Raw genomic sequence first — 57,555 nt, forward strand, 5'->3', positions numbered from 1 at the left:
CAAACTCAAGGACACCACTAAAATCAAGAAGGAGAAACCCATAGAAGGACAGTGCCACAGATGTATCTATAATGTCTATAGAAAATGTCTTTCTTCAAATCAAAGCATTAAAAACAAGGGAGGTTTTGTGAAATCTTCTGTAAGAGAATTAGGAAAGAAGGCAGGTTCTTGTTCTCCTTCCCCTTATCTTTTCTCGCTCTTCTTTTTCTGATATTTAAACAGAAGGAAGAGATGGTCCTCTAGGGACAGAAAACTGCTGCATTTCGTCAGCCCACGTGGGGATAAAACAGATGTCACAATATCAGTGGCCAGTAGGCGCAGCTGATGCCCTTTCATAGTTTTCCAAAGAAGGACTTCAGCAAAAGCCTGGTCAGATGTGGCTCCTGAAATGTCTCCTCGCTTCTTTACAGCGAGGAAGGTGCTGATCCCTCCCAGAACACCTGAAATAGGCAGGATAAAAGGAAAAGGTTGGGACCACCAATTCTGCTTCTGGTGGCTTCTTCCAAATATTAATAAAAAAAATAATATGGGGATTTCTTCTGACCACCTTAGCCCATATGTCCAAGTGGAGGATGGTGCTCCTCTTTTTCCCTAGTCTGGTGGTTCTACACACTGTTGAGATTAAGTAGAGTTGCCCAATTTCATGTATCCTTCCATGTCAATTTCACATATAAGGAAGTGTCTTTGAAGAAATTGACAAGTTTTTCTGTTCTACAAGCAGCACACTTTCCTTTTTATTTGAGACCTTTTAATTCATCCCGGTTTCCAACTCAACTCTATACAAATGTTTCCTCTGCTGATTGGTTAAACAAGAAAACCTCAAAATGCTTTTGGGGAAGAAAGTTTTCTAGTAGGACCAATGAGAGCAGATCTCATTTGCATGAGAGGGGAATGCCGGGGCATTTAAGGAAAGGAGAAGATCTGAAGAAGGTTGTAATTTTCCTCTAGAGAGGGACATTCCTTTTCAAAGTTGACCATGGGTTGGATTGTGATTTTCCTAGCACTCCTCACTTACTTCTCAGGTAAAGTTTTCTTGGGCCAAAATAGGATTTGACTGTGATTCTCATAAGAAATTGGAAACGGCTGAGAGCGAATGAAAGTGCATCAGTTTAACAGTATTTCTTTCTTTTTCTCCCCATGCTCTTTCTCTCTCTCCATTCCTCCCACCATTATTTAAAGGGATTGATGGTCAGTTCACTTGGACTCAGCCTCCCTCCAGCTCTGTGTCCCCAGGTGGAACTGTTACACTCTCCTGCACAACAACTCAGAGTTCCTATGAAATTGGCTGGTATCAACAGAAAGCAGGAGAAGGCCCCCGTTTTGTCCACTGTGATGGCTGCAATAGGGGAGAAGGGATCCCAAATCGGTTCACGGCCACCAGATCTGGGACTACAGGATCTTTGGCCATCACCAATGCAAAGGCTGAAGACGAGGCAGTTTATTACTGTAGTAGTAACAGTGCACGCAATGGGATCCACAGTGGTGAATTCTTATGGGGAAGTGTGATAAAAACCTTTTCTCTTTCTCTTTAGACTGAAACCACAAGCTGCCTCCCTTGTCCTGACACTGGGGACCTTCATCTGGCGATGCAGGAAGGAAAGAGTTGTACGTTTATTTCCAACTTAAAAGGGGCCTCTCAGGAACAAATGGAGGGGAAATAAGAGCTGGAGAGAAGGTAGTGAAGGGAAGAAGAGGGGAGGAGTGGGCGAGAGGAAGGGGAAGAAGAGGAAGGAAAGGAGAGGAGGAAAGAAGACAGTAGAGAAGGAGAGAAGAAGGGAGAGAAGGAGAAAAGGGGACGGAAAGAGAAGTAGGGTTGTTGCAAAGGAAGATGGGTGTATGGGATGGCAGGAAAGCAATCTCGATTATATTTTTAATTTTAGGAGGAGGAAAGAATTGTTCCAAATGTCAAAAGAGAAGACATATTATTAATAATGGTAATGAGATTGTATATTTGCGGCAGATGGGTATAGGGGAGCTCACGGACTCACTGTCTCAGCCCTTCACCCTGAGCTGTGAGTTCTAATTTTGAAAGAAGAAGATATCAAATTGTAGATGCTATAGATGATAATCAGATGGTTCGACACTATATGGGAGATGGGGAAATAAGGAATTGTATGAAGACACAGGCTACAAAAAAATTGGTCCATGAAACAAGTATGTAGTGTGACAAAAACCTCCTCTCTGCCTCTTCTGCCTGAAATCACAAGCAACAACTTTTAACCTGTGTCTGTGGACAATTGAACTGAAGATGCATGTGAGAAAGACCTGTAAGTTGATTTGAATCTTGAGAGGATTTGCTCAGTCTCTTCCACGGAGGTGAAAGGCACCGGAGAGAAGTTCACGGGAAGCAAACAGCCCCATGGCTCTTGTTTTCTGAGCAGAAACTGTGAAAGGAACCAATGAAAAATTGGAGAAGGAAGAGATCATTTTCAGCTCTTTAGTACTGAACAGGAGGAAGGAAAAAAAGGATCGTAGGAGGACACAGAACTAAAAAGTGGTCACTAGGGCACATTTTTGGCATGGCTGTTGGGCGCAGGGATGGACTCTTAGTAAAGATTTGCACACTCATGTGTGGTTCTCCTACATCAGATGTGCCACTGAGGAGATCATGTGTTGAATATTTGCCTACTAGGATAATTGTATCACCCACTGGAAATGTGACAATCATCCTTTACCACAACCCCTCCGCTTAGTCCTACATGGGACTTCTGCATTCACTATAAGGGGCCTCATAGCAATTACAAGTTATAACCTCTAATTTCTCTCTCCAGAGAAAGAGCGTATTCTTAAAAAAAAGTGGCTTTTAAATACTTCCCTGGAGAAAGAGTGGATCCTGAAACCAAATAGAGTTTTTAAATGTACAGTAGTGGCCAAAATTTTAGAAACCTTTTGGGGAAAGTGTATTTTTGAGGTTTGATGGCTACTAACACCATTTTGTTTTGGAGTCGTACCATAAAATTATACATCAATGGAAAATTAATTTAATTTGAAAGAAGAAGATATCAAATTGTAGAATCTAGAGATGATAGTCAGATGGTACGACACTAGATGGGATATGGGGAAATAAGGAATTGTATGAAGACACAGGCTAAAAAAATGGTCCATGGGACAAGTGTGGCCTATGCTTGTAGGATGTAAGGATAAAGAGTTCATAAAGATTGAAACTCAAATGTGGATCTCCTACGTTAGATGTTGATCTCAAGCAACCCGTATACTAAATGTTCTTAATTGGAAAAATATAAAATTGTAGAAGCTACAATTCTACTAGACTTGATGATCAGATGGTTCAACCCTAGATGGGAGATGGGAAAATAAGAAATTGCATGAAGACCAAGGCTAAAAAAATTGTCCATGAGACAAGAGTGCCCCATGCCTGTAGGATGTAAGGATGAAGAGTTCATAAAGATTGCCACTCAAGTGTGGTTCTCCTATGTTGGGTGTCGAGTTGAACCAACCACATACTAAATGAAATGAATCAGCCACCCAAAACATGAAATTCATCTGAGCAGCATGGACCTCCTTTTCCTCAAACTCAAGGACACCACTAAAATGAAGAAGGAGAAGCCCATAGAAGGACAATGCCACAGATGTATATGTAATCTCTACAGAAAATATCTTTCTTCAAATCAAAGCATGAAAAACAAGGGAGGCTTTGTGAAATCTTCTCTAAGACAATGAAGAAAGAAGGCAGGTTCTTGTTCTCCTTCCCCTTATCTTTTCTCTCTCTTCTTTTTCTGATATTTAAACAGAAGGAAGAGATGGTCCTCTTGGGACATAAAACTGCTGCATTTCTACAGCCCAGGTGGGGATAACATAGATGTCACAATTTCAGCGGCCAATAGGGGCTCCTGATGCCGTTTTGTAGATCTCCAAAGAAGGACTTCAGCCAAAGCCTGGTCAGATGTGGCTCCTGAAATGTCTCCTCTCTTCTTTACAGCGAGGAAGGCGCGGATCCCTCCCAGAACACCTGAAATACGCAGGATAAAAGGAAAACATTGGGATCATCAACTCTGCTTCTGGCGGCTTCTTCCAAATATTAATAAAAAAACATAATATTGGGATTTCTTCTGACCACCTTAGCCCATATGTCCAAGTGGAAGATGGTGCTCCTCTTTTTCCCTAGTCTGGTGGTTCTACACACTGTTGAGATTAAGTAAAGTTGCCCAATTTCATGTATCCTTTCCATGTTACTTTCACATGTAAAGAAGCATGTTTGAAGAAATTCACAGGTTTTCCTGTTCTACATGCAGCACACTTTCATTTTTAATTGAGACCTTTAAATTCCTTCCAGTTTCCAAATCTCTTCTATGCAAATGTTTCCTCTGCTGATTGGTTAAATCAGAGGAGCTCAAAATGCTTTTGTGGAAGGAACTTTTTTAGGACGACCAATGAGGGCTGATCTCATTTACATGGAAGGAGAAAGCAAGGGGCATTTAAGGAAAGGAAAGGAGAAGATCTGAAGAAGGTGATAATTTCTTTCCTAAAAGGACATTCCTTGCCAAAGTTGACCATGGGTTGGGCTGTGATTTTCTTAGCTTTCCTCACTTACTGCACACATAAAGTTTTCCTGGGCCAAGAGAGGATTTGGCTGTGATTCTCATAAGAAAAGGGTCACATGGAAATGGTTCAGAGGGAATGAAGGTGTATCAGTTTAACAGTATTTCTTTCTTTTACTTCCCTCACTCTTTTCCTCCTTACGTCCCACCATTATTTAAAGGGATTGATGGTCAGTCTGCTTGGACTCAGCCTCCCTCCAGCTCCGTGTCTCCAGGTGGGACAATCACGCTCTCCTGCACAACTCAGAGTACCCACTGGATTGCCTGGTATCAACAGAAAGCAGGAGAAGGCCCCCGTTTTGTCCACTGTAGCGACAGCTGCAGTAGCAGGGGAGAAGGGATCCCGAATCGGTTCACTGCCACCAGATCTGGGACTACAGGATCTTTGGACATCACCAATGTGCAGGCTGAAGATGAGGCAGATTATTACGGTGGTAGCTGGAACAGTGCAGTTACCGAGTTACACGGTGGTACATTCTTATGGGGAAGTGTGACAAAAACCTCCTCTCTGCCTCTTCTGCCTGAAACCACAAGCAATAACTGTTAACCTGTGTCCGTGGACACTTGAATTGAAGATGAAGGCAAGAAAGACCTCTAAGTTGATTTCCATCTTCAGAGGATTCGCTCAGTATCTTCCACGGAGGTGAAGGGCACCGGAGAGAAGTTCATGGGAAGCAAACAGCCCCATGGCTCTTGTTTTCTGAGCAGAAACTGTGAAAGGAACCGATGAAAAATTGGAGAAGGAAGAGATCATTTTCATCTCTCTAGTACTGAACAGGGAGAAGGATAAACGGAATGGTAGAAGGACAAGTGGAAAAGTGATCCCTGGAGCAGGTTTGTGGCATGAAGAATTGTGGCAAAGACCCTCACTCTTCCCTTTCAGACTGAACCAAGAAGCAACCCAACTTGATCTATGACTGGAGACCCTTAAACTGGGAAGACAGAAGCAGAATCCCAGCAGAGCAAAGACAAATGCCAAGCATTGGGGAAGGATGGGTACAAAATGCCAAGCATTGGGGAAGGATGGGTACAAAGGTGTGGGCGAGAAGGGTTCAGGGGAACCTAGAGACTAAGGGTCTCAGCCCTTCACCCTGAGCTGTGAGTTCTAATTTTGAAAGAAGAAGAGATCAAATTGTAGAAGCTAGAGATAATGTTCAGATGGTAAGACACTAGATGGGGAAACAAGGAATTGTATGAAGACCCTGGCTAAAGAGTGGACGTTGGGGCAAATTAACCCTATGTCTTCAGGATGAGATTGTATATTTGCGAATGTTTGTATGATAAATACGAATAAAAACCTTTTCAAAAATAAAGAGAAATGGGGCTCTCAGTCTCCTCCACAGGGGTGATAGGCACAGGACAGAGGAGTTCAAGGGAAGCAAACTGCCTCCTGGTCACAGTGTCTTGTGGTCTGAACAGAAACTCTGAAAGATGAAAAATCGGAGAAGGTAGAGATGGTTTTCAGCTGCTTCAGTACTGAACAGGAAGATGGATAAATGCAATTGTCAAAGGAGACAGCATGGAAAAGTGGTCCCTGGGATAGGTTTGTGGCATGAGGAAGTATGACAAAAAACCTCCCTCTTCCTCTTCGGCCTGAACCAAGAAGCAACCCAACTTGATCTACGACTGGAGATTCTTGAACTGGGAAGACACAAGCAGAATCCCTGCAGAGCAAAGCCATCTCAAAATGCCCAGCATTGGGGAAGGATGGGCACAGGAGTGTGGGCGAGAAGGGTACAGGGGAGCTCATGGATTCATTGTCTCAGCCCTTCACCCTGAGCTGTGAGATCTAATTTTAAAAGAAGAAGATATCAAATTGTAGAAGCTAGAGATGATAGTCAGATGGTTCAACACTAGATGGGAGATGGGAAATAAGGAATTGTATGAAGACACAGGTTAAACAAATGATTGATGGGATAAGTGTGCCGCATGCCTGTAGGATGTATGGATGAAGAGTTCATAAAGATTGACACTCGAGTGTGGTTCTCCTATGTCGAGTTGAACCAACCACATCCTAAATGAAATGAATCAACTATCCAAAACATGAAATTCATCTGAGCAGCATGGACCTCCTTTTCCTCAAACTCAAGGACACCACTAAAATCAAGAAGGAGAAGCCCAGAGAAGTACGATGCCACTGAGTCACAGAAATATATAAATATAATCTCCAAATAAAGTGTATGTCTTCAAATCAAAGTATTAAAAGCAACAAGGGAGATTTTGTGGAATCTTCTGTGAGAGAATGAAGAAAAAAGGCACATTATTGTTCTCCTTCCCCTTATCTTTTCTCTCTCTTCTTTTTCTGATATTTAAACAGAAGGAAGAGATGGTCCTCCAGGGACAGAAAACTGCTGCATTTCTTCAGCCCAGGTGGGGATAACATAGATGTCACAATATTAGCGGCCAGTAGGGGCTGCTGATGTCCTTTCATAGATCTCCAAAGAGGGACTTCAGCCAAAGCCCGATCAGATGTGGCTCCTGAAATGTCTCCTCTGTTCTTTACAGTGAAGAAGGCACTGATCTCCCCAGAACACCTGAAATAGGCAGGATAAAAGTAAAAAGTTTGGACTACCAACTCCGCTTCTGGCAGCTTCTTAAAAATATTAAAAAAATAAGGAATATGGGGATTTCTTCTGACCACCTTAGCCCATATGTCCAAGTGGAGGATGGTGCTCCTCTTTTTCCCTAGTCTGGTGGTTCTACACACTGTTGAGATTACGTAGAGTTGCCGAATTTCATGTATCATTTCCATGTCACTTTCACATGTAAAGAAGCATGTTTGAAGAAATTGAGAAGTTTTCCTGTTCTCCAAGCAGCACACATTCATTTTTAATTGAGACCTTTAAATTCCCCCCAGTTTCCAAATCTCCTCTATGCAAATGTGTCCTCTGCTGATTGGTTAAACCAGAGACCTCAAAATGCTTTTCGGGAAGGAAGTTTTCTAGGAGGACCAATGAAGACAGATCTCATTTGCATGGAAGGAGAAAACAAGGGGCATTTAAGGAAAGGAAAGGAGAAGATCTGAAGAAGGTTATAATTCTCTTCCCTAAAAGGACATTCCTTGCCAAAGTTGACCATGGGTTGGGCTGTGATTTTCTTAGCTTTGCTCACTTACTGCAGAGGTAAAGTTTTCCTGGGCCAAGAGAGGATTTGGCTGTGATTCTCATAAGAAAAGGGTCACATGTAAATGGTTCAGAGGGAACGAAGGTATATCAGTTTAACAGTATTTCTTTCTTTTACTTCCCTCACTCTTTCTCTCCCTGTGTCACTTCCTGAAAGATCATTGATGGTCAGTCCACATGGACTCAGCCTCCCTCCAGCTCCGTGTCTCCAGGTGGGACCATCACTCTCTCCTGCACAACTCAGAGCACCAACTATATTGGCTGGTATCAACAGAAAGCAGGAGAAGGCCCCCGTTTTGTCCACTGTAGTGACGGCTACAATAGAGGAGAAGGGATCCCAGATCGGTTCACGGCCACCAGATCTGGGACTATAGGATCTTTGGCCATCACCAATGCAGAGGCTGGAGACGAGGCAGTTTATTACTGTGGTAGCTGGAACAGTGCAGGTACTGCGTTACACAGTGGTACATTCTTATGGGGAAGTGTGACAAAAACCTCCTCTCTGCCTCTTCTGCCTGAAACCACAAGCAACAACTGTTAACCTGTGACTGTGCACACTTGAACTGAGGATGCAGGCGAGAAAGACCTGGAAGTTGATTTCCATCTTGAAAGGATTCGCTCAGTCTCTTCCACGGAGGTGAAAGGCAGAAAGAGAGAAGTTCACGGGAAGCAAACAGCCCCATGGCTCTTGTTTTCTGAGCAAAAGCTGTGAAAGGAACAGATGAAAAATTGGAGAAGGAAGAGATCATTTTCATCTCGTTCAACACTGAACAGGAGGAAGGATAGAAAGGATCGTAGGAGGACACAGCACTAAAAAGCGGTCACTCCGGCACATTTTTGGCCTGGCTGCTGGTCGCAGGGATGGACTCTTAGTAAAGATTTGCACACTCATGTGTGGTTCTCCTACATCAGATGTGCCACTGAGGAGACCATGTGTTGAATATTTGCTTTCTAGGATAATTGTATCACCCACTGGAAATGTGACAATCATCCTTTACCACAACCCCTCCGCTTAGTCCTACATGGGACTTCTGCATTCAGTATAAGGGGCCTCATAGCAATTACAAGTTATAACTTCTAATTTCTCTCTCCAGACAAAGAGCGTATTCTGAAAAAAATGTCTTTTAAATATTTCCCTGGAGAAAGAGTGGATCCTGAAACCAAGTAGAGTGTTTATATGTACAGTAGTGGCCAAAATTTTAGAAACCTTTTGGGGAAAGTGTATTTTTGAGGTTTGATGGTTACTAACATCATTTTGTTTTGGAGTTGTACCATAAAATTATACATCAATCGAAAGATAATTTCTTTTTAAAGAAGAAGATATCAAATTGTAGAAGCTAGAGGTGATAGTCAGATGGTTTGACAGTAGATGGGAGATGGGCAAATAAGGAATTGTATGAAGACGCAGGCAAAAAAATGGTCCATAGGAAAAATGTGCCCCATGCCTGTAGGATGTAAGGATGAAAGTTCATAAAGATTGAAACTCAAGTGTGGATCTCCTACGCTAGATGTTGAACTCAACCAACCACATACTAAATGAAATGAATCAGTCACCAAAACACAGTAGTGAATTCTTATGGGGAAGTATGACAAAAACCTTCACTCTTCCTCTTGAGAATGAAACCACAAGCAACATACATTGATCTATCACTGGGATGCTTGAGCTGATGAAGCAGGAGAGAAATTACTCCAAGTTGATCACCTTTTGCAGAGAAGTCCCTCAATGCCCAGGATGGGGGATGATGGGTACAGGAGAATGGAGGAGAAGGGTGCAGGGAAGGTTTTCCTAACCTTCATAAACTGCATTTCTGTCTGATGGCATCTAAGTTTCTCTTTGTCATCATATTTCAGACGTGCAATGCTCTCCTGGGAAATATCCCTTTAATTTCAAAGGTGTTTTTCTCATCTGGAATCCCTGAGTGATTTTTCTGGTTCAGCTGACCCTTCGTCCAATTCGGCCCCTCGTCCATCTCCAACTTCCGTGCAGAAGACGAGGCTGATTATTGCCCTTCATGTCCTGATGGGGGCCTCCAAATCACAGTGAAAAGAGAAATTGGTGATGAGCTGAGAAAGCATCGTATCCCTCCTCTGTAGTTTCACTTCGCATTGGGGCAGGTGGCTATGACTGCCGATTTTTAGTAAAGAATAAAAATAACAGGTTTGATGTCGGTCTGTAAAAAAGGCATTGAACCAGACTTGGAGAACAGGAAATGGAGAAGATATAAGTAGAGTAACATGTGTGTTTTGTGTGATTGTGTGTGGTTGCCTGTTGTTTGATCCACCCTTTCATTGCCTTACAGTTCCCCTTTCTATCTTTCCTGCAGAGGAGAATTAATCCCCTACAAGACCTTAGTGCTTCCTTTCCCATCATTTCTCTTAGGATACTGGAAAAGTCAAATTTCTAGCTTGTTTCTGCACTGCCCTTCATGAATTGATGCTGGGAAAGGGGCTGCTGAAGACCCCTTTCAAGTCATCATTTGGTTGCTGGGGAGGTTCTGTCTGGAGGAAGTAGGGATGAATGGGATAGAACAAACTTCAACTCTCTTACTTGGAATTGAAAGTGTTTGGAATTTTGCAATCTCTAAGTTCATCAGAGTCCACCTGCCCATCAGATCCTTTGCTTATGTTCCAACTTGCTGAAATCTGGGAATCCTAAAATAGAGATTAATTCTGGATGTTATGGGAAGAGACATGGAGTTGGAGTCTCTACACTTCCTCCTTCCTCTTTCCTCCTTCAGTGAGATTCACCAATGAAATCTCCTGCCAATCACCTCCTGCCCTTGTGCTGGAAATAGATGTAGAGGCTTTAAAAGGGAGAAAGAGGAAGGGTATTTGCATACCTTTGCAGCCTCTCTTTCTTGCAGCTCAACTTAAGCGTGAGGAGAAGAGGTCCACCTAGAAGGAACTTTGGTTTCAGAAGATCAGTCCTTGCCCATCTCTCTGCCATGGCCCAACCGTTTCTCTTCCTGCCCTTCCTCCTCACCTGCTTCACTTTGCCATTGACTGGCAAAGATCAAGCATCCTCTGATCCTTGGAAGATTTCTACATTTCTGGAATTATTCCCTTCTCTTAGTCCCCTTTTTCCTTTCGTTCATTTTATTTAAAATATTTCCCCCCGGTTTCATCTCAGCTGCATTTCATCCCTTTTCTCCCCCCTGCAGGTGCCTTGGCCCAGTTCACCATGACTCAACCAGCTTCTGAGTCGGTATCCCCTGGAGGAAAAGTCAGGATCACCTGTACCAGGGCAGGTGGTAGCATTACTAGCTACTCTGTGAGCTGGTATCAACAGAAACCTGGCACTAAACCGGTACTAGTGATCTATAGTTATTCTAGCAGACCTTCTGGAATCCCCGAGCGATTTTCTGGTTCTTATGATTCTTCCGCCAATTCAGCCACTTTGACCATCTCCAACGTTCAACCAGAAGATGAGGCTGACTATTACTGTTTGTCTTCTGATGGCAATTATCAGTGCACAGTGATTCAACCTTATGGGGAACTGTGACAAAAACCAGAAGGTGCTTCAGCCTTCCTTGAAGACTTCGCTCAACATTGGTTGCAGGTGGTTTGACAGAAGAATTTCACGCATCCAGGAAATGTATTTTTGACAGTTTCAGCATCCTCTTTTCATGTCGTCATCACCTTCCATCACCTCCCCAGCTGGCATTCTACAAAGAATATCAATATCAAAGTTTAAAATATTTCCCCCCGGTTTCATCTCAGCTGCATTTCACCCCTTGTCTTCCCCCTGCAGGTGTCTTGGCCCAGTTCACCATGACTCAACCAGCTTCTCTGTCGGTATCCCCAGGAGGAACAGTCAGGATCACCTGTACCAGGGAAGGGGGTAGCATTAGTGGTTACTATGTGAGCTGGCATCAGCAGAAACCTGGCACTAAACCCCTAGCAGTGATCTATAAAGATAGTGAGAGGCCGTCTGGAATCCCTGAGCGATTTTCTGGTTCTTATGATTCTTCCTCCAATTCGGCCACATTGACCATCTCCAACGTTCAACCCGAAGACAAGGCTGACTATTACTGTTTGACTTATAATGGCAATAATCAGTGCACAGTGATTGCACTTGATGGGGAACTGTGACAAAAACCAGAAGGTGTCTCAGCCTTCCTTGAAGGCTTCACTCAACACAGGTTGCAGATGGTTTTACAAAAGAATTGCACAAAGTCAGGACACTTATTTTGGATGGTTCTAGCATCCTGGAGTCATGTGATCAGCCATTGGGTCCCTCTCAACTGGCCTCCAACAAACCAAGTCAATGGGGGGGGGAACCAGCTTCATTCTCGCAAACATGAGATTAAAGTAACATCTGCAGAAATTCGTTTAACAACTATGGCACAAAAGGCCCAAAGATTCAGGGCAACCCACTTATCAATTGGCCTCTTAACAATTGCAATTGTTAAATGAGTTGCACTGGAACCACTAAGGTTGAGAAGGACAAGCACACAGAAGCACAATATTCCAGATGTGTAGATAATTCCTACCTAAACTTCTTTTTTCAAATCGAAGTATTAAAATCAGCAGGCGATTCTTGGTGTCATCCTCTGTAGGAGAAGTAATAAAGAAGGCACATTTGTCCCCTCCTTGTCCTTTTTTAAATCTCATTCTTTTCTTTTTTTAAAAATAGAATTTATTTTTATTTTCAAAACAAACACAACACATAAAATCTTCCTTCTTTACATACGGTAGAAAGTGTATCAGTTGGTTACAAAAGGTTTTTGTATATCTCATCCATAGTCATAAAACATAATTCATATTAACTCAAGTATTTTAACTCAAATATTTATACATGTTACCCTTATACCTCCATTTATATTTGACTATAATTATTTAAACATCCTTCATCATAAAATATACCAAAGTTTAATACATAACCACATACTGGCATTTCATTTAATATTTCTAAAGTCCTCCAATAACACTGAATCCTTATGTCCTATTCTAGCTAAACATCCTTAATGTTTAATAACAAACTTTTCTAATCCTCCTTTCCAAATCACTGTTGGCAATTTTCATCTAGTTTCCTTATATTATACTCATACATATATATAGGTTGTCATCATTATCCCTCCTTTATTTGACTATATCCTGTATCATAACATTTTCCCCCTAATAATCAAAACTTAACTGTATCTAACAATTCTTTTTTATTAACCTTGGTATATAATCCAAAAGGATTTCTAATCTTCCTTTCATGGGTACCATTCAATATTCATATCCAATTATTATTTATCACTACATCATTCTTTTCTTTTGTCTGCCCTACCTCTGATGTTTGAAGAGGACAACGTGATGGTTCTTGAAGGACCATAAATGCTGCATTTCTTCAGCCCAGATGGGGATACTGCAGATGTTGTAACATCAGTGGCCAGTAGGGGCTGCTGGTGCCCTTTCATGTTTTTCGAAAACAAGAAATAACTTAAGCAAAAGGATAACGGATGTGGCTCCTTCAAAGTCCAGACTTTTCCTCTAGAGTAAGGGAGGGAGGAGGGCATGATCCATCACAGAATTGGAGCTGGCAACAAAGTTGGACAGTGAGGAGGTTGGGGAGGAACATGAGCCAGTCCGGGAGTCTGGGGAAGGCTTGGACGAGGGCTCTGTGTGAGAGGCAGAGAGGGGGCCGGGGAAGAGAGGGGGCTGGGGCCATCTGTGAGTTATGTGCCTCCAGAGCCTCCAGAGCCTCCGAGTCAGAAAGCAACGAGGCAGAGGAACAGGGGGAACCTGTTCCCAGTGCACTTATGCACAGAGCTGCCAGAAGGCAAGAACCGTTAAAACAAAAGGGGACGACTTGGGAGTAAGGCTTGGAGGTGATTGGCCCCTCCCATAGGACATAAAGGAGGAGCAAAGGCATATGAGCCTTTGCAGGAAGCAACTTTGTTCATGCTGGTTTAATTCTGAAGCTCTGTTTTGACTCTTTGCTCCGTGTGGCCTTGCCAAGCAAATTGCCAGTTAGGTCTTTGGCAGCGTTTCAAGGAGGATAAAGGTGGGTGCTTATCAGCCTCGTCCTCCGCTCCTTACTACCAGAAATATTGCTTTTCAACAAGTCATATCTTAGAAGCTTCTTCCTTTGCTCTCTAATCAGCCTCCCAAAGGATTGGGTTGGTAGTTGAAGAGCAAAGACATTTGCATGAGGAGGTCCTCTCTTGTCCTTTGGGGATTTAGGAGAGGTGGAGAGGAGGGGAGTGGGAAATCCACTTGGTTTAGAGAAGGGCTTCGTCCATTGAGTTCTCCCACCATGATCCAGGCACTTCTTCTCTCCATCGTCCTGATCTCTGTTGGTAAGAGAAATCCTTTTGGAAGTAGGATCAACCTTTTCTAGAACTAAACTTGGAAGAACCTCCTTGCTGGACAGTTGAGTTGGCCATTCTTGACCTTCCATTGAACAAGCAACATCTTGCTCTCTTTCAGGTCCTAGCCTTCAACAACTGCAGACCTTGAAGGACGCAGAATTTGTCGCAGCTGGGGGCACAGTCACCATATCTTGTCGATACGATGATGGGAATCTTGGGGATGGCCACTACCCTTTGTGGGCCCAGGAGATAGCTGGGCATCAACATCGAGGAGTGATCTCTTATACCACTTCCAGACCATCAGGAGTTCCAGAACGTTTCTCTGGGTCCAGATCAGGAAATATGATGTCCTTGACTATCACTGGAGCTCTAGTTGAAGATGAAGCCACCTATTATTGTTGTGTCTGGTCAGGCGATCAGTTCCACAGTTCAGAAGAGGAAGTGAGACAAAAACCCAACCCCCCCCCTTTTTTTTTGTTCTGCCTGCCTCAGTGAAATGTGATGCGAGGACAAATGTAGAATTGTGGTGGATATAAGGCAAGAGGAGAAGACCATCCTATCCAAACGATCTTCCCTCAAAAAGTCCCCATCCACTTACATTTTGGCTTTTATTCTTTATTTGTTCCTTACTGAAATCTTAGGGCAGTTTGATAATGTCATAATGCTCACAGTGTGACTATATGAGACAACCCAGGATCAAATACAGTAACCAGAGGTTTATATTTAAATAATGGTTTTATCGAATAATATATACATACATATACTGGGCAAAGGTCAAACAATCAATCAGCAGCTACAGCAGGGAAGAATACATGAAGAGAGAGATATGCCCCAATAGGGCCTCTCTTATAATACAGACTCTTACAGTGGTAAGAGTCAAATAACCCTGCTGTTTTATTCCTACCATTGCATCATAATTACAGCATCTGGTCAGCTATTAAATCATAATTATCCTGACATTCCTCCCATTTAAAGCTGAACAGCTCTTAATCCTCTCCAATATTCATGATGCTTTCTATCTCTGTTATGTCCTCGCCTCCTGCTTCGGTTTCTACTCTCACTGCTACAAACGCTACTAGTACTGTTACTACTACTACTGCTGGAACTGCTCCTAATTTCATTTTTATAATAACTCTGCACACTGTCTCCTTCTCCTCCTCCTTCTCTTTCTTCTTGGAAAAACAGTCCAATTGCCTTTTGAAAAAACACCTTTGAGACTACTATGACCCGGATGACTTAGAATCCCCACAGACATTTTCCCCCTCCCTGGTTCCAAATCTGACATATGGAAATCTCTCCGGTGTTCATTGACATAACTAGAAAACAACATCATGCTTTGGGGGAAATAAAATAGTCCAGTAGAACCAATGAATGAAGATCTCATTTGCATGAAAGGCGAAAGCAAGGGGCATTTAAAGAAAGGAAAGGAGAAGCTCTGAAGAGGGTTATACTTTTCTTTCCTAAAAGGACATTCCTTGCCAACTGTTGACCATGAGTTGGGCTGTGGTCTTCTTTGCATTCCTCACTTACAGCACAGGTAAAGTTTTCCTGGTCTGAGAGAGAATCTGGTTGTAATTTTCAGGACTTGGTCCTTTGGAAATGATCAAGGCAAAGGAAGATGCATCAGTTTAACAGTAGCCCTTCCTTGTTCTCCCCTCTCTCTCCCTCTCCCCCTTTAAAGGCATTAATGGTCAAATAGGTTGGACTCAACCTCCAACAAGTTCTGTATCTCCAGGTGGAACGGTTACACTCTCCTGCACAGCTGAGCAGGCCTCTTACTGCATTGGCTGGTACCAACAGAAACCAGGAGAAGCACCTTGCTATGTCCAATGTAGTGGAAGCAGCAGGGGAGAAGGGATCCCAGATCTTATCACTGCCACCAAATCTGGGACTACAGGAACTTTGACCATCACCAATGCATAGGCTGGAGACACGGCAGATTATTTCTCTGGTCGCTGGGACCGTGCTGGTACTCCTCTTCAGCCTGAAACAAGAAGCAACAAACCTTGACTTTGTGACCGGGGACATTCAAATTGAAGAGAAGACACAAGCCAAATTCTTGCAAGTTCATCTCCATCTGCAGAGAAGTCTTGCAATGGACAGCAAGAAGGAGGATGGAAACATCAGTGTGGATGAGAAGGGTGCGGGGTAGCCCATAGATCCATGCTCTCAACCCTCCACAAATTGTGAATGAAGAAGAAGTGAACTTGTAGGAGCTAGAGGTGACTTTTAGCTGGGTCAAGCTAGATTGGAAATGGAGTAAAAGATATTGTTGTCTGAGGTCAGAGCGCTAAGAAGTAATTCCTGGGTGAGGTTTGCACCATAGATTGTAGAAGTACAGATGAACTCTTAGTAACAATTGGAATAATCATGCATGGTTCTTCCACATTAGAGGTAAAACTGAGAAGACCATGCGCCAAAGCTTTGCTTCTTAGGAGAAATGAATAAGCCACTAAAAACATGAAACTCTTCTGATGGAAGCTGCTGTAGAATAGATCCTTCATCTCAACCTCAATCATACCACTAAAGTGAAAGGAAAGCTCAGAGAAGAATGATGACAAAACATAGATATAATGTTGAGTGTCATTTTTGGTATTATAGCATTAAAATGTTCCATTCTTGTTCTCTTTCAGCTCCTCCTTATTTTTCTGTCTAAAAAGAAAAAGGGGGAGAAGGATGGAAGAAGGATGAGGATGTTTGAAGAAACATTGAAGATTCCCTGATCCCCAATCATGTGCTCAGCTTTAACTGGGGGATTTTAGGTCTCCCCAATCTTCAGATCTTTATGCAAATCTGTCCTCTGGTCATTGGCTAAGCTAGAAGACCTCAGAATGCTTTGGGGGAATAAAATATTCTAGTGGAACCAATTGGTGCAGATCTCATTTGCATGAAGAGGCCAAGCAGAGGCATTTAAGGAAAGGAAAGAAGAAGGAGGTTAGAATTGTCTCCCCTAGAAGGACATTCCTTGCCAAAGGTGACCATGGGTTGGGCTGTGGTCTTCCTTGTGCTTCTCACTTACTGCACAGGTAAAGTTTTCCTGGGCCAAGAGAGAATTTGGCTGCTTCTTGTAAGAACTTGGTTCCTTGGAAATGTCTAAGAGCAAAGGACTCAGAGTCAGAATCTTGTTGTCTTTTCTCCACTAAAGGCATTGATGGTCAATTAAGTTGAACTCAGCCTCCTTCAAGCTCCGTGTCCCCAGATGGAACAATTGCGATTTCCTGCACAACCCCAAATACTAACAGCATTTGATGGTATCAACAGAAAGCAGGAAAAGGCCCTTGGTATGTCCACTGTGAAGGCTGCAATAGGGAAAAAGGGATCCCCGATCGGTTCACTGCCACCCAGTCTGGGACCACAGTAACTTTGATCATCACCAATGCAGAGGCTGGAGACGAGGCCAATTATTACTGTGGCAGCTGGAACACTGGTGGCACTCTGTTCCATGGTGGTGAATTCATAGGGGGAAGGGTGACAAAAAACCTCCTCTCTTCCTCTTCAGCCTGAAACAAGAAGCAACAGACCATGTCCTATGACCGAGGACATTGAAATTGAGGAGAAAACCAGATGGGGACAATGCAGATGTTGCAATATCAGTGTCCAGCAGGGGGTGCTGGTGCCCTTTCATGTTTGAGCAAAAGCATGGCCAGATGCGGCTCCTGAATGGTCTCATCTCCTCCTTGAGGGTAAGGGAGGGAGGAGGACATACTTATTCACAGAATAAGTATGGTGGTGCCGGATGAAAGGAAATGGTTAGGTCGAACCATTCTGCTTCCAAGGGTATGTTCCAGAAATAAAATAAAATGAATGCATGGATTACTGATGACCTGCCCTAGTCCACATGCCCAAATGGAGTAAGACCCTCCTCTGTTTTTAGAAATGATAGACAGGCTTATATATGTGATATATTCATCTGCTATCATTTGCTACAAATGTAAATTCACTGAAGCTTGGTATTCAACCAACATATCTATTTACAGACACATTGATTTAGAACCAGGCTACAAACCCGAAGGGAACCATATCAATCAAGTGGGCTGGGGGTTGGACTAGATGACCCACAAGGCCCCTTCCAACTCTGTAAATTTGAAACTGGAGAAATGACCAACCAACAATAGCACCAGCCAAATTTTTAGTGGGTGGCCATCTCACACAACGATCAACTCATCATACAACAGGTCACACGACACAAGAGATCACATCTAAGGATCAGCCAATCACACCACCCATGAACCACAGGAGATCAGTAGAAGCGATGTGAAGAACTGAAACAAGGCCCTTCAACCAAAGTCCCGCAGAAGGTGTCACCTAGCCTGATGATGGAATGTCAATGTCAATATGTCTATAGCTCTTCTTTTGCTTTAGACTGCTGGTTTCGAAGGGACATTTCCTCTCCTTGAATCATGTGAATTAATCAACGAAGGTGGGATACATTCCATCAATCCATCCAATGTTTGTCCAAAGCCAAATACAATTTTTCTGTAATACGGCTTTGTAGACTTAAGCAGATAAAAACAGGTTCTTAGAATGAGCCACAGATAGACTTCAGTCTACTAAGCAGCTAATTCTTGTCTCTTCCTTTTCATCACACTGCAAGGAAATAATAGTTTTAGACCAGATGCTTCTTAGCAGTTGCTCATCCCCTCTCTAATCTGATACCCAGAGGGCTGGGTTGGTAGTTGAAGAGGAAAATATTTGCATGAGGGGGTCCTCTCTTGTCCTTTGGGGGTTTAAGAGAGGGGGAGAGGAGGGAAGGGGGAAATCCATTGGCTTGAGAGAAGAGATTGGCCCTTTGAATTGTTCCACCATGTCCCGGGCATTTCTTCTCTCCATTGTCCTGATCTCCGTTGGTAAGAGAAATCCATTTGGAAACAGGCACAATTCTGTCTAGAACTAATCCCAGAAAACTTTCCTTGCTCCATTGTTGAGTTTTCCATTTGTGGTGCTCCTCTTGACTCTCTGTTGAACAAGCAACATCTTGCTCTCTTTCAGGCCCCAGCCTTCAACAACTGCAGAACCTGAAGGATCCAGAATTTGTGACCCCTGGGGGCACAGTCACCATATCTTGTCGATACGATGGAGGGAATCTTGGTGATGGCAACTACCCTTGGTGGTCCCAGCAAGTCCCTGGGAATAAACCCCGAGCTTTGATCTATGCAACCAGTTCCAGACCATCGGGGGTTCCAGCCCGTTTCTCTGGATCTAGATCAGGGAATGTGATGTCCTTGACTATCACTGGGGCTCTGGTTGAAGACGAAGCCACCTACTATTGTTGTGTCTGGACGGGTAGTCAGTCCCACAGTGATTGATTCAGGTGGGGAAGTGAGACAAAAACCTTCTCCAGGGTTCATTTCAATTTCTCTTTTTAAAAATTGCCCTGTTTGCAGAAGTAACATTTGACAGAAAGAAAGAAATGTGGGCTTTGAGTTGATAGAAGACCAGCGGACAAGAACAACCTATCCAGTTGATCTTTATTTGGAAAGTCCAGCCGTTCTTCATGTCTTTTCTTTGTATTTTTCTTACACTTCTCAATTGGAGTCTACAGGTGATTTCTTGGCCTCATGTCACTCTGGGAGTCCAGAAAACTCCTTCCATTTGAAGGGTGTTGTCATTGCATTTAGAGAAATGGCATTAGGGCTCAAACCCAGTGTTCCTTTTGGTCCTTCTACATCATCCAATCGAAGAACCACCCAATTTTGGTTGATTTAAGACAAATGGATACATCTATCACATCCATTTGTCCTTGATTAAGAAGGACCAGCTCTACCCGGTGTTTATGCTTTCACCCTTTCCCTCTTCCTCTTTTATAACGTAGGGATGTTTGATATGAATCCATGTTTGTGCAGATACTATGAAATTCCTGAAATCTGTCCTTTACATAATGCTGTCTGCTAGTATTTGGAAAAATAATTATCATATCTATTGGTCATTCAAGAGTGTCCCTTATCATCCAAAATATCGCTTGTAATTTGGTGTGTTTTGCACAACAACTTTTTTGTTTTTTGAATATTCGTCCATCCTTCCTTCCTTCCTTCCTTCCTTCCTTCCTTCCTTCCTTCCGTCCGTCCGTCCGTCCGTCCGTCCGTCTGTCTAGTCAGTCAGTTATCTAGATAGCTCATCCCAGATGCTATAGTAATTGTGTTTTAGCCGTTACATGTTATGCAGATGAATACAATTTCATAATCACATTTCTATATAAACATTTGCATTTCCCATTCATGTAAAAAGTAGGATATTTGAAGAAACATGGAAGGTTCCCTGATCCCCAATAATGCAGTCAGGTTTAACTGGGAGCTTTAAAGTCTCCCCAATTTTCAAATGTTTTATGCAAATGTGTTTTCTGGTCATTGGCTAAATTAGACGACCTCAGAATGCTTTGGGGGAATAAAATATTATAGCGGAACCAATGAGTGCAGACCTCATTTGCATGAAGCAGCCAAGGACATACATTTAAGGAAAGGAAAGGAGAAGAAGAAGGTTAGAATTGTCTCCCCTAGAAGGACATTCCTTGCTAAAGGTGACCATGGGTTGGGCTATGGTCTTCCTTGCACTTCTCACTTACTGCACAGGTAACGTTTTCCTGGGTCAAGAGAGGATTTGGCTGTGATTCTCATAAGAACTTCGTCCCTTGGAAATATCTAAGAGCACAAAGCAAATTCCTCCAGTCTAACAGTCTTCCTTCCTTCTTCTCCCCTCCCTCTCCCTCTCCCCCTTTAAGGTGTTGATGGTCAATTAAGTTGGATTCAACCTCCGACAAGTTCCGTATCCCCAGGTGGAACTATCGGGATCTCTTGCACAACGACTCAGAGTTCTTACTGTATTGGTTGGTATCAACAGAAATCAGGAGAAGCACCTCGCTATGTCCAATGTACCGGATATGGCAGGGGAGAAGGGATCCCAGATCGGTTCACTGCCACCACATCTGGGAGTACAGGAACTTTGACCATCACCAATGCGCAGGCTGGGGACGAGGCAGATTATTTCTGTGGTAGCTGGGACAGTACAGGCAACCTGTTCCACAGTGGTGAATTCTTATGGGGAAACATGACAAAAACCTCCTCTCTGTCTCTTCAACCTGAAACAAGAAGCAACAGACCTTGACTTGTGAGTGGAGACATTCGAATTGAGGAGAAGACACAAGCCAAACTCTTGCAGGTTCATCTCCATCTGCCTAGAACTCTCTCAATGCCCAGCAAGTGGGGTGATAGAGACAGGAGTGTGGATGAGAAGGGAGCAGGGAAGCCCACAGACCCATGGTCTTAACCCTCCGTGGTATAAGTACTAATTGTGAATGTAAAGAAGTAAACTTGCAGAAGCTAGACGTGATTTTTAGCTGGGTCAACTTGAGTTTGGAAATGGGATAAGAGCGATTGTATGTCAACAGAGTCCCAAAAAGTAATTCCTAGGTTAGATTTGGTCCATGGATTGTGGAAGTATGGATGAACTCTTAGTAAAGATTGGAATAATCATGTGTGGTTCTCCCACATTAGATGTTGAACCGAGGAGACCATGTGCTAAAGCTTTGCTTCTTAGGAGAAATGAATCAGCCACTATAAAAATGAAACTGTTCTGATGGAAGATGCTGTAGATCCTTCACCTCAACCTCAAGCATGCCGTGAAGGTGAAGAAGGACAAGCACAGAGAAGCATGATGACAAATCAAAGATATAGTGTTGACCTAAAATGTCGTTTTTGGTGTCGTAGTATTAAAATGTTCCATTCTTGTTCTCTTTCTGCTCCTCCTAATTTTTCTGTCTATCTTCCGGGAACAGACCAAAAAAAAAGGGGGGGGGAGAAGGATGGAAGAAGGATGAGGATGGAGCACAAAGGATGGCAAAAGCTGCATTTCTTCTGCCCAGTAGGGGATAACACAGATGCTGCCATATTAGTGGCCAATAGGGGTTGCTGTTGTCCTTTCATGTTTGTGCAAAAATGACTTCAGCAAAAGGATGGGCAGATGTTGGCGCCTGCAACGTTTCATCTCTTCTTCTAGTGTAAGAGAAGGAGGAGGGCACTGAGTCTTCACCCAGCAGGTGAAATAAGGAAGGATAAAAGGAAGAAGTATAGGACACCCAACTCTACTACAATTAAAAAGAGTATGAAATTTGCTTATGACCTACTCTAGTATATAGGTCCAGTTGGAAGATGCTTCTCTTTCTTTTCCCTAGACTTATGTTCTTGAAGGGATAAATCCTTTCCTTGAACTCTAACAATTAATCAGTGAGTTTGGGGCACAATCCACCAATCCATCCTACATTTGTCAAAGTGAATAATAAAAGGACCAAATCCAAAATTCTGGTTTGTTTTGCACAACGGTTTCTTTTATTTTATTTCTTGCTTTTTAAACAATGTACTGCACATATACATTAGAACTCAGATTCTATAGGAATTGCATATTAATCCTTATGTGTCTTGGAGATAAATAGAATATCATAATTACATTTACATATAGACATTTCCATCAGCCATTCAAGTAACATGCAGGGTGTTTGAAGAAACATTGAAGGTTCCCTGATCCCCAATAATGAGGTCTGATTTATCTGGGTGCTTTTAAGTCTCCCCAATTTTCAAATATCTATGCAAACCTGTCCTCTCGTCATTGGCTAAACTGGAAGACCTCAGAATGCTTTGGGAGAATAAAATATTCTAGTGGAACCAATGAGTGGAGACCACATTTGCATGAAGTGGCCAATCAGAGGCATTTAAGGAAGAGAAAGGAGAAGAAGAAGGTTAGAATTGTCTTCCCTAGAAGGACATTCATTGTCAAAGGTGACCATGGGTTGGGCTGTGGTCTTCCTTGCGCTTCTCACTTACTGCACAGGTAACACTTTCCTGGGCCAAGAGAGGATTTGGCTGTGATTCTCATAAGAGTTTGGAAATAGCTCAGCGTGAATTAAGATGCATCAGTTTAACAGTATTTCTTTCTCTTTCTCTCCACACTCTTTCCCTCCCTCCCTCCCTTCTTTATTTAAAGGCATTAATGGTCAATCCACATGGACTCAGCCTCCCTCTAGCTCCGTGTCCCCAGGTGGAACCGTAACAATCTCCTGCACAACCCAGAGTACTAATAGCATCCACTGGTATCAACAGAAAGCAGGAGAAGCCCCCCGTTTTGTCCACTGCAACAGCTGCAATAGGGGAGAAGGGATCCCAAATCGGTTCACTGCCACCCAGTCTGGGACTACAGGATCTTTGACCATCACCAATGCAGAGGCTGGAGACGAGGCAGATTATTATTGTGTTAGTTGGAACAGTGCAGTCAATGAGTTGCACGTTGGTGAATTCTTATGGGGAAGTGTGACAAAAACCTCCTCTCTGCCTCTTCAGCCTGAAACCAGAAGCAACTACTTTGACCAGTGACCGTGGAAACTAGAGTTGAAGAAACAGGAGAGAAACTTCTGCAGGTTCATTTCCCTCTGCAAAGAAATCTCTGTGTCCCTATGAAGAGGAATGAGGAATACAGGAATTGGAAAGAGAAATCCCACAGACCCACAATCTCAGTCCCCCATGGTTTGAATAAAATGTATCAAAAGATAAGAGGTAAAATTGGAGAGAAGCTACAGGGGATTTTCAGGTGCATCAACACTTGACTGGAGATGCGATAAAAGGGACTTTAGGAAGACACAGGCTAAAAAGTGGCCACTGGGCAAGTTTGGGTCAAGGTTAGAGGATGTAAGGATGAACACTCAGTAAGGATTGGTACGGTCACAATGTGATTCTCCTGGATTAAATGTTGAGTTTTACAGAGGATATACTTAAATGTTCTTACTGGGAAAAATGAACAGGCCACTGAAAAAATGGAAAATCTTCTGATGAATGGGTACCTCCACTCCTTGGAAGTCAAGGAGGACGAGCACAAACAAGCATGATTCTCCAGACACACATATAATCCCTACCTGAAATCAAAGGGTTGAAAACATTAAGGAAGACTTTGGGACATCTTCTGTAAGAGAATGAATAAAGATGACCCATTTTGTTCCATTCTTGTTTTCTTCCAACACATCCTCTTTTTTGGTCCTTCCTCTCATCTATAAGGAAAAGGATGATGATGGTCTTCAAAGGATGAGAAATGATGCCTTTCTTTCACCCAGGGGAGGATATGCAGATGTTGGAATATCAGTGTCCAGCATGGGGTGCTGGTGCTCTTTCATGGCATAGCCAGATGTGGCTCCTGAAATGTCTCATCTCCTTCTTGAGAGTAAGGGAGGGAGGTGGACACTGATCATTCTCAGAACAGAAGAATAGTGTAGGATAAAAAGAAATGGTTATGTTCAACAATTCAGCTTCCAGGGGTATGCTCCAAATATTAAGGGAAATGAATATGAGATTACTAATCACCTGCCCTAACCAATGCAACTTCAATTGCAATGTATGTCTGTGAAAGTTGAACCATAATGAAGGCTGAGCACCAAAGAATTGTGGCCTTTGATCTCTGGTGCTGGAGAAGACTCCTGCGAGTCCCTTGGACTGCAAGGCAATCAAACTGGCCCAGATCTTGAAGAGGACTTTGGCCACCTAATGAGAAGGAAGGACTCCCTGGAGAAGAGCCTCATGCTGGGAATGATAGAGAGCAGAAGAAGAATAAGGTGGCTGGATGGAGTCAACGAAGCAGTCGACCTGACCTTAAATGGACTCCAGAGGATGGTAGAGGACAGGAAGGCCTGTAGGAATGTTGTCCATGGGGTCGTGATGGCTCAGACATGACATCACTACTAATAACAACAATGGGATACATTCCATCAATGCATTCCATGTTTGTCCAAATGCAAATCCATTTTTGGTAATATGTTTTTGTAAATTCCAGCAGATCAAACACGTTTCTTGGAATGAACCTGAGATAGATTTCAATCTATTAAACAGCTAATTCTTGTCTCTTCCTTTCCTCCCACTGCAGCGAAATATTAGTTTTAGGCAAGACACTTCTTAGCATTTGCGTATCATTTCTCTAATCAGACACTCAGAGGGCTGGCTTGGTTGTTGAAGAGGAAAATATTTGCATCCTGTCTTGTCCTTTGCGGATTTAAGAAAGGTGGAGAGGAGTTGAGGGGAAAATCCACTTTTTTGAGAGAAGAGTTGTCCCAGAATGACCCAAGCACTCCTTCTCACCGTAGCCCTGATCTCTGTTGGTAAGTGAAATCCTTTTGGAAAGAGTCATAACCCTTTCTAGAACTAATCTTAGAAAACCTCCTTGCCAGATAACTTACTTTGCCATTCTTGATGGTCCTCTTGATCTCCCGTTGAACAAGCAACATCTTGCCCTCTTTCAGGCCCCAGCCTACAACAGCTGCAGACCCTGAAGGACCCAGAATTTGTAGTCTCTGGATGCACAGTCACCATCTCTTGTCGATATGATGGTGGAAGTCTTGGGGATAGCAACTCTCCTTCATGGTCCCAGCAGGTACCTGTATATAAACCTCAAGCTTTGATCTATGCAACCAGTTCCAGACCATCGGGGGTTCCAGCCCGTTTCTCTGGATCCAGATCAGGGAATGTGATGTCCTTGACTATTACTGGGGCTCTGGTTGAAGACGAAGCCCACCTATTATTGTTGCATCTGGACGGGTAGTCAGTTCCACAGTGATTGATTCAGATGGGGAAGTGTATTTGTATATGTGTCAGAAATTAAGAAAAATGAATATATAGGTTACTTATAACCTGCTCTAGTCCACATGCCCAAATGCACCCTCCTCTTTTTTAGAAATGATAGACAGGCCAGCCACCACATGATGAATTTTTGTGCCATCAGACGCCACCAATGTAAATTCACTGAAACCTGGTATTCAACCAAAACATCTACCAGAAACACATCAATTTGGGACCAGGCTACAAACCCGTAAGGAGCCATGGGCCAGGGGTTGGACTAGATGACCTTCAAGGTCCCTTCCAACTCTGTTAATCTGAGACTGCAGAAGCGACCAACAAATGATGGCGCCTGCCACCTCTTCACTTGGTGACAGTCTCACACAATGACCAACTTGTCATACAACAGGTCACAGGGCATGAGAAATCACATACTGTACAATGATCAGCCAGTCACACGCCCCATTGACCACATGAGATCAATAAAAGCAACGTGAAGAACTGAAAACAAGGCCCTTCAACCAAAGTCCCAGCCTTTACACTTTATGCAAATGCATAGAATTTTATAATTGAATTTCCATGTCCCATTCATGTAAAAAGTAGGGTGTTTGAAGAAACATTGATGGTTTGTTCCCTGATCCCCCAATAATGTGGTCGGGTTTAAATGGGAGATTTTAAGTCTCCCCAATTTTCAAATCTTTATGCAAATGTGGCCTTTGGTCATTGGCTAAAATAGAAGACCTCAGAATGCTTTGGGGGAATAAAATATTCTAGTGGAACCAATGAGTGCAGACCTCATTTGCATGAAGCGGCCAAGCAGAGGCATTTAACGAAAGGAAAGAAGAAGTAGAAGGTTAGAATTGTCTCCCCTAGAAGATCATTCCTTAACAAAGGTGACCATGGGTTGGGCTGTGGTCTTCCTTGCGCTTCTCACTTACTGCACAGGTAAAGTTTTCCTGGGCCAAGAAAGGACTTGGCTGTGATTCTGATAAGAGTTTGGAAATAGCTCAGCGTGAATGAAGATGCATCAGTTTAACAGTATTTCTTTCTTTTTCTCCCTTCACTCTTTCCCTCCCTCCATCCCCCCTTTATCTAAAGGCATCAATGGTCAGTCTGCTTGGACTCAGCCTCCCTCCAGCTCTGTGTCCCCAGGTGGAACCGTTACAATCTCCTGCACAACCCAGAATACTAACAACATCCGCTGGTATCAACAGAAAGCAGGAGAAGCCCCCCGTTTTGTCCACTGTAATGGCTGCAGTAGCAGGGGAGAAGGGATCCCAAATCGGTTCACTGCCACCCAGTCTGGGACTACAGGATCTTTGGCCATCACCAATGCAGAGACTGGAGACGAGGCAGATTATTATTGTGGTAGCTGGAGCGGTGATTTGTTGCACAGTGGTAAATTCTTATGGGGAAGTGTGACAAAAACCTCCTCTCTGTGTGTTCAGCTTGAATCAAGAAGCAACATACTTTGACTAGTGATTCTGAGAACTAGAACTGCAAAGACGGGAGAGAAACTCCTACAGCTACTGTCAACTTTGAAAGAACTTCGATGTTCTGTCGCAGCCATCTTTCCGTATCTCAGCTCGCCACACATTAAGGGGGGGCAGTGGGGAGCTCAGGGATGTCAAACTAGACCTCAACAACAGATCAACCCCATGGGAACAAAGGTCATCACAACAGGCTCTGGTCAGAGACTGAGGGGAGTAGTCAAAGAGATGCCAGAACAACACATTGGACAATGTGTCCTGTGACCATGAATTAGCACCTTATCTGTTCTTTAATTATGCAGAAACCACAGAAAATATCCTAAGTAAAGGCAGATATTTCTCTTTCTGGGCACAATGAGAATGTATCTGCTGAATATAACTCTGCATCGGTGACAGGAATGGTATCCGGCCAGTAAACACTCAGCTCCATTCAGTTGGCCAAACTCCACCACGCAAGGGATTATGGGGTCGTGAAAAGATGAAGATGATGAATCAGACCCTTGGCAGTTTCATTTCCATCTGCAAAAGTCTCGTCCCTATGAAGAACGATGTAAAATAGACAGCTACATGGAAGAGAAAGGTGCAGGGAAAGCCCACAGAAACATGGTCTCACATCCCCATGCTTTGAGTGAAAACTATCAAAAGATAAGCCCACAAACCCACAATCTCAGTCTCCCATGGTTTGAGTAAAATGTATAAAAAGATAAGATGTAAAATTGGAGAAGCTACAGATGGTTTTCAGGTGCCTCTAGACTTGAGACGGGATAAAAGGGATTGTATGAAGACACAGGCTAAAACGTGGCCACTGGTGCAAGTTTGGGTCAAGGTTAGAGGATGTAAGGATGAACATTTCATAACGATTGGCTCATATGTGCTTCCCCTAGATTAGATGTTGAGCTTTACAGATGATGTGCTTACAGGGAGAAATGAATGGGCCACTGAAAAGAACTCTTCTGATGAATTGGTACCTCCACACCATGGAAGTCAAGGAGGACGAGCACAAACAAGCATGATGCTCCAGACACACATATAATGTCTACCTGAAATCAAAGGGTTGCAAACATTAAGGAAGACTTGGGACATCTTCTGTAAGAGAATGAATAAAGATGACCCGTTTTGTTCCATTCTTGATTTCTTCCAACACATCCTCTTTTTTGGTCCTTCCTCTCATATATAAGGAGAAGGATGATGATGGTCTTCAAAGGATGAGAAATGATGCCTTTCTAACGCCCAGGGGAAAAGATGCAGATGTTGCAAGTACCTGGGAAGAAACCTCAAACTTTGATCTTTGCAACCAGTACCAGAGCATCGGGGGTTCCAGCCCGTTTCTCTGGTTCCAGATCAGGGAATGTGTTGTCCTTGACTATCACTGGGGCTCTGCTTGAAGACGAAGCGACCTACTATTGTTGCATCTGGATGGGTAGTCAGTTACACAGCGATAGATTCAGTTGGGGAAGTGAGACAAAAACATTTCCTCTCATAGGCAGGAAACCCTACATCTTGTTAAAAACATCCAGTGTTGGAGCATTCACAACATCTGGAGGCAAGTCGTTCCATTGATTAATTGTTCTTCCTGTCAGGAAATTTCTCCTTGGTTTTAAGTTTCTTCTCTCCTTGATTAGTTTCCACCCGTTGCTTCTTGTTCTGCCCTCAGGTGCTTTGGAGAATTAATAAAGAAGGCACATTTTGCCCCACTCTTGTTTCCTTCCAACACATCCTTTTTTTCTGCCCCTCTGATATTTCAGGAGAAAGAAAATGGTGATCCTAAAAAGGTAGCAAATGCTGCATTTCTTCAGCCCAGGTGGGGATGACACAGATGTTGCAATATCAGTGGCCAGTAGGGGCTGCTGATGCCCTTTGGGTGTTTGTGCAAAAAATGACATCAGGAAAAACATGGCCAGATGTGGCTCCTGAAATGCCTCCTCTCCTTCTTGAGAGTAAGGGAGGGAGGCAAGAGATCATTGTCAAAACAGTGAGTAGTGCAGGATAAAAGGAAATGGTTATATTCAATAATTCTGCCACCAGGAATATGTTCCAAATGTTAGCAAAAATGAATATGAGATTACTAATCACCTGTTCTAGCCCATATGTTCAAGTGGAGTACGACCGTCCCCCCGCTTAGACTAGTGATTTTGAAGGGAGATTTCCTCTTCTTGAACCATGTGAATTAATCAATGAGTATAGGATAAAGGTAAAGGTTCCCCTACACATGCATGCTAGTCGTTCCTGACTCTAGGGGGCGGTGCTCATCTCAGTTTCAAAGCTGAGGAGCCATCACTGTCCGAAGACGTCTCCGTGGTCATGTGGCCGACATGACTCAATGCCGAAGATGCAGGGAACGTTGTTCCCTTCCCACCTAAGGTGGTCCCTATTTTTCTACTTGATGCACTTTCATGCTTCTCCCAAAATGACTTCAGCAGAAGCATGGTGAGATGTGGCTCCTGAAATGCCTCGTCTCTCCCTGTCCAAAAGGAGTATGGTCTTCTGCCCCCCCCACCACCACTAAACTGCTGATATGTCTTTTTTCCCTTTTTGGAAAAAAAAGAGTATTATGCTCTTGATTCTCTTGCAATTGCAAATTTGCACGCTATGGTGATCAAGTACAGTCGCACAATTACATGTATCCTTTCAGTGTTAAATTCAACTGTAAATAAATGTGTTTGAAGAAATTAACATGTTTTCCTGTTCTACAAGCAGCACAGTTTTATTTTTAATTGAGATCTTATAATTCCTCCCACTTTCCAAATCTCCTCTATGCACATGTGTCCTCTGGTCTTTGACTAAATTAGAAAACCTCATCATGCTTTTAAGGGAATAAAATATACTAGCAGAACCAATGAGGGCAGATCTCATTTGCATGAAAGAAGGAAACAGGGGCATTTTAAGGAAAGGAAAGGAGAAGATCTGAAGAAGATTATAATTTTCCTCCCTAGAAGGACATTCCTTGCCAAAGTTGACCATGGGTTGGGCTGTGGTCTTCCTTGCACTCCTCATTTATTGCACAGGTAAAGTTTTTCTGGACTGAGAAAGAATTTGGTTGTAATTCTCAGGACCTGGTCCCTTGCAAATGATCAAAGCAAAGGAAGATGCATCCATTTAATGGTATTTCTTTCTTTTTCTCCCCTCACTCTTTCTCTCCCTACCTCCCACCCTTCTGGAAGGCATCAATGGTCAGTCCCCTTGGATTCAGCCTCCCTCTAGCTCTGTGTCCCCAGGTGGAACCGTTACACTCTCCTGCACAACAACTGGAGGTTACAACTGGATTGCCTGGTATCAACAGAAAGCAGGAGAAGGCCCCCGTTTTGTCCACTGTAGCGACGGCTGCAGTAGCAGGGGAGAAGGGATCCCAAATCGGTTCACTGCCACCAGATCTGGGAATACAGGATCTTTGACCATCACCAATGCAGAGGTTGGAGACGAGGCAGATTACTACTGTGGTAGATGGAACAGTGCAGTTACTCTGTTGCACGGTGGTGGATTCTTATGGGGAAGTGTGTCAAAAACCTCCTCTCTTCCTCTTCAGCCTGAAACACCCAACAACACACCTTGATCTGTGACTTGAGACTCTTGAGCTTAAGAGACACGAGAGAAAGTTTTGCTAGTTCATCTCCATCTACAAAGAAGTCTCGCAGTGCCCAGCGCAGGGGATGATGGGCACAGGAGTGTGGATGATTAGTGTGGATATGTGTGTGGATATTTAAACCCCTGGACATCAATTGTTTCAACTCCTACCCTCAAAATGACCCTAAAGGGCACCACACACAAGAACATCTAGGCACAGGGACAGTTTTTCCCCTGAATGCCATCACTCTGCTAAACAACTAATCCCCACAACACTGTCAAAGACTGGATTACTATTCTTCTTCTCATCCTTCCTAGTACCTCACTGATCACTGGAACCAGTTTGTGCCAAGGCTAGGGGATGTAAGGATGAACACTTCACAAAGATTTCCACACTTAGGTGTGGTTCTCCTACATTAGATGTTATCCTGAATAGATCATGTGCTAAAAGTTTTCTCATCGGGAGAAATGAATCATCCACTGAAAACATGAAACTTTCTTGATGGCAATGGCAATAGGAATAGACTCACATACAGCTTTCACGGTGCTTAACAGCTCTCTCTGAGTAGTTTAGAGTCAGCCTATGGCCCCCAACAATCTGGAACCTCATTTTACCGACCTTGGAAGGGTGAGAGGCTGAGTCCACCTTGAGCTGGTCAGGATTGAACTCCTGGCAGTTGGCAGAGTTACTCTGCAATACATTCTGATAGATAAATAGACTAGATAAAGAGATGAGAAGAAAGAGAGAAGGAGGGAAGGAGGGAGACAGAGATAGCAATAGCACTTAGACTTATATATCACTTCACAGTGCTTTACAGTCCTCTCTAAGTGGTTTACAGGGTCATCCGCTTGCCCCCAACAATCTGGGTCCTCGTTTTACCAACTTTGGAAGGATGGAAAGGTGAGTCAACCTTGAGCCTGGTGAAAATTGAACTGCTGACAGTTGGCCAATTTATCTTGCAATATTGCTTTCTAACTACTGTGCACCATGGATGGATGGATGGATGGATGGATGGATGGATGGATGGATGGATGGATGGATGGAAGGAAGGAAGGAAGGAAGGAAGGAGACAAGGAAGAGCAATAGCTCTCACACTTCACAGTGCTTCACAACCCTCTGTAAGTGGTATACAGAATCAGCCTCTTGCCCCCAACAATCTGAATCCTTATTGTACCGATCTTGGAAGGATGGAAGGCTGAGTCAGGATCGAACTCCTGGCAGTGGAAATGCCAATAGTGGTTGCTGCTGCTTTTTCACGGTTCTCCAAAAAACAACTTAAACCAAAGGACAGTCAGATGTGATTCCTGCAAAGTCCAGTCTCTTCCTCTCCTGTAAAGGAGAGAGGAGGGCACCGATCCTTCACATAAGAGGTGAAGTAGGGAAAGATAAAAGGAAATAGTTCAGTCCCAAAAATCTGCTTCTGGTGACCTGTTCCAAAAATTTAAAAATTTAAAAAAAGAATAGGAGGATATCTTAAACCCCTTGTTAGCCCATGTATCCAACTGGACTATGTGGTCCACCTCCTTTTCCCTAGATGGGTGGTTTTACATGCTATGGAGGTTGAGTTAAATAATTAAGCTTTATCATGTCCAAGTCAAATTCACATAGACGAAATTGACAAGTTTTCCTGTTCCACAAGCAGCAGGGTTTTTAATTGAGACCTTATAATTCCTCCCGGTTCCCAAATCTCCTCGATGCAAATGTTTCCTCTGGTCATTGGTTGAACCAGAAGACCTTATAATGCTTTTGGGGAAGAAAGTTTTCTAGTAAAACCAATGAGGGCAGATCTCATTTGCATGAAAGGAGAAAACGGGGCATTTAAGGAAAGGAAAAGGGGAAGATCTGAAGAAGGGGATAATTTTCTTTCCTAAAAGGACATTCCTTGCCAAAGTTGACCATGGGTTGGGCTATGATTTACTTAGCACTCCTGTCCACCTTCTCAGGTAAAGTTTTCCTGGGCCAAGACAGGATTTGGCTGTGATTCTCATAAGAAGTTGGAAATGGCTCAGAGCGAACGAAGGTGCATCAGTTTAACAGTATTTCTTTCTTTTTCTCCCCATGCTCTTTCTCTCTCTCCCTTCCTCCCACCATTATTTAAAGGGATTGATGGCCAGTCTGCTTGGACTCAGCCTCCCTCCAGTTCCGTGTTCCCAGGTGAAACTGTTACAATCTCCTGCAAAACCCAGAGTACTAATAGCATCCAGTGGTATCAACAGAAAGCAGGAGAAGCCCCCCATTTTGTCCACTGTGATGGCTGCAGTAGCAGGGGAGAAGGGATCCCAAATCGGTTCACGGCCACCAGATCTGGGACTACAGGATCTTTGGCCATCACCAATGCAGAGGCTGGAGACGAGGCAGATTATTACTGTGGTAGCTTGAACAGTGGTAGTACTGTGTTGCACGTTGATAAATTGTTATGGGGAAGTGTGACAAAAACCTCCTCACTGCCTCTTCAGCCTGAAACCACAAGCCACAGCCCTTGATCTGTGACTGGGGACACTTGAACGGAAGATGCCGGAGAGAAAGACTTGTGAGTTTATTTTCTCCCCCACTTTTTTGATATATATATATATATTATATATTTTTATTGTTAAAAAAGAAAACGTCGGACATGGGGAAACTGTCTTGGCGACTTCTCCACCATACAGAGCATAACACAGGTCTCTTGCATATTCAATACACGTTACTACCTACTAATTATATATGCATATTGAACCTCTTCTACACAATTGCAATTGCCCAGAGGGTTCGACACTTGATGGGAGATGGGGAAAAGGGAATTGTATGAAGACACAAGCTAAAAAAAATGGTTCCATGGGGCATGTTTGTCCCAGTGCCTGTAGGATGTAAGGATGAAGAGTTCATAAAGATTGACACTCATGTGTGGTTCTCCTACGTTAGATGTTGAACTCAACCAACCACATACTAAATGAAATGAATCAGCCACCCAAAACATGAAATTCATCTGAGCAGCATGGACATTTTTTCCTCAAACTCAAGGACACCACTAAAATCAAGAAGGAGAAGCCCAGAGAAGGACAATGCCACAGACATACATAATATATCAAATTTCTACAAAAAAAGTTTTTCTTCAAATCAAAGTATGAAAAACAAGGGAGGCTTTGTGAAATCTTCTGTAAGAGAATTAGGAAAAAAGGCACATTCTTGTTCTCCTTCCCCTTATCTTTTCTCTCTCTTCTTTTTCTGATTTTTAAACAGAAGGAAGAGATGGTCCTCTTGGGACAGAAAACTGCTGCATTTCTTCAGCCCAGGTGGGGATAAGACAGATGTCACAATATCAGCGGCCAGTAGGGGCTGCTGATGTCCTTTTGTAGTTCTCCAAAGAATGACTTCAGCCAAAGCCTGGTCAGATGTGGCTCCTGAAATGTCTCCTCTATTCTTTACAGGGGGGAGGGCGTGGATCCCTCCCAGAACACCTAAAATCTGCAGGATAAAAGGAAAAGGTTGGGACCACAAACTCTCCTTTGATGGCTTCTTCCAAATATTAATAAAAAACAGAATATGGGGATTTCTTCTGACCACCTTAGCCCATATGTCCAAGTGGAGGATGGGGCTCCTCTTTTTCCCTGGTCTGGTGGTTCTACACACTGTTGAGATTGAGTTGCAGAATTTCATGTATCCTTTCCATGTTACTTTCGCATGTAAACAAGCATATTTGAAGAAATTCACAGGTTTTCCTGTTCTACAAGCAGCACACTTTCATTTTTAATTGAGACCTTTAAATTCCTTCCAGTTTCCAAATCTCTTCTATGCAAATGTTTCCTCTGCTGATTGGTTAAACCAGATACCTCAAAATGCGTTTGGAGAAGAAAGTTTTCTAGGAGGACCAATAAGGGCAGATCTCATTTGCATGGAAGGAGAAAGCAAGGGGCATTTAAGGAAAGGAAAGGAGAAGACCTGAAGAAGCACATAATTCTCTTTCCTAAAAGGACATTCCTTGCCAAAGTTGACCATGGGTTGGGCTGTGATTTTCTTAGCTTTGCTCACTTACTGCACAGGTAAAGTTTTCCTGGGCCAAGAGAGGATTTGGCTGTGATTCTCATAAGAAGTTGGAAATGGCTCAGAGGGAACGAAGGTGCATCAGTTTAACAGTATTTCTTTCTTTTTCTCCCCATGCTCTTTCTCTCTCTCCCTTCCTCCCACCATTATTTAAAGGGATTGATGGTCAGTCCACTTGGACTCAGCCTCCCTCCAGCTCTGTGTCCCCAGGTGGAACCGTTACACTCTCCTGCACAACCACTCAGAGTTCCTACAGCATTGGCTGGTATCAACAGAAAGCAGCAGAAGGCCCCCATTTTGTCCACTGTGATGGCTGCAGCAGGGGAGAAGGGATCCCAGATCGATTCACAGCAACCAGATCTGGGGGTACAGGATCTTTGACCATCACCAATGCAGAGGCTGAAGACGAGGCAGTTTATTACTGTAGTAGCTTGAACAGTGCAGGCAATGGGATCCACAGCGATGAATTCTAATGGGGAAGCCTGACAAAAACCTTTTCTCTTCCTCTTTTGACTGAAACCACAAGTAACATACCTTGTCCTGACACTGGGGACCTTCATCTGAAGATGCAGGAGAGAAAGAGTTGTACGTTTATTTCCAACTTAAAAGGGGCCTCTCAGGAACAAATGGAGGGGAAATAAGAGTTGGAGAGAAGGTAGGGAAGGGAAGAAGAGGGGAGGAGTGGGCGAGAGGAAGGGGAAGAAGAGGAGGGAAAGAGGGGAGGAAAGAAGACAGTAGAGAAGGAGAGAAGAAGGGAGGGAAGGAGAAAAGGGATGGAAGGAGAAGTAGGGTTGTTGCAAAGGAAGATGGGTGTATGGGAGGGCAGGAAAGCAATTTCGATTATATTTTTAATTTTAGGAGGAGGAAAGAATTGTTCTAAATGTCAAAAGAGAACACATATTATTAATAATGGTAATGAGATTGTATATTTGCAAATGGGTGTATGAGAAATAAAAATAAAACCTTAAAAAAGAGAGAGAAATGGGTCTCTCAGTCTCCCCCACAGAGGTGATAGGCACAGAAGAGAGGAGTTCAAGGGAAGCAAACTGCCTCCTGGTCACAGGGTCTTGTGGTCTGAACAGGAACTCTGAAAGATGAAAAATCGGAGAAGGTAGAGATGGTTTTCAGCTGCTTCAGTACTGAACAGGAAGATGGATAAAGGCAATTGTCGAAGGAGACAGCATGGAAAAGTTGTCCCCGGGGCAGGTTTGTGGCATGAGGAAGTATGGGAAAAAAACCTCACTCTTCCTCTTTGGCCTGAACCAAGAAGCAACTCAACTTGATCTACAGCTGGAGACTCTTAAACTGGGAAGACACAAGCAGAATCCCTGCAGAGCAAAGACATCTCAAAATGCCCAGCATTGAGGAAGGATGGGCACAGGAGTGTGGGCGAGAAGGGTACAGGGGAGCTCACGGACTCATTGTCTCAGCCCTTCACCCTGAGCTGTGACTTCTAATTTTGAAAAAAGAAGATATCAAATTGTAGCTAGAGATGATGGTCAGATGGTTTGACACTAGATGAGAGATGGGGAAATAAGGAATTGTATGAAGACACAGGGTTAAAAAATGGTCTATGGGACAAGTGTGCCCCATGTCTGTAGGATGTAAGGATAAAGAGTTCATAAAGATCGACACTCGAATGTGGTTCTCCTATGTTGGGTGCCGAGTTGAAGCAACCACATACTAAATGAAATGAATCAGCCACCCAAAACATGAAATTCATCTGAGCAGCATGGACTACTTTTCCCTGAAACTCAAGGACACCACTAAAATCAAGAAGGAGAAGCCCAGAGAAAGACAATGCCATAGATGTATATACAATGTCTACAGAAAATGTCTTTCTTCAGATCAAAGCATTAAAAACAAGAGAGGCTTTGTGAAATCTTCTGTAAGAGAATTCGGAAAGAAGGCAGGTTCTTGTTCTCCTTCCCCTTATCTTTTCTCGCTCTTCTTTTTCTGATATTTAAACAGAAGGAAGAGATGGTCCTCTAGAGACAGAAAACTGCTGCATTTCTTCAGCCCAGGTGGGGATAACATAGATGTCACAATATCAGCGGCCAGTAGGGGCTGCTGATGCCCTTTCATAGATCTCCAAAGAATGACTGAAGCCAAAGCCTGGTCAGATGTGGCTCCTGAAATGTCTCCTCTCTTCTTTACAGCGAGGAAGGTGCTGATCCCTCCCAGAACACCTGAAATAGGGAAGAAATAAGGAAAATGTTGGGACCACAAACTCTGCTTCTGGCGACTTCTTCCAAATATTAAAAAAATAAAGAATATGGGGATTTCTTCTGACCACCTTAGCCCATATGTCCGAGTGGAGGATGGTGCTCCTCTTTTTCCCTGGTCTGGTGGTTCTACACACTGTTGAGATTAAGTAGAGTTGCAGAATTTCATGTATCCTTTCCATGTCACTTTCACATGTAAAGAAGCCTGTTTGAAGAAATTGAGAAGTTTTCCTGTTCTACAAGCAGCACACTTTCATTTTTAATTGAGACCTTTAAATTCCTCCCAGTTTCGAAATCTCTTCTATGCAAATGTTTCCTCTGCTAATTGGTTAAACCAGAGGAGCTCAAAATGCTTTTGGGGAAGGACGTTTTGTAGGAGGACCAATAAGGGCAGATCTCATTTGCATGGAAGGAGAAAGCAAGGGGCATTTAAGGAAAGGAAAGGAGAAGATCTGAAGAAGCACATAGTTCTCTTCCCTAAAAGGACATTCCTTGCCAAAGTTGACCATGGGTTGGGCTGTGATTTTCTTAGCTTTCCTCACTTACTGCATAGGTAAAATTTTCCTGGGCCAAGAGAGGATTTGGCTGTGATTCTCATAAGAAAAGGGTCACATGGAAATGGTTGAGAGGGAATGAAGGTGCATCCGTTTAACAGTATTTCTTTCTTTTTCTCCCCTCACTCTTTCCCTTCTTACATCCCACTGTTATTTAAAGGGATTGATGGTCAGGCCACTTGGACTCAGCCTCCCTGCAGCTCCGTGTCTCTAGGTGGGACCATCACGCTCTCCTGCACAACTCAGAGTACCTACAACATTGCCTGGTATCAACAGAAAGCAGGAAAAAGTCCACGTTCTGTCCACTGTGATGGCTGCAGTAGCAGGGGAGAAGGGATCCCAAATAGGTTCACTTCAACCAGATCTGGGACTACAGGATCTTTGGCCATCACCAATGCAGAGGCTGGAGATGAGGCAGTTTATTACTGTGCTAGCTGGAACAGTGCAGGTACTGCGTTACACAGTGGTACATTCTTATGGGGAAGTGTGACAAAAACCTCCTCTCTGCCTCTTCTGCCTGAAACCACAAGCAACAACTGTTAACCTGTGACCGTGGACACTTCAACTGAAGATGCAGGCGAGAAAGACCTGTAAGTTGATTTCCATCTTGAAAGGATTCGCTCAGTCTCTTCCACGGAGGTGAAAGGCACAAAGAGAGAAGTTCACGGGAAGCAAACAGCCCCATGGCTCTTGTTTTCTGAGCAAAAGCTGTGAAAGAAACAGATGAAAAATTGGGGAAGGAAGAGATCATTTTCATCTCGTTCAACACTGAACAGGAGGAAGGATAGAAAGGATCGTAGGAAGACACAGCACTAAAAAGTGGTCACTGGGGCACATTTTTGGCCTGGCTGTTGGATGCAGGGATGGACTCTTAGTAAAGATTTGCACACTCATGTGTGGTTCTCCTACATTAGATGTGCCACTGTGGAGACCACGTGTTGAATATTTGCTTACTAGGATAATTGTATCACCCACTGGAAATGTGACAATCCTCCTTTACCACAACCCCTCCGCTTAGTCCTACATGGGACTTCTGCATTCAGTATAAGGGGCCTCATAGCAATTACAAGTTATAACTTCTAATTTCTCTCTTCAGACAAAGAGCGTATTCTGAAAAAAAATGCCTTTTAAATATTTCCCTGGAGAAAGAGTGGATCCTGAAACCAAGTAGAGTGTTTATATGTATAGTAGTGGCCAAAATTGTAGGAACCTTTTGGGGAAAGTGTATTTTTGAGGTTTGATGGTTACTAACACCATTTTGTTTTGGAGTTGTACCATAAAATTATACATCAATGGAAAGATAATTTCTTTTGAAAGAAGAAGATTTCAAATTGTAGAAGCTAGAGGTGATAGTCAGATGGTTTGACAGTAGATGGGAGATGGGCAAATAAGGAATTGTATGAAGACGCAGGCAAAAAAATGGTCCATAAGAAAAATGTGCCCCATGCCTGTAGGATGTATGGATGAAGAGTTCATAAAGATTGAAACTCAAGTGTGGATCTCCTACGCTGATGTTGAACTCAACCAACCACATACTAAATGAAATGAATCAGTCACCAAAACACAGTAGTGAATTCTTATGGGGAAGTGTGACAAAAACCTTCACTCTTCCTCTTGAGAATGAAACCACAAGCAACATACATTGATCTATCACTGGGATGCTTGAGCTGATGAAGCAGGAGAGAAATTACTCCAAGTTGATCACCTTTTGCAGAGAAGTCCCTCAATGCCCAGGATGGGGGATGATGGGTACAGGAGAATGGAGGAGAAGGGTGCAGGGAAGGTTTTCCTAACCTTCATAAACTGCATTTCTGTCTGATGGCATCTAAGTTTCTCTTTGTCATCATATTTCAGACGTGCAATGCTCTCCTGGGAAATATCCCTTTAATTTCAAAGGTGTTTTTCTCATCTGGAATCCCTGAGTGATTTTTCTGGTTCAGCTGACCCTTCGTCCAATTCAGCCCCTCGTCCATCTCCAACTTCCGTGCAAAAGACGAGGCTGATTATTGCCCTTCATGTCCTGATGGGGGCCTCCAAATCACAGTGAAAAGAGAAATTGGTGATGAGCTGAGAAAGCATCGTATCCCTCCTCTGTAGTTTCACTTCGCATTGGGGCAGGTGGCTATGACTGCCGATTTTTAGTAAAGAATAAAAATAACAGGCTTGATGTCGGTCTGTAAAAAAGGCATTGAACCAGACTTGGAGAACAGGAAATGGAGAAGATATAAGTAGAGTAACGTGTGTGTTTTGTGTGATTGTGTGTGGTTGCCTGTTGTTTGATCCACCCTTTCATTGCCTTACAGTTCCCCTTTCTATCTTTCCTTCAGAGGAGAATTAATCCCCTAAAAGACCTTAGTGCTTCCTTTCCCATCATTTCTCTTAGGATACTGGAAAAAGTCCAATTTCTAGCTTGTTTCTGCACTGCCCTTCATGAATTGATGCTGGGAAAGGGGCTGCTGAAGACCCCTTTCAAGTCATCATTTGGTTGCTGGGGAGGTTCTGTCTGGAGGAAGTAGGGATGAATGGGATAGAACAAACTTCAACTCTCTTCCTTGGAATTGAAAGTGTTTGGAATTTTGCAATCTCTGAGTTCATCAGAGTCCACCTGCCCATCAGATCCTTTGCTTATGTTCCAACTTGCTGAAATCTGGGAATCCTAAAATAGAGATTAATTCTGGATGTTATGGGAAGAGACATGGAGTTGGAGTCTCTACACTTCCTCCTTCCTCTTTCCTCCTTCAGTGAGATTCACCAATGAAATCTCCTGCCAATCACCTCCTGCCCTTGTCCTGGAAATAGATGTAGAGGCTTTAAAAGGGAGAAAGAGGAAGGGTATTTGCATACCTTTGCAGCCTCTCTTTCTTGCAGCTCAACTTAAGCGTGAGGAGAAGAGGTCCACCTAGAAGGAACTTTGGTTTCAGAAGATCAGTCCTTGCCCATCTCTCTGCCATGGCCCAACCGTTTCTCTTCCTGCCCTTCCTCCTCACCTTCTTCACTTTGCCATTGACTGGCAAAGATCAAGCATCCTGTGATCCTTGGAAGATTTCTACATTTCTGGAATTATTCCCTTCTCTTAGTCCCCTTTTTCCTTTCATTCATTTTATTTAAAATATTTCTCCCCGGTTTCATCTCAGCTGCATTTCATCCCTTTTCTCCCCCCTGCAGGTGCCTTGGCCCAGTTCACCATGACTCAACCAGCTTCTGAGTCAGTATCCCCTGGAGGAAAAGTCAGGATCACCTGTACCAGGACAGGTGGTAGCATTAGTGGTTACTATGTGAGCTGGTATCAGCAGAAACCTGGCAGTAAACCCCTAGCAGTGATCTATAAAGATAGTGAGAGGTCGTCTGGAATCCCTGAGCGGTTTTCTGGTTTTTATGATTCTTCCTCCAATTCGGCCTCTTTGACCATCTCCAACATTCAACCTGAAGACGAGGCTGACTATTACTGTTTGACTAGTGGTGAAAGTTCTCAGAGCACAGTGATTGCACTTGATGGGGAACTGTGACAAAAACCAGAAGGTGTCTCAGCCTTCCTTGAAGGCTTCACTCAACACAGGTTGCAGATGGTTTTACAAAAGAATTGTACACAGTCAGGACACTTATTTTGGATGGGTCTAGCATCCTGGAGTTATGTGATCAGCGACTGGGTCCTTTCCCACTGTCTTCCAACAAACCAAGTCAATGGGAGGAAAACCAGCTTCATTCTCGCAACCATGAGATTAAAGTAACATCTGCAGAAATTTGTTTTAACAACTATGGCACAGAAGGCCCAAAGATTCAGGGCAACCCACTTATCAATTCGCCTCTTAACAATTGAAATTGTTAAATGAGTTGCACTGAAACTACTAAGGCTGAGAAGGACAAGCACACAGAAGCATATTATTCCAGATGTATAGGTAATTCCTACCTAAACTTCTTTTTTCAAATCGAAGTATTAAAATCAGCAGGTGATTCTTGGTGTCATCCTCTGTAGGAGAAGTAATAAAGAAGGCACATTTGTCCCCTCCTTGTCCTTTTCTCATCTCATTCTTTTCTTTTTAAAAAAATAGAATTTATTTTTATTTTCAAAACAAACACAACACATAAAATCTTCCTTCTTTACATACGGTAGAAAGTGTATCAGTTGGTTACAAAAGGTTTTCGTGCATCTCTTCCACAGTCATCAAGCATAATTCATATTAACTCAAGTGTTTTAATTCAAATATTTATACATGTTACCTTTATACCTCCATTTATGTTTGACTATAATTATTTAAATGCCCATCATAAAATATACCAAGGTTTAATACATAACAGCATACTGGCATTTAATTTAATATTTCTAAAATCCTCCAATAATACTGAATCCTTATGTCCTATTCTAGCTAAACATCCATAATATTTAATAACAAACTTTTCCAATCCTCCTTTCCAAATCACTGTTGGCAATTTTCATCTAGTTTCCTTATATTATACTCATACATATATATAGGTTGTCATCATTATCCCTCCTTTATTTGACTATATCCTGTATCATAACGTTTTCCCCCTAATAATCAAAACTTAACTGTATCTAATTTAATTCTCTTTTATTAACCTTTGTATATAATCCAAAAGGATTTCTAATCTTCCTTTCATGGGTACCATTCAATATTCATATCCAGTTATTACTTATCACAACACTACATCATTCTTTTCTTTTGTCTGCCCTACCTCTGATGTTTGAAGAGGATGACACAATGGTTCTTGAAGGACCATAAATGCTGCATTTCTTCAGCCCAGATGGGGATACTGCAGATGTTGCAACATCAGTGGCCAGTAGGGGCTGCTGGTGCCCTTTCATGTTTTTTCCAAAACAACAACAATAACTTAAGCAAAAGGATAACAGATGTGGCTCCTTCAAAGTCCAGACTTTTCCTCTAGAGTAAGGGAGGGGGGAGGGCATGATCCGTCACAGAATTGGAGCTGGCAACAAAGTTGGACAGTGAGGAGGTTGGGGAGTAACATGGGCCAGTCCAGGAGTCTGGGGAAGGCTTGGACGAGGTCTCTGTGTGAGAGGCAGAGAGGGGCCGGGGCAGAGAGGGGGCTGGGGCCATCTGTGAGTTACGTGCCTCCAGAGCCTCCAGAGCCTCTGAGTCAGACAGCACCGAGGCAGAGGAACAGGGGGAACCTGTTCCCAGTGCATGCATGCACAGAGCTGCCAGAAGGCAAGAACCGTTAAAACAAAAGGGACGACTTGGGAGTAAGGCTTGGAGGTGATTGGCCCCTCCCATAGGACATAAAGGAGGAGCAAAGGCACGTGAGCCTTTGCAGGAAGCAACTTTGTTCATGCTGGTTTAATTCTGAAGCTCTGTTTTGACTCTTTGCTCCCTGTGGCCTTGCCAAGCAAATTGCCAGTTAGGTCTTTGGCAGCGTTTCAAGGAAGATAAAGGTGGGTGCTTATCAGCCTTGTCCTCTGCTCCTTACTACCAGAAATATTGCTTTTCAACAAGTCATATCTTAGCAGCTTCTTCCTTTCCTCTCTAATCAGCCTCCCAAAGGGTTGGGTTGGTAGTTGAAGAGCAAAGACATTTGCATGAGGAGGTTCTCTCTTGTCCTTTGGGGATTTAGGAGAGGTGGAGAGGAAGGGAGTGGGAAATCCATTTGGTTTAGAGAAGGGCTTCATCCATTGAGTTCTCCCACCATGATCCAGGCACTTCTTCTCTCCATCGTCCTGATCTCTGTTGGTAAGATAAATCCTTTTGGAAGGAGGATCAACCTTTTCTAGAACTAAACTTGGAAGAACCTCCTTGCTGGACAGTTGAGTTGGCCATTCTTGACCTTCAATTGAACAAGCAACATCTTGCTCTCTTTCAGGTCCTAGCCTTCAACAGCTGCAGACCCTGAAGGACGCAGAATTTGTCGCAGCTGGGGGCACAGTCACCATATCTTGTCGATACAATGGTGGCCCCTACCCTTTGTGGACCCAGGAGATAGCTGGACATCAACATCGAAGAGTGATCTCTTATACCACTTCCAGACCATCAGGAGTTCCAGAACGTTTCTCTGGCTCCAGATCAAGAAACATGATGTCCTTGACTATCACTGGAGCTCTAGTTGAAGATGAAGCCACCTATTATTGTTGTGTCTGGTCAGGCGATCAGTTCCACAGTGGTTTGTTCAGAAGAGGAAGTGAGACAAAAACCGTTCATCCCCCCACCTTTTTTTTTGTTCTGCCTGCCTCAGTAAAATGTGATGCGAGGACAAATGTAGAATTGTGGTGGATATAAGGCAAGAGGAGAAGACCATCCTATCCAAACAATCTTCCTTCCAAAAGTCCCACTCCACCTACATTTTGGCTTTTATTCTTTGCTTGTTCCTTACTGAAATCTTAGGGCAGTTTGATAATGACAGCGTGTGCACAATGTGACTATATGAGACAATCCAGGAGCAAATACAGTAACCAGAGGTTTGTATTTAAATAATGGTTTTATCGAAGAATATATACATACATATACTGGGCAAAGGTCAAACAATCAATCAGCAGCTACAGCAGGGAAGAATACCTGAAGAGAGAGATATGCCCCAACAGGGCCTCTCTTATAATACAGACTCTTAAAGTGGTAACAGTCAAATAACCCTGCTGATTCATTCCTACTGTTGCATCATCATTACAGCATTACAGCATCTGGTCAGCTATTAAATCATCATTACCCTGACATTCCTCCCATTTAAAGCTGAACAGCTGTTAATCCTTTCCAATATTCATGATGCTTTCTATCTCTATTATGTCCTCGCCTCCTTCTTCGGCTTCTACTCTCACTGCTACAAACGCTACTAGTACTGTTACTACTACTACTGATGGAACTGCTCCTAATTTCATTTTATAATAACTCTGTATACTGTCTCCTTCTCCTCCATCTCCTTCTCCTCCTCCTTCTCTTGCTTCTTGGAAAAACACTCCAGTTACCTTGTGAAAAATAACTTTGAGACAACTATGACCCAGATGACATAGAATCCCACAGACATTTTCCCCCTCCCTGGTTCCAAATCTGACATATACAAATCTCTCCGGTGTTCATTGACTTAACTAGAAAACAACATCATGCTTTTGGGGATTATAATAGTCCAGTAGAACCAATGAATGAAGATCTCATTTGCATGAAAGATGAAAGCAAGGGGCATTTAAGGAAGGGAAAGGAGAAGCTCTGAAGAAGGTTATACTTTTCTTTCCTAAAAGGACATTCCTTGCCAACTGTTGACCATGGGTTGGGCTGTGGTCTTCCTTGCATTCCTCACTTACAGCACAGATAAAGTTTTCCTGGTCTGAGAGAGAATCTGGTTGTAATTTTCAGGACTTGGTCCTTTGGAAATGATCAAGGCAAAGGAAGATGCATCAGTTTAACAGTAGCCCTTCCATGTTCTCCCCTCTCTCTCCCTCTGCCCCTTTAAAGGCATTAATGGTCAAATAGGTTGGACTCAACCTTTCTGTATCTCCAGGTGGAACGGTTACACTCTCCTGCACAGCTGAGCAGACTTCTTAGTGCCTTGGCTGGTACCAACAGAAACCAGGAGAAGCACCTCACTATGTCCAATGTAGTGGAAGCAGCAGGGGAGAAGGGATCCCAGATCAGTTCACTGCCACCAAATCTGGGACTACAGGAACTTTGACCATCACCAATGCAGAGGCTGGAGACGAGGCCAATTATTACTGTGGCAGCTGGAACACCAGGGACACTCTGTTCCACGGTCGTGAATTCATAGGGGGAAGGGTGACAAAAACCTCCTCTCTTCCTCTTCAGCCTGAAACAAGAAGCAACAGACCATATCCTGTGACCGGGGACATTAAAATTGAGGAGAAGACCAGGTGGGGAGGATGCAGATGTTGCAATATCAGTGGCCAGCAGGGGGTGCTGGTGCCCTTTCATGTTTGAGCCAAAGCATGGCCAGATGTGGCTCCTGAAATGTCTCATCTCCTTCTTGAGGGTAAGGGAGGGAGGAGGACACTGAATATTCACAGAATAAGTGCTGTAGTGCCGGATGAAAGGAAATGGTTAGGTCGAACCATTCTGCTTCCAAGGGTATGTTCCAGAAATTAAGAAAAATGAATGCATGGATTACTGATGACCTGCCCTAGTCCACATGCCCAAATGGATTAAACCCTCCTCTTTGTTAGAAATGGTAGACAGGTTTGCCACGATGTGATATATTCATGCGCTATCATTTGCTACAAATGTAAATTTACTGAAGCTTGGTATTCAACCAACATATCTATCTACAGATACATTGATTTTGAACCAGGCTACAAACCCATAGGGGACCCTATCAATCAAGTGGGCTGGGGGTTGGACTAGATGACCCACAAGGCCCCTTCCAACTCTGTTAATTTGAAACTAGAGAAACGACCAACCAACAATGGCACCGGCCAACTCTTTAGTTGGTGACCTTCTCACACAATGACCAACTGAACATACAACAGGTCACACGACACATGAGATCACATCTAATGATGATCAGCCACTCACACCACCCATGGACCACATGAGATCAGTAGAAGTGATGTGAAGAACTGAAACAAGGCCCTTCAACCAAAGTCCCACAGAAGGTGTCACCTAGCCTGATAATGGAATGTCAATGTCAATATGTCATCAGTTCTTCTTTTGCTTTAGACTGCTGGTCTCGAAGGGACATTTCCTCTCCTTGAATCATGCTTTGTAGATTCAAGCAGATCAAAACAGGTTATTGGAATGAGCCCCAGATAGACTTCAGTCTACTAAATCGCTAATTTTTTTTCCTTCCTTTTCTCCCAGTGCAGGGAAATAATAGTTTTAGACCAGATACATCTTAGCAGTTGCTCATCTCTTCTCTAATCTGACACCCAGAGGGCTGGGTTGGTAGTTGAAGAGGAAAATATTTGCATGAGGGGATCCTCTCTTGTCCTTTGGGGGTTTAAGAGAGGAGGAGAGGAGGCAAGGGGGAAATCCATTGGCTTGAGAGAAGAGATTGGCCCATTGAATTGTCCCACCATGTCCCGGGCATTTCTTCTCTCCATCGTCCTGATCTCTGTTGGTAAGAGAAATCTATTTGGAAAGAGGGACAATTCTGTCTAGAACTAATCCCAGAAAACCTTCCTTGCTCCATTGTTGAGTTTTCCATTTGTGGTGCTCCTCTTGACCTACCGTTAAACAAGCAACATCTTGCTCTCTTTCAGGACCCAGCCTTCAACAACTGCAGACCTTGAAGGACTGCAATAGGGGAGAAGGGATCCCCGATCGGTTCACTGCCACCCAGTCTGGGACCACAGGAACTTTGACCATGACCAATGCAGAGGCTGGAGATGAGGCAGATTAATTCTGTGGAATCTACGGGTGATTTCTTGGCCTCGTGTCTCTCTGGGAGTCCAGAAAACTCCTTCCATTTGAAGGGTGTTGTCATTGCATTTAGAGAAATGGCATTAGGGCTCAAAGCCAGTGTTCCTTTTGGTCCTTCTACATCATCCAATCCAAGAACCATCCAATTTTGTTTGATTTAAGACAAATGGATACATCTATCACATCCATTTGTCCTTGATTAAGAAGGACCAGCTCTACCCGGTGTTTATGTTTTCACCCTTTCCCTCTTCCTCCTTTATAACATAGGGATGTTTGATATGAATCCATGTTTGTGCAGATACTATTAAATTCCTGAAATCTGTCCTTTACATAATGCTGTCTGCTAGTATTTGGAAAAATAATTATCATATCTATTGGTCATTCAAGAGTGTCCCTTATCATCCAAAATATCGCTTGTAATTTGGTGTGTTTTGCACAACAACTTTTTTGTTTTTTGAATATCCGTCCGTCCATCCATCCTTCCTTCCTTCCATCCATCCGTCCGTCCGTCCATCCATCCGTCCGTCCGTCCGTCCGTCTGTCCGTCTGTCTAGTCAGTCAGTTATCAAGCTAGCTAGCTAGCTAGCTAGCTCATCCCAGATGCTATAGTAATTGTGTTTTAGCCGTTACATGTTATGCAGATGAATACAATTTCATAATCACATTTCTATATAAACATTTGCATTTCCCATTCATGTAAAAAGTAGGATATTTGAAGAAACATGGAAGGTTCCCTGATCCCCAATAATGCAGTCAGGTTTAACTAGGAGCTTTAAAGTCTCCCCAATTTTCAAATGTTTTATGCAAATGTTTTTTCTGGTCATTGGCTAAATTAGACGACCTCAGAATGCTTTGGGGGAATAAAATATTGTAGCGGAACCAATGAGTGCAGACCTCATTTGCATGAAGCGGCCAAGGACAGACATTTAAGGAAAGGAACGGAGAAGAAGAAGGTTAGAATTGTCTCCCCTAGAAGGACATTCCTTGCCAAAGGTGACCATGGGTTGGGCTGTGGTCTTCCTTGCACTTCTCACTTACTGCACAGGTAACGTTTTCCTGGGTCAAGAGAGGATTTGGCTGTGATTCTCATAAGAACTTCGTCCCTTGGAAATATCTAAGAGCACAAAGCAAATTCCTCCAGTCTAACAGTCTTCCTTCCTTCTTCTCCCCTCCCTCTCCCTCTCCCCCTTTAAGGTGTTGATGGTCAATTAAGTTGGACTCAACCTCCGACAAGTTCCGTATCCCCAGGTGGAACTATCGGGATCTCTTGCACAACGACTCAGAGTTCTTACTGTATTGGTTGGTATCAACAGAAATCAGGAGAAGCACCTCACTATGTCCAATGTACTGGATATGGCAGGGGAGAAGGGATCCCAGATCGGTTCACTGCCACCACATCTGGGAGTACAGGAACTTTGACAATCACCAATGCGCAGGCTGAGGACGAGGCAGATTATTTCTGTGGTAGCTGGGACAGTACAGGCAACCTGTTCCACAGTGGTGAATTCTTATGGGGAAACATGACAAAAACCTCCTCTCTGTCTCTTCAACCTGAAACAAGAAGCAACAGACCTTGACTTGTGAGTGGAGACATTCGAATTGAGGAGAAGACACAAGCCAAACTCTTGCAGGTTCATCTCCATCTGCAGAGAACTCTCTCAATGCCCAGCAAGTGGGGTGATAGAGACAGGAGTGTGGATGAGAAGGGAGCAGGGAAGCCCACAGACCCATGGTCTTAACCTTCCGTGGTATAAGTACTAATTGTGAATGTAAAGAAGTAAACTTGCAGAAGCTAGACGTGATTTTTAGCTGGGTCAACCTGAGTTTGGAAATGGGATAAGAGTGATTGTATGTCGACAGAGTCCCAAAAAGTAATTCCTAGGTTAGATTTGGTCCATGGATTGTGGAAGTATGGATGAACTCTTAGTAAAGATTGGAATAATCATGTGTGGTTCTCCCACATTAGATGTTGAACCGAGGAGACCATGTGCTAAAGCTTTGCTTCTTAGGAGAAATGAATCAGCCACTATAGAAATGAAACTCTTCTGATGGAAGATGCTGTAGATCCTTCACCTCAACCTCAAGTATGCCATGAATGTGAAGAAGGACAAGCACAGAGAAGCATGATGACAAAACAAAGATATATTGTTGACCTAAAATGTCATTTTTGGTGTCGTAGTATTAAAATGTTCCATTCTTGTTCTCTTTCTGCTCCTCCTAATTTTTCTGTCTATCTTCTGGGAACAGACAAAAAAGGGAGGGGGGAGAAGGATAGAAGAAGGATGAGCATGGAGCACAAAGGATGGCAAAAGCTGCATTTCTTCTGCCCAGGTGGGGATGACACAGATGCTGCCATTTTAGTGGCCAATAGGGGTTGCTGTTGTCCTTTCATGTTTGTGCAACAAATGACTTTGGCAAAAGGATGGGCAGATGTTGGCTCCTGCAAAGTTTCATCTCTTCTTCTAGTGTAAGAGAGGGAGGAGGGCACTGAGTCTTCACCCAGCAGGTGAAATAAGGAAGGATAAAAGGAAAAAAGTATAGGACCCCCAACTCTACTCCCAGTCACTTTTTAAAACAATTAAAAAGAATATGAAAATTGATTGTGATCTGCTCTAGTATATAGGTCCAGTTGGAAGATGCTTCTCTTTCTTTTCCCTAGACTGGTGTTCTTGAAGGGATAAATCCTTTCCCTGAACTCTAACAATTAATCAGTGAGTTTGGGGCACAATCCACCAATCCATCCCACATTTGTCAAAGCAAATAATGAAATAAAATGACCAAATCCAAAATTCTGGTTTGTTTTGCACAACGGTTTCTTTTATTTTATTTCTTGCTTTTTGAACAATGTACTGCACATATACATTAGAACTCAGATTCTATAGGAATTGCATATGAGTCCTTACGTGCCATGGAGATAAATAGAATTTCATAATTACATTTGCAGATAGACATTTTCATGACTCATTCAAGTAACATGCAGGATGTTTGAAGAAACATTGAAGGTTCCCTGATCCCCAATAATGAGGTCAGATTTATGTGGGTGCTTTTAAGTCTCCCCAATTTTCAAATATCTATGCAAATGTGGCCTCTGGTGATTGGCTAAAGTAGATGACCTCAGAATGCTTTTGGAGAATAAAATATTCTAGTGGAACCAATGAGTGCAGACCTCATTTGCATGAAGTGGCCAAGCAGAGGCATTTAAGGAAAGAAATGGAGATGGAGAAGAAGGTTAGAATTGTCTTCCCTAGAAGGACATTCCTTGCCAAAGGTGACCATGAGTTGGGCTGTGGTCTTCTTTGCATTCCTCACTTACTGCACAGGTAAAGTTTTCCTGGGCCAAGAGAGGATATGACTGTGATTCTCATACGAGTTTCCAAATGGATCCGAGTGAACAAAGGTGCATCAGTTTAACAGTATTTCTTTATTCTTCTCCCCTCATTCTTTCCCTCCCTCCATCCCCCCTTTATCTAAAGGCATCAATGGTCAGTCTGCTTGGACTCAGCCTCCCTCCAGCTCCGTGTCCCTGGGTGGAAATGTTACAATCTCCTGCACAACCCAGAGTACTCATAACATCCACTGGTATCTACAGAAAGCAGGAGAAGCCCCCCGTTTTGTCCACTGTAGCACCTGCGGTAGCAGGGGAGAAGGGATCCCAAATCGGTTCACTGCCACCCAGTCTGGGAGTACAGGATCTTTGACCATCACCAATGCAGAGGCTGGAGACGAGGCAGATTATTATTGTGTTAGCTGGTGCGGTACAGTCAATGGGTTGCATGGTGGTGAATTCTTTTGGGGAAGTGAGACAAAAGCCTCCTCTCTGCCTCTTCAGCCTGAAACCAGAAGCAACTACTTTGACCAGTGACCGTGGAAACTAGAGTTGAAGAAACAGGAGAGAAACTTCTGCAGGCTCATTTCCCTCTGCAAATAAGTCTCTGTGTCCCTATGAAGAGGGATGAGGAATACAGGAATTGGAAGGAGAAAGCCCACAGACCCACAATCCCAGTCTCCCATGGTTTGAGTAAAAACTATCAAAAGATAAGAGGTAAAATTGGAGAGAAGCTACGGGTGATTTGCAGGTCCATCAACACTTGACTGGAGATGGGATAAAAGGGACTTTAGGAAGACAGAGGCTAAAAATTGGCCACTGGGGCAAGTTTGAGTGAAATCCATTTGGAAAGAGGCACAATTGTGTTTAGAGCTAATCCCAGAAAAGCTTCCTTGCTCCATTATTGAGTTTTCCATTTGTGGTGCTCCTCTTGACCCTCTGTTGAACAAGCAACACCTTGCTCTCTTTCAGGCCCCAGCCTTCAACAACTGCAGACCCTGAAGGACCCAGAATCTGTGGCCCCTGGGGGCACAGTCACCATATCCTATCGATATGATGGCGGAACCCTTGGGAATGGCAACTACCCTTGGTGGTCCCAGAAGGTACCTGGGAAGAAACCTCAAAATTTGATCTTTGCAACCAGTACCAGAGCATCGGGGGTTCCAGCCCGTTTCTCTGGTTCCAGATCAGGGAATGTGATGTCCTTGACTATCACTGGGGCTCTGCTTGAAGGCGAAGCAACCTACTATTGTTGCATCTGGATGGATAGTCAGTTACACAGCGATTGATTCAGTTGGGGAAGTGAGACAAAAACATTTCCTTTCATAGGCAGGAAACCCTACATCTTCTTAAAAACGTCCAGTGTTGGGGCATTCACAACATCTGGAGGCAAGTCGTTCCATTGATTAATTGTTCTTCCTGTCAGGAAATTTCTCCTTGGTTTCAGGTTTCTTCTCTCCTTGATTAGTTTCCACCTGTTGCTTCTTCTTCTGCCCTCAGGTGCTTTGGAGAATTAATAAAGAAGGCACATTTTGCCCCACTCTTGTTTCCTTCCAACATATCCTTTTTTTTCTGCCCCTCTGATATTTCAGGAGAAAGAAAATGATGATCCTAAAAAGGTAGCAAATGCTGCATTTCTTCAGCCCAGGTGGGGATGACACAGATGTTGCAATATCAGTGGCCAGTAGGGGCTGCTGATGCCCTTTGGGAGTTTGTGCAAAAAATGACATCAGCAAAAACATGGCTAGATGTGGCTCCTGAAATGCCTCCTCACCTTCTTGAGAGTAAGGGAGGGAGGACACAGATCATTCTCAGAACAAGTGAGTAGTGCAGGCTAAAAGGAAATGGTTATATTCAACAATTCTGCCTCCAGGAATATGTTCCAAATGTTAGCAAAAATGAATATGAGATTACTAATCACCTGTTCCAGCCCATATGTTCAAGTGGAGTACGACTGTCCCCCGCCTTATACTAGTGATTTTGAAAGGAGATTTCCTCTTATTGAACCATGTGAATTAATCAATGAATATAGGATAAAGGTAAAGATTCCCCTACACATGCATGCTAATCGTTCCCGACTCTAGGGGGCACTGCTCATCTCAGTTTCAAAGCTGAAGAGCCAGCGCTGTCCGAAGACGTCTCTGTGGTCATGTGGCCGGCATGACTGAATGCCGAAGGTGCACGGAATGTTGTGACCTTCCCACCAAAGGTGGTTCCTATTTTTCTACTTGCATTTTTTAACGTGCTTTCCAACTGCTAGGTTCGCAGAAGCTGGGACAAGTCACGGGAGCTCACTCGCAGTGCTAGGGATTCGAACTGCTGAACTGTCAACCCTTCTAGTGAACAAGCTCAGCATTTTAGCCACTGAGCCACCGCGTCCCATGATTATGGGATACATTCCATCAATACATTCCACGTTTTGTCCAAATGCAAATGCAAATGCGTTTTTGGTAATATGGCTTTGTAAGCTCAAGCAGATAAAATAAGCAGATCTTGGAATGAACCCCAGAGAGTCTTCTGACTATTAAACAGCTAATTCTTGCCTCTTCCTTTCCTCCCACTGCAGGGAAATATTAGTTTCAGACAAAACACAACTTAGTAGTTGCCTATCACCTGTCTAATCAGACACCGAGAGGGCTGGCTTGGTCATTGAAGAGGTAAATATTTGCATCCTGTCTTGTCCTTTGGGGATTTAAGAGAGGTGGAGAGGAGTCAAGGGGGAAATCCATTCACTTGAGAGAAGAGATTGGGCAATTGAGTTGTCCCACCATGACCCAAGCACTTCTTCTCACCATAGCCCTACTCTCTGTTGGTAAGAGAAATCCCTTTGGAAAGAGTTGTAACGCTTTCTAGAACTAACCTTAGATAATCTCCATTCCAGGTAACTTAGTTTGTCATTCTTGATGGTCCTCTTGACCGTCCGTTGAACAAGCAACGTCTTGCTCTCTTTCAGGCCCCAGCCTTCAACAGCTGCAGACCCTGAAGGATCCAGAATTTGTGGCCTCTGGGGGCACAGTCACCATATCTTGTCGATACGATGGTGGAAGTCTTGGGGATGGAAACGAACCTTCTTGGTCCCAGCAGGTCCCTGGGAATAAACCTCGAGCTCTCATCTATGGAACCAGTTCCAGACAATCGGGGGTTCCAGCCCGTTTCTCTGGATCCAGATCAGGGAATGTGATGTCCTTGACTATCACTGGGGCTCTGGTTGAAGATGAAGCCACCTATTACTGTTGCATCTGGACGGGGAGTCAGTTCCACAGTGATTGATTCAAGTGGGGAAGTAAGACAAAAGCCTCTCTTGGGTTCATTTCAGTTGAGTTCACTTCCCTTCCCCATTTATCCTCAGTGATATTTGACATAAAGAGGCAAATGTTCAGTTTTGTTTAAGACAAGAATAGAGGAGAATCCTATTCAAATGATCTTCATTCACTAAATCCAGTTATTTATCATGTATAGAAATTTATTTCTCTTGCATTCCTCAATTAGACCTCAGGGATGTTTGCTAGGGGCATCCTTAAAACTGGTACAAAGAAAAGGAGGGCAATTTATATTTTAGAGCACCTGAAGACAGGACAAGAAACAATGGGTGGAAACTAATCAAGGAGAGAAGCAATCTGGAACTAAGGACTGTGAGAACAATTAATTAATGGGAAAACCTGACTCCAGAAGTTGTTGGTGCTCCAACACTGGAGGTTTTCAAGAAGAGATTGGAGAGCCATTTGTCTGCAACGGTAGAGAGTTTCCTGCCTAGAAGACCTCCAAGGTCTTTCCAATTCTACTATTCTGTTATATCATGTTCATATATAAAGTAGAAACCCGCCATCCTGGGCCCAACGTTGGGAAGCCAGGCTCTGCCTGTCACAAGGCAGGACAACAGGTGAGTGATGGAGGAGTAACACCTCCTTAAAAAACCTTGGTCCAGCTGGCCAGGTAAAGGTCCCTTTCCAGGGTTACAGGAGAAGACGGTCAACGGTTTTGAAGGTGGAAGAAGGCTCTATGCCCCAATGGCAGATAAAGCGGCAAGATCATCTTCTAGGAGAAGGGAAACTCTGATTACTAACCTCCACTGCCTTGTGGCTCTATCCACTACTAGAAAAAGTTTCAGGAGTCAACCTCGAGGCAAAATCCAGAGCCGGAGTCCCGGAAGCAGTTCGTGACTGTGTACAACCACGTTCTGGTAACTCCTGCGACACAGCTGGAACCAATTGTATTGGGTCTGCCGTTCCATTGGACTACTTCAGTGAGGTGGAGAGGTGGGATCTGCTGCTTGGGTAACAATCTATCCTCCATATTAATCTACCCAGGCCTCGTGCTCTGGAGAGGACACTCCAGCTTTGACCACTTCCCAGAGCACGATGCCACAGTCTTTTGAGACTGAAGGATGTCAATGCAATATAAAGTAGGATGTTGGAAGAAATATAGAAGGCTCCATCAGAAACAACAGGGTGGTTAGGATTTCATTGGGAGCTTTTAAGTCTCCTCCAATGTTCAAAATCTCCTGTATGCAAATGTGCCCTGGTACATGGCAAGGCTTCGTGGGAATAAAAAATTCTGGTAGAACCAATGGGTGCAGATCTCATTTGCATGAAGGGGCACTTAAGGAGGATATTTAAGGAAAAGAATGGAGAAGATCCAAAGAAGGTTGTTATTTTTCTCTCTAGAAGGATAATCCTTGCCAAAGTTGACCATGGGCTGGACTTTAATTTTCTTATGAGTTCTCACTTACTGCACAGGTAAAGTAATTGGCCAAGAGAGAATCTCCTAAGAACAGGGTCCCTGGGGAATGGCGGAGAGCCAAGGAAAGTGCATTAGATTCACAGTATTTCTTTCTTTTTCTCTCCCCACTCTTTCTCTCCCCGTCCCACTTCCTGAAAGGCATCGATGGACAGTCCGCTTGGACTCAGCCTCCCTCCAGATCCGTGTCCCCAGGTGGAACTGTTACACTCTCCTGCCCAACGACTCAGAGTTCCTACAGCATTGACTGGTATCAACAGAAAGCAGGAGAAGGCCCCCATTTTGTCCACTGCGACAACTGCAATAGGGGAGAAGGGATCCCAAATCGGTTCACTGCCACCAGATCTGGGAATTCAGGATCTTTGACGATCACCAATGCAGAGACTGGAGACGAGGCAGATTATTACTGTGGTAGATGGAACAGTGGAGCTACCCTGTTGCACGGTGGTGAATTCTTATGGGGAAGTATGACAAAAACCTTCACTCTTCCTCTTGAGACTGAAACCACATCCAACAGATCTTAACATCTGATTGGAGAGACTTGAGCTGATGATGCAGGAGAGGAATTCCTGCAAGTATATCTCCTTCCTCAAAAAAAGCCTCTCGATGCCCAGGAAGGGGGATGATGGGTACAGGAGTGTGGAGGAGAAGAGTGCAAGGAAGCTCATAGATCCTTGGCCTCAGTCCCTCTGTGCTGTGAGTACAAATGTTGAATGGAGAAGACGTAACATTGGAGAAGCGAGGGGTGATTTGCAGGTGCTTCAACACAAGATTAGAGATGGCATAAAAGATGGAGAGATGGAGACACAGGCTAAAAAGTGGCCACTGGGGCAAGTTTGAGCCAAGGCTAGAGGATGTTAGGATGCGCACTCATGCATGGTTCTTCTAGATTAGATGTTGAGCTGAACTGACCATGTGTTAAATGTTCTTACCAGGGGAAAGGAATCATCCACAAAGTTCTTCTGATGAACACGGTATCTCTCAATCTGAGGCCCACCATGTAAGTGGAGACGGACAAGGAGAGATACCACAAATGTATATGAAATCTCTACCTAAAATCTCTCTCTTCACAGCAAAGTGTTAAAAAAAACACCAAGGGAGTCTTTGGGACATCTTCTGATCAAGAATTAAGAAGGAGGGCACTTTTTTGATGCATTCTTGCTCTCTTTCCACCCATTTTTTCTGTCCTTCTTCTGAACTCCAGTCTGACCTAAGCGTAGTACATAAAATTATCTACTGCAAAGTCCTACCTGTCAATGACTACTTTAGCTTCAACCACACAATAGATACAAACTCGAGGTAAACCGCTCCAAACTTGATTGCAGAAAATACGACTTCAGCAACAGAGTGGTCAACGCCTGGAATGCTCTACCTGACTCTGTGGTTTCTTCCCCAAAACCCCCAAAACTTTAACCTTAGACCAGTGGTGGGTTTCAAAAATTTTTGGAACCTCTTCTGTAGGTGTGGCCTGCTTTGTGGGAGTGGCTTGCTGGCCATGTGACTGGGTAGGAGTGGCTTGCCAGCCATGTGACCAGGTGGGAGTGGCTTGCCAGCCATGTGACTGGGTGGGCATGGCCAACTTGTAAAATGTGGTGAAACTCATGCTTTCTTGCTCTCTTTCCACTAATTTTTTCTTTCTTTCTTCTGGATATATGAGGAAAAGGGAAATGATGGTCCTCAAAGGGTGGCAAATGCTGAATTTCTTCAGCCCAGGTGGTGATAACTCAGATGTTGCAAAATCAGTGGCCAGTAGGGGCTGCTGATGCCCTTTCATGCTTCTCCCAAAAATGACTTCAGCAGAAGCATGGTGAGTTGTGGCTCCTGAAATGTCTCGTCTCTTCCTGTCCAAAAGGAGTATGGTCTTCTTCCCCCACGCCCACGCCTAAACTGCTGATTTGTCTTTTTTCCCTTTTTGGAAAAAAAAGAGTATTATGCTCTTGAGTCTCTTGCAATTGCAAATTTGATTTTGCACGCTATGGTGATCAAGTACAGTCGCACAATCACACGTATCCTTTCCTTGTTAAATTCAAATGTAAATAAATGTGTTTGAAGAAATTCACATGTTTTCCTGTTCTACAAGCAGCACAGTTTTATTTTTAATTGAGATCTTATAATTCCTCCCGCTTTCCAAATCTCCTCTATGCAAATGTGTCCTCTGGTCTTTGACTAAATTAGAAAACCTCATCATGCTTTTAAGGGAATAAAATATACTAGCAGAACCAATGAGGGCAGATCTCATTTGCATGAAAGGAGGAAACAGGGGCATTTTAAGGAAAGGAAAAGATCTGAAGAAGGTGATCATTTTCCTCCCTAGAAGGACATTCCTTGCCAAAGTTGACCATGGGTTGGGCTGTGGTCTTCCTTGCACTCTTCACATACTGCACAGGTAAAGTTTTCCTGGACTGAGAAAGAATTTGGTTGTAATTCTCAGGACCTGGTCCCTTGCAAATGATCAAAGCAAAGGAAGATGCATCCATTTAATGGTATTTCTTTCTTTTTCTCCCCTCACTCTTTCTCTCCCTACCTCCCACCCTTCTGGAAGGCATCAATGGTCAGTCCCCTTGGATTCAGCCTCCCTCTAGCTCTGTGTCCCCAGGTGGAACCGTTACACTCTCCTGCACAACAACTGGAGGTTACAACCGGATTGGCTGGTATCAACAGAAAGCAGGAGAAGGCCCCCGTTTTGTCCACTGTGACGCCTGCAGTAGCAGGGGAGAAGGGATCCCAAATCGGTTCACTGCCACCAGATCTGGGAATACA

The 57,555-nt window shown here is 43.5% G+C and overlaps 1 protein-coding gene across 1 annotated transcript; it reads left to right on the forward strand.

Annotated features, from left to right (window-relative positions):
- Positions 1-7,598: 7,598 nt before the first annotated feature.
- On the forward strand, positions 7,599-40,910 carry LOC116516764 (immunoglobulin lambda-1 light chain-like). The gene is made up of 3 exons (XM_032229399.1): positions 7,599-7,678; positions 34,782-35,069; positions 40,570-40,910. The coding sequence occupies exons 1-3, from the start codon at positions 7,633-7,635 to the stop codon at positions 40,908-40,910; spliced, it is 675 nt and encodes a 224-aa protein (XP_032085290.1). The 5' UTR covers positions 7,599-7,632.
- Positions 40,911-57,555: the final 16,645 nt, after the last annotated feature.

This window comes from Thamnophis elegans, chromosome 13, assembly GCF_009769535.1.
Source record: "Thamnophis elegans isolate rThaEle1 chromosome 13, rThaEle1.pri, whole genome shotgun sequence".
In the NCBI taxonomy this organism is placed as follows: domain Eukaryota; kingdom Metazoa; phylum Chordata; class Lepidosauria; order Squamata; family Colubridae; genus Thamnophis; species Thamnophis elegans.

Coding starts and splice junctions, on each gene's coding strand:
- LOC116516764 (XM_032229399.1), top strand. CDS start 7,633: ATGGGTTGGGCTGTGATTTTCTTAGCTTTGCTCACTTACTGCAGAG. Junction 7,679..34,781: donor TTTGCTCACTTACTGCAGAG/GTAAAGTTTTCC, acceptor CATTATTTAAAG/GGATTGATGGTCAGTCCACT. Junction 35,070..40,569: donor TAGTAGCTTGAACAGTGCAG/GCAATGGGATCC, acceptor TCCCCCCTGCAG/GTGCCTTGGCCCAGTTCACC.